The sequence below is a fragment of the Rattus norvegicus genome, chromosome 4 (assembly GCF_036323735.1).
Source record: "Rattus norvegicus strain BN/NHsdMcwi chromosome 4, GRCr8, whole genome shotgun sequence".
NCBI lineage: Eukaryota > Metazoa > Chordata > Mammalia > Rodentia > Muridae > Rattus > Rattus norvegicus.
In genome coordinates this window covers 87,994,639-88,066,727 of record NC_086022.1, presented here as the reverse complement: position 1 = coordinate 88,066,727, position 72,089 = coordinate 87,994,639, and the positions used below count along the sequence as shown (strand labels likewise).

Here is a 72,089-nt window from a genome sequence, read left to right as displayed (position 1 = left end):
TGGAAAAGTGAACTCTCCTAATTACATGTTAATGGAGAAGGAATAGCTGATTTCTCAAGTTGAACTTTCAAAGCCAGAAAAGTCTGCAAAAATGCATTTCAAGTCGTAAAGGACAGTCAATCTAAAATAATATACCTAGCAAAACTACTGCTTAGATTGAAGGACATGTACAAATGTCCACAACTTAGAGAGATAGACTGTCTGTGTGTGTGTGTGTGTGTGTGTGTGTGTGTGTGTGTGTGTGTGTGCAGTGTGTTTGTATTCAAGTTACTAAACATAAGGTAATATGGGAAGAATTACTTTGGGCTGAAGGTCAGAATGAGAGTAGCAGAGAGACTGTGGAAAAATAAGAAGGTATAAGTATGAAAACACAAAGTGCTACCAAGAACACAACACCAAAAATCAAGAGTAGAATGGCCAGAACTAAAACACACATTTTGATAATTTTCAAAAAGAAAAATTATTCACTGAATTGTCTATATCCTTCACTCAAAATAATAGACTGACTGAATGAATCAAGAAATAAAATTATATGCTTCCTCTAAGAAACACATCTTAGTTTTAAAATAGACACTACCTTAGAATAAAAGGATAGAAAAAAAGTACTCCAATGGAACCAGGAATACAAGTGCCATTTTCCTTGATAGACTTTGAACTAAAGCTAATCAGAAGAGGGATCTTTCATTCTAATCAAGGGAACAGATGACCAAGAAGTCATTAGCATCCTAAAAATATATGTGACAAATTCAGAGACACATGATTTCATATAAAGGAAAATGTACAACTGGATTAAAAGATGCAGATTAACATCAGTTCATTGACAGTAGGTGATTTCAATACCCAGCAGGAGGTGTGTCCTAGGCTTGTAATCTTTTTGATATGAGAATTAGGATCCTTGTCTATCTCCAGGAACTTGAACACTTGGGAAGTCTTGGAGAGTTCTCTCTCTCTCTCTCTCTCTCTCTCTCTCTCTCTCTCTCTCTCTAACACACACACAGAGAGACACACACACAAACACACACACCAAACCTCACTACATCTTTCACTTTTTCTGTCTTTCTTTTTCTTTCATTTTCTATCTCCTTGTCTGCAGCAGAGATAACATAATTAACGATAGAGAATGGAGGTATAGAATCCTATAGATAGGTATGAAATGAACGGTATCTGATCTTGTCTCTAACATTTACTTTCTAGAGTCTGGATAAATGAAGATCATGTTAGAGAGGTAGAGACACTGAGAGACTCTGAGTAGGGGACTTGTCATTTTCCTATAGTTACCATAAAACGAGGCAGCTATAGTTAGACATGTTGTAATTACCCCATGTTTTAAAACTTGCATGGAATTACTTGATATCTTTGGGACTGTGAAAAGTAGCCTGATTCCTGGTTGAGCAAAGGTTTCAAACACAAGAAACCCTGAAGGGATGGTAAGCACTTCGCCTGTTCCTGAGCACCAGGTCCCTGTTAGCAGTCGAAGCATCCCCCGTCCCCACCCCACCCCCTTCATGTCCCAATAGATTTGTTACCATCAGTTACATTTGGGCAATGCCCCAAGAACCTCTACATGTAAAGAATGTGACCTATGGTCAAGTAGACTCAAGACCTCCATTTTAATGAAGTACCTAAAGACCGGGAGGGCTTAGCCAATAAACTTTCCTTCCTACACACTCCTTCCTGCAGAAGGTATTTAACTTCAGGCTCACTCTGAGAAGTGGGTTATAGTTTTACACATTCACTTTCTGCCATGAGAATAAATGCCTCAAAACCATGGACTGCCTTTTTCATCGGGATCCCCCCTGGGGAGCCATAGAGAAGACCTTTGCCTGTAGAGCTACCCTCTAATCTCCTGTAGAAGGCCCCTTGTGCTCATAGGCACAACCTCTAAGCCCAAGCTAAGTCTACAGCTGTCAAGCCAAGAACTACCACAACTCCCCAACCCCAGGGACCAGCCAGAGCTCCCTTCTTTCCCACCTTGTTCTGAGAGGTTAGATTCAGCCTGCGGAACTCTCTCTGTTCTCAGCTCTACTGCACCATTCACTTGTACCTGGGTGTACAAGAGCCCAGGAAACAGATATCCCTGGCCTCATCACAGGTCCAGGCGCCGAAACCAGCTCCGGCTGTCCTACTCCTCAGACTGCACCTGAGCGGTGTCCTGGGGCTTCCCTACAGTTTAACACCCACCCATGTTCTGGTTCACAGAGATTTCATGCCCTGTGGCAGAGTGTTCGTTGACCCTAGAAACCTGGAGATATCTACTCAAAGAATAAAAGTAGATTCATGTTCTGGATAGTTTTATGTTAACATGACACAAGCTAAATTCATGTTATAGGAAGCAAAATCAATTAAGAAAATATCTCCACACAGTTCCCTGCTCCCAAATCCCATGGGAGAGAGACCTCACTGCCCGGAGAGGTGAGCACTCCTGAGACTGCAGAGCAGGATAGACCACCAGCTCTGACAACCCCTGCCCACATCTCTGTCCCAAGAGGAAACTGTATAAAGCGTCTGGGAACTGGAAGATAGGGGCACTCAAAAGGAAGGTCCCCTGTGGTCCAGAAACTGCCCAGATCTGAAGGAACCCAGCCAAACAACTCCCTGCACCCAAATCCAATGGGAGGGAGAGCTAAACCTTCAGAGAGGCAGACAAGCCTGAGAAGCTAGAAGAGACTACACTCTGACAACATTTCTGACTCCAGAGGAAAACACCTAATACCATCTGGGACCCCAGTGCTCAGGAGCCTGGGAAAAGGCAGGGCAAGCCCTTCTGGTTGCCATCCTCACAAAGAGCTCAAAGGCAGTCCCCCAGGAGCAACTTCAGCCCCGGGACCAGAGGTAAGACCAACTTTTCTGCTCAAAGTGACCTGCCTGGTGGACTCAGGACATACGCCCACAAGAACAGCTAAAGACCAGTAGACAGGAAACACTACACGCCTGAAAGCAGAACACTCCGTTCCCATAACTAGCTGAAAGAAAACAGGAAAACAGGTCTACAGCACTCCTGACACACAAGCTATAGTACGGTCTAGCCACTGTCAGAAATAGCAAAACAAGGTAACACCAGAGACAACCTGATGGGGAGAGGTAATCACAGGAACCCAAGCAACAGAAACAAAAACTACATGGCATCATCAGAGCCCAATTCTGCCACCAAAGCAAACACTGAATATCCAAACACACAAGAAAAGGAAGATCTTGGGGCTGGGGACTTAGCTCAGTGGTAGAGCGCTTACCTAGGAAGCGCAAGGCCCTGGGTTCAGTCCCCAGCTCCGAAAAAAAGAACCAAAAAAAAAAAAAAAGAAAAAAGAAAAGGAAGATATTGATTTCAAATCATATTTGATCATGATGATGGAAGACTTAAAGAAAGACATAAAGAATTCCCTTAGAGAAATGCAGGAAAACATAAATAAACAAGAAGAAGTCTACAGAGAGGAATCACAAAAATCCCTGGCAGAATTCGAGGAAAACATAATCAAACAGGTGACAGAATTAAAAATGGAAATTGAATCAATAAAGACAGTATAAAGGGAGACAACCATGGATATAGAAAACCAAAGAAGAGACAAGGAGCCGTAGATACAAGCATCACCAACATAATGCAAGAGACAGAAGAGAGAATCTCAGGAGCAGAAGATTCCATAGAAATCATCGACACAACTGTCAAAGATAATGTAAAGCGGAAAAAGCTACTGGTCCAAAACTTACAGGAAATCCAGGACTCAATGAGAAGATCAAACCTAAGGATAATAGGTATAGAAGAGAGTGAAGATTCCCAGCTCAAAGTACCAGTAAATATCTTCAACAAAATCATAGAAGAAAATTTCTCTAATCTAAAGAAAGAGATGCCCGTAAACATACAAGAAGCCTACAAAACTCCAAATAGATTGGACCAGAAAAAAAATTCCTCCCGTCACATAATAGTCAAAACACCAAGTACACAAAACAAAGAAAGAATATTAAAAGCACTAAGGGAAAAAGGTCAAGTAACATATAAAGGCACACCTATCAGAATCACACCAGACTTCTCATCAGAGACTATGAAAGCCAGAAGATCCTGGACAGATATCAGACAGACCCTAAGAAACACAAATGCCAGGCCAGGTAACTGTATCCAGAAAAACTCTCAATTAACATAGATTGAGAAACCAAGACATTCCATGTCAAAACCAAATTTACAAAATATCTTTCTACAAATCCAGCTCTACCAAAGATAATAAATGGTAAAGCCCAATGTAAGGAGACAAGCTACCCCTTAGAAAAAGCAAGAAACTAATCATCTTGGCAAAAAACAAAGAGCAGAAAAGCACACAAACCTAATCTCACATCCAAATATGAATATAACAGGAAGCAACAATCACTATTCCTTAATATCTCTCAACATGAATGGACTCAACTACCCAATAAGAAAGACATAGATTAACAAAGTGGATACACAATGAGAAAGAACCCTGCATTCTGCTGCCTACAGGAAACACACCTCAGAGACAAATACAGACACTACCTCAGAGTGAAAGGCTGGAAACAATTTCCAAGCAAATGGTCTGAAGAAGCAAGCTGGAGAAGCCATTCTAGTATCAAATAAAATCAACTTTCAACCAAAAGTCATCAAAAAAGATAAGGAAGGACACTTCATATTCATCAAAGGAAAAATCCACCAAGGTGAAGTCTCAATCCTAAATATCTATGCTCCAAATACAAGGGCACCTACATACATAAAAGAAAACTTACTAAACTCAAAACATACATTGTACCTCACAGTGTCATAGTAGGAGTTTTCAACACCCCACTCTCATCAATGGACAGATTGTGGAAACAGAAATTAAACAGAGGCATATACAGACTAAGGCAATTCATGAAACAAATGGAATTAGCAGATATTTATAGAATATTCTATCCTAAAACAAAAGGATATACCTTCTTGTCACCACCTCACAGTACTTTCTCCAAAAATGACCATATATTTGGTCATAAAACAGGCCTCAATAGATGCAGAAAAATAGAAATAATCCCAGGTGCCCTATCAGACCACACGGGCTAAAGCTGGTCTTCAAAAACAATAAGGGAAGAACGCCCACACATACATGGAAGTTGAACAATGCTCTACTCAATGAAAACCTGGTCAAGGAAGAAATAAAGGAAGAAATTAAAGACTTCTTAGAATTTAATGAAAATGAAGGTACAATATACCCAAACTAGTGGGACACAATGAAAACTGTGCTAAGAGGAAAATTCATACCTCTGAGTGCCTGCAGAAAGAAACAGGAGAGAGCATATATCAGCAGGTTGACAGCACACCTCAAAGCTCTAGAACAAAAAGAAGCAAATACACCCAAGAGGAGTAGAAGGCAGGAAATAAACAAACTCAGAGCTGAAAGCAACAAAGTAGAAACAAAATGTCTATACAAAGAATCAACAGAACAAAAAGCTGGTTCTTTGAGAAAAATCAACAAGATAAATAAACCCATAACCATAATAACCAGAGGACACAGAGTGTGTGTCCAAATTAACAAAATCAGAAATGAAAAGGGAGACATACCTTCAGAATCAGAGGAAATACAAAAAATCCCATGATCCTACTTCAAAAGCCCATATTCAACAAAACTTGAAAATCTGCAGAAATGGACAACTTCCTAGATAGATACAATGTAACAAAGTTAAATCAGGAACAGATAAACCATTTAATCAACCACATAACTCCTAAAGAAATAGAAGCAGTCATTAAAGGTCTTCCAACCAAAAAGAGCCCAGATCCAGAAGGGTGCAGTGCAGAATTCTATCAGACCTTCATAGAAGACCTCATACCAATACTATCCAAAGTATTCCACAAAATTGAAACAAATGGAGCACTACCGAATTCCTTCTATGAAGCCACAATTACTCTTATACCTAAACCGCACAAAGATCCAACATGAAAGAGAACTTCAGACCAATTTCCCTTATGAATATCAATGCAAAAATACTCAATAAAATTCTGGCAAACTGAATCCTAGAGCACATCAAAACATTCATCCATCATGATCAAATAGACTTCATCCCAGGCATGCAGGGATGGTTTAATATACGGAAAACCATCAATGTCATCCACTATATAAACAAACTGAAACATAAAAACCACATGATCATTTCATTATATGCTGAGAAAGCATTTGACAAAATTCAACACCCCTTCATGAAAATAGTCCTGGAAAGAATAGGAATTCAAGGCCCATACCTAAACATAGTAAAAGCCATAAACAGCAAACCAGTAGCTAATATTAAACTAAATGGACAGAAACTTGAACCGATCCCACTAAATTCAGGAAATAGACAAGGCTCCGACTCCCTACTTATTCAATATAGTTCTTGATGCTCTAGGCATAGAAATCAGACAACAAAATGAGATCAATGGGATACAGATTGGAAAAGAAGAAGTCAAAATATCACTATTTGCAGATGATATGATAGTATATTTAAGTGATCCCAAAAGTTCCACCAGAGAACTACTAAACCTGATAAACACCTTCAGCAAAGTGGCTCAGTACAAAATTAACTCAAATAAATCAGTAGCCTTCCTCTACACAAAAGAGAAACAAGCTGAGAAAGAAATTAGGGAAATGACACCCTTAATAATAATCCCAAATAATATAAAATACCTCGCTATGACTTTGACCAAGCAAGTAAAAGATCTGTATAATAAGAACTTCAATACTCTGAAGAAAGAAATTGAAGAAGACCTCAGAAGATGGAAAAATCTCCCATGCTCATGGATTGGCAGGATTAATATAGTACAAATGGCCATTTTACCAAAAACAATCTGCAGATTCAATGCAGTCTCAATCAAAATACCAATCCAATTCTTCTGAGAGTTAGATAGAACAATTTGCAAATTCATCTGGAATAACAAAAAACCCAGGAGAGCTAAAACTATTGTTAACAATAATAGGACTTCTGGGGGAATCACTATCACTGAACTCAAAAGAGTATTACAGAGCAATAGTGATAAAAACTGCATGGTATTGGTACAGAGACAGACAGATAGAAAAGTGGAATAGAATTGAAGACCCAGAAATGAAGCCACACATCTATGGTCACTTGATTTTTGACAAAGGAGCCAAAACCTTCCAATGGAAAAACAATACCAATTTCAACAAATGGTGCTGGTTCAACTGGAGGTCAGCATGTAGAAGAATGCAGGTTTATCCATGCTTATCACCCTGTACAAAGCTTAAGTCCAAGTGGATCAAGGACCTCCACATCAAACCAGATACACTCAAATAGAAGAAAAACTGGGGCAGCATCTCTAACACATTGGCACTGGAGAAAAGTTCCTGAACAAAACACCAATGGCTTATGCACAAAGATCAAGAATCGATAAATGGGATCTCATAAAACTTCAAAGCTTCTGTAAGTCAAAGGACACTGCTGTTAGGACAAATGACAACCAACAGATTGGGAAAAGATCTTTACCAATCCTACAACAGATAGAGGCCTTATATCCAAAATATATCCTTGATTCACAGAATACATGAAATTCAAGGAGGATGACTAAAATGCGAATGCTTCACTACTTCTTCAAAAGGGGAACAAGAATACCCTTCAGAAGGTATAGGGAGGCTAAGTTTAGAACAGAGGCAGAAGGAACACCCATTCAGAGCCTGCCACACATGTGGCCCATACATATACAGTCACCAAACTAGATAAGATGGATGAAGCAAAGAAGCGCAGGATGATAGGAACCGGATGTAGATCTCTCCTGAGAGACACAGCCAGAATACAGCAGATACATAGGCGAATGCCATCATTACATTACTGAACTGAGAATGGGACCCCGTCGAAGGAAATAGAGAAAGGACTGAAAGAGCTTGAAGGGGCTTGAGACCCCATATGAACAACGCCAACCAACCAGAGCTTCCAGGGACTAAGCCACTACACAAAGACTACACATGGACTGACCCTGGGCTCCAAATCATAGGTAGCAATGAATAACCTAGTAATTACACCAGTAGAAGGGGAAGCCCTTGGTCATACCAAGACTGAACCCCAGTGAATGTGATTGTTGTGGTGAGGGTGGTAATGGGGGGAGGATGGGGAGTGGAACACCCATAGAGAAGGGGAGGTGAAGTGGTTAGGGGGATGTTTGCCAGGAAACCGGGAAAGGGAATAACAATCAAAATGTAAATAAGAAATATCCAAGTTGGGGTTGGGGATTTAGCTCAGTGGTAGAGAGCTTGCCTAGCATGCACAAGGCCCTGGGTTAAGTACCCAGCTACAAAAAAAAAAAAAAAAAAAAAAAAAGAAAAGAAAAAAAAACAGTATAAAAGAAATGTCCAAGTTAATAAAGATTTTTAAAAAAAGTCTCCAAAGGAGCGGTGTTGCCATCAGGATGAAAAGTGTATAACATAAATCAATGAAAAAGATAAGAGAAAGAAACTGAAATGTTCTCAAGTATCTATCTGTGAGCAAGTCTGTAGGGTACTGTGAGTGACAGTATGGGGAGTTACTTGATGCCATCCCTGGGCTTGGCTCCTGGGTTCTAAAAGAAAGCAGGATGAGCAAACCACATCTAGCATGGCTTTCAGATTAGCTCCTGCCTCCAGGTTCCTGACCTCTTTGAATTTTTGTCCTAACTTCATATATATATATATATATATATATATATATATATATATATATATATATTCTTCGAGAATTTCATATAATTTTTTTATTAACATGAGTATTATTTACATTTCGAGTGTTATTCCCTTGCCCGGTTTCCAGGAAAACATCCCCCTAATCCCTCCCCCTCCCCTTCTTTATGGGTGTTCCCCTCCCCATCCTCCCCCCATTGCCGCCCTCCCACCAACAATCACTTTCACTGGGAGTTCAGTCTTAGCAGGACCCAGGGCTTCCCCTTCCACTGGTGCTCTTACTAGGATATTCATTGTTACCTATGAGGTCAGAGTCCAGGATCAGTCCATGTATAATCTTTGGGTAGAGGCTTAGTCCCTGGAAGCTCTAGTTGCTTGGCATTGTTGTTCATAAGGGGTCTCGAGTCCCTTCAAGCTCTTCCAGTTCTTTCTCTGATTCCTTCAACAGGGGTCCTATTCTTAGTTCAGTGGTGTGCTGCTGGCATTCACCTCTGTATTTGCTGTATTCTGGCTGTGTCTCTCAGGAGAGATCTATATCCAGCTCCTGTCAGCCTGCACTTCCTTGGTTCATCCATCTTGTCTAACTGGATGGCTGTATATGTATGAGCCACATGTGGGGCAGACTCTAAATGGGTGTTCCTTCTGTGTCTGTTTTAATCTTGGCCTCTCTATTTCCTGCCAAGGGTATTCTTGTTCCCCTTTTAAAGAAGGAGTGAAGCATTCACATTTTGATCATCCATCTTGAGTTTCATTTGTTCTAGGCATCTAGGGTAATTCAAACATTTGGGCTAATAGCCACTTATCAATGAGTGCATACCATGTATGTTTTTCTGTGATTGGGTTACCTCACTCAGGATGCTATTTTCCAGTTCCAACCATTTGCCTATGAATTTCATAAAGGCATTGTTTTTGATACCTGAGAATATTCCATTGTGTAGATGTACCACATTTTCTGTATCCATTCCTCTGTTGAAGAGCAGCTGGGTTCTTTCCAGCTTCTGGTTATTATAAATAAGACTGCAATGAACATAGTGGAGCACGTGTCTTTTTTATATGTTGAGGCATCTTTTGGGTATATGGCCAAGAGAGGTATAGCTGGATCCTCAGGCAGTTCAATGTCCAATTTTCTGAGGATCCTCCAGACTGATTTCCAGAATGGTTGTACCAGTCTGCAATCCCACCAACAATGGAGGAGTGTTCCTCTTTCTCCACATCCTCGCCAGCATCTGCTGTCACCTGAGTTTTTGATCTTAGCCATTCTCACTGGTGTGAGGTGAAATCTCAGGGTTGTTTTGATTTGCATTTCCCTTATGACTAAAGATGTTGAACATTTCTTTAGGTGTTTCTCAGCCATTCGGCATTCCTCAGCTGTGAATTATTTGTTTAGTTCTGAACCCCATTTTTAAATAGGGTTATTTGTCTCCCTGCAGTCTAACTTCTTGAGTTCTTTGTATATTTTGGATATAAGGCCTCTATCTGTTGTAGGATTGGTAAAGATCTTTTCTCAATCTGTTGGTTGCCGTTTTGTCCAAACCACAGTGTACTTTGCCATACAGAATCTTTGCAGTTTTATGAAATCCCATTTGTCGATTTTTGATCTTAGAGCATAAGCCATTGGTATTTTGTTCAGGAAATTTTTTCCAGTGCCCACGTGTTCGAGATGCTGCCCTAGTTTTTCTTCTACTAGTTTGAGTATATCTGGTTTGTTGTGGAGGTCCTTGATCCACTTGGACTTAAGCTTTGTCCATGATAAGCATGGATCGATCTGCATTCTTCTACATGTTGACCTCCAGTTGAACCAGCACCATTTGCTGAAAATGCTATCTTTTTTCCATTGGATGGATTTGACTCCTTTGTCAAAAATCAAGTGCCCATAGGTGTGTGGGTTCATTTCTGGGTCTTCAATTCTATTCCACTTTTCTATCTGTCTGTTTCTGTACCAATACCATGCAGTTTTTATCACGATGGCCCTGTAATACTGCTTGAGTTCAGAGATAATGATTCCCTGAGAAGTCCTTTTATTGTTGAGGATAGTTTTAGATCTCCTGGGTTTTTTGTTATTCCAGATGAATTTGCAAATTGTTCTGTCTAACTCTGAAGAATTGGATTGGTATTTTGATGGGGATTGCATTGACTCTGTAGATCGCTTTTGGTAGAATGACCATTTTTACTATATTAATCCTGCCAATCCAAGAGCATGGGAGATCTTTCCATCTTCTGAGGTCTTCTTCAATTTCTTTCTTCAGAGTCTTGAAGTTCTTATTGTACAGATCTTTTACTTGCTTGGTTAAAGTCACACCGAGGTACTTTATATTGTTTGGGTCTATTATGAAGGGTGTCATTTCCCTAATTTCTTTCTCGGCTTGTTTCTCTTTTGTGTAGAAGAAGGCTACTGATTTATTTGAGTTAATTTTATACCCAGCCACTTTAATGAAGTTGTTTATCAGCTTTAGTAGTTCTCTGGTGGAACTTTTGGGATCACTTAAATATACTATCATATCATCTGCATATAGTGATATTTTGACTTTTTCTTTTCCAATCTGTATTCCCTTGATTTCCTTTTGTTGTCTGATTGCTCTGGTTAGAACTTCAAGAACTATATTGAATAAGTAGGGAGAGAGTGGGCAGCCTTGTCTAGTCCCTAATTTTAGTGCGATTGCTTCAAGTTTCTCTCCAGTTGGTTTAATGTTAGTGACTGGTTTGGTGTATATGGCTTTTACTAAGTTTAGGTATGAGCCTTGAATTCCTATTCTTTCCAGGACTTTTATCATGAAGGGGTGTTGAATTTTGTCAAATGCTTTCTCAGCATCTAATGAAATGATCATGTGGTTTTCTTCTTTCAGTTTGTTTATATAATGGATCACGTTGATGGTTTTCTGTATAGTAAACCATCCATGCATGCCTGGGATGAAGCCTACTTGATCGTGGGGGATGATTGTTTTGATGTGCTCTTGGATTCTGTTTGCCAGAATTATATTGAGCCCTTTTGTGTCGATATTCATAAGGCAATTTGGTCTGAAGTTCTCTTTCTTTGTTGGGTCTTTGTGTGGTTTAGGTATAAGAGTAATTGTGGCTTCATAGAAGGAATTTGGTAGTACTCCATCTGTTTCAATTTTTTGGAATAGTTTGGATAGTATTGGTATGAGGTCTTCTATGAAGGTCTGATAGAATTCTGCACTAAACCCATTTGGACCTGGGCTCTTTTTGGTTGGGTGACCTTTAATGACAGCTTCTATTTCCTTAGGACTTATGGTGTTGTTTAAATGGTTTATCTGTTCCTGATTTAGCTCTGGTATGTGGTATCTGTCTAGGAAATTGTCCATATCCTACAGATTTTCAAGTTTTGTTGAACATAGGCTTTTCTAGTATAATCTGATGATTTTTTGAATTTCCTCTAATTCTGTAGTAATGTCTCCCTTTTCATTTTGGTTTCGTTAGTTTGTACACACTCTCTGTGTCCTCTTGTTAGTCTGGTTAAGGGTTTATCTATCCTCTTGATTTTCTCAAAGAACCAACTTTTGGTTCCGTTTATTCTTTCTATGGTCCTTTTTGTTTCTATTTGGTTGAATTCAGCTCTGAATTATTTCCTGCCTTATACTCCTCCTGGGTGTATTAGGTTCTTTTTGTTCTAGAGCTTTTAGGTGTGCTCTCAAGCTGTTGACATAGGAGCTCTCCTGTTTCTTTCTGCAGGCACTCAGAGCTATGAGTTTTCCTTTTAGCAAAGCTTTCATTGTGTCCCATAAGTTTGGGTATGTTGTACCTTCATTTTCATTAAATCCTAAGAAGTCTTTAATTTCTTTCTTTATTTCTTTCTTGACCAGGTTATCATTGAGTAGAGCTTTGTTCAACTTCCATGTATATATGGGGTTTCTTCCCTTATTATTATTGAGGACCAGCTTTAGCCTATGGCGGTCTTATAGGACGCATGGGATTATTTCTATCTTTCTGTATCTGTTGAGGCCTGTTTTATGACCAATTATATGGTCAATTTTGGAGAAAGTACCATGAGGTGGTGAGAAGAAGGTGTATCCTTTTGCTTTAGGATAGAATGTTCTATAAATATCTGTTAAGTCCATTTGGTTCATGACTTCCCTTAGTCTGTCTATGTCTCTGTTTAATTTCTGTTTCCATGACCTGTCCATTGATGAGAGTGGGGTGTTTAAATCTCCTACTGTTATTGTGTGAGTTACAATGTGTGTTTTGAGCTTTAGTAAGGTTTCTTTTATGTATGTATGTGCCCTTGTAGTTGGAGCATATATATATTTAGGATTGAAAGTTCATCTTGATGGATTTTTCCTTTGATGAATATGAATGTCCTTCCTTATCTTTTTTGATGACATTTAGTTGAAAATCGACTTATTCGATATTAGAGTGGCTACTCCAGCTTGCTTCTTCCGACCATTTTCTTGGAAAGTTCTTTTCCAGCCTTTCACTCTGAGGTAGTGTCTGTCTTTGTCTCTGGGGTGTTTTTCCTGTAGGCAGCATAATGCAGGCTCCTCATTGCATATCCAGTTTGTTAATCTATGTCTTTTTATTGGGGAGTTGAGACCATTGATGTTGAGAGTCATTAAGGAACAGTGATTATTACTTCCTGTTATATTCATATTAGATGTGAGGTTATGTCTGTGTACTTTTCTCCTCTTTGTTTTGTTGCCAAGAGGATTAGTTTCTTTTTCTAGTGTGCAGCTTGCCTTCTTATGTTTGGCTTTACCATGTATGGTCCTTTGTAGGGCTGGATTCGTAGAAAGATATTGTGTAAATTCGGTTTTCTCATGGAATATCTTGGTTTCTCAATCTATGTCAATTGAGAGTTTTGCAGGATACAGCAACCTGGGATGGTATTTGTGTTCTCTTGTGGTCTGTATGTCATCTGTCCAGGATCTTCTGGCTTTCATAGTCTCTGACAAGAAGTCTGGTGTAATTCTGATAGGTCTGCCTTCATATGTTACTTGACCATTTTCCCTTACTGCTTTTAATATTCTTTCTTTATTTTGTGTATTTGGTGTTTTAACTATTATGTGAAGGGAGAAGTTTCTTTTCTGGTCCAATCTATTTGGAGTTCTGTAGGTTTTTTGTATGTTTATGGGCATCTCTTTCTTTAGATTAGGGAAGTTTTCTTCTATGATTTTGTTGAAGATATTTACTGATCCTTTGAGCTGGGAGTCTTAACTCTCTTCTATACCTATTATCCTTAGGTTTGTTCTTCTCATTGAGTCTTAGATTTCCTGGATGTTTTGGACCAGTAGCTTTTTCCACTTTACATTATCTTTGACAGTTATTTCCATGATTTCTATGGAATCTTCTGCTCCTGAGATTCTCTCTTTTATTTATTGCATTCTGTTGGTGATGCTTGTATCTATGGCTCCTTGTTTCTTCCTTTTGTTTTCTATATCCAGGGTTGTTTCCCTGTGTTCTTTCTTCATTGCTTCTATTTCCATTTTTAATTCCTTCAACTGTTTGATTGTGTTTTCCTGGAATTATTTCAGGGACTTTTGTGATTCCTCTCTATAGGCTTCTACTTGTTTATTTATGTTTTCCTGTGTTTCTCTGAGGGAGTTTTTCCATGTCTTTCTTGAAGTTCTCCAACATCATGATCAAATATGGTTTTAAATCTAGATCTTGCTTTTGTGTTGTGTTTGGTTATTCAGTGTTTGCTTTGGTGGAAGGATTGGACTCTGATGACGCCATGTTGTCTTGTTTTCTGTTGCTTTTGTTCCTGTGCTTGCCTCTTGCCATCAGATAGTCTCTGGTTTTACTTTGTTCTGTTATTTCTGACAGTGGCTAGAACATCCTATAAGCCTGTGTGTCAGGAGTGCTGCAGACCTGTTTTCCTTCAGCCAGTTATGGGAACAGAGTGTTCTGCTTTTGAGCGTGTAGCCTTTCCTGTCTACTGGTCTTCAGCTGTTCCTGTGGGCCTTTGTCCTGAGTCCATCAGGCAGGTCGCTTGGAGCAGAAAAGTTGGTCTTACCTTTGTTCCCGTGGCTCAAGTTTGCTCTTGGGGGGCTTCTTTTGAGGCCTCCTTGAGGGCGACAACAAGTTAGGCCTGCACCGCCTTCTCCAGGAGACCCTGTGCACTGGGGTCCCAGATGGTGTTAGGTATTTTCCTCTGGAGTCAGAAATATGGGCCAATTGTAGTCTCTTCTGGCTTCTCCAGGAGTGTCTGCCCCTCTGAATGTTTAGCTCTCCCTCCCATGGGATTTTGGTAGAGAGAACTATTGATCAGGTCCCTTCAGGTCCGGGCGGTGTCTGGAGTGTGGGGGACCTGCAGCTCCAGTGCCCCTATCTTCCGGTTCCCAGAGGCCATATACAGTTTCCTCTTGGGCTAGGGATGTGGGCAGGGGTGGGCAGTATTGCTGGTCTCTCCCGCTCTGCATTCTCAGGAGTGCCCACCTGTCCAGGTGGTGAGCTCTCTCTCCCAAGTGGTTTGGGAGCAGTGAACTGTCAGCTGGGATCAGAGAGTTTGGGGCGCCATCTAAAAACCAGAAGTATCTGGTCCCAGAGGAATTTTGCCTCTGTGTGTCCTTAGACCACCAGGCAGATTGCTTGGAGCAGAAAACTTGGTTTTACCTGTGGTCCCGTGGCTCAAGTTTGCTTGTGGGTGGTTGCCTTTGAGCTCAATGAGGGCATCAACCAGGAGGGCCTGCTTCGCATTTTCCAGGAGCCCCAGTGCATGGGAGTCCCAGATGGCTTTAGGTGTTTTCCTCTAGAGTCAGAAATGTGGGCAGAGTGTAGTCTCTTCTGGTTTCCCAGGCATGTCTGCCCCTCTGAAAGTTTAGCTCTCCCTCCCATGAGATTTGGGTGCAGAGAACTGTTGATCTGGTTTCTTCAGTTCTGGGCGATATCTGGAGTGTGGGGGACCTGCAGCTTCAATGCCAATATTCTCTCTTTTAATGTGCAATCAGTTTTATAAACTTTTTATATTTTTGCAGAACAAAGAAACTATCACTCAAGACAAATTTAAAATGCATTGTTAACCATATTACAGCAGTGGGTAAAGTGAGATAGGGGAAGCTCTTTATAGACCAAGATATTATCTGATGAGATTCTTAGCTCTCAGATTGGTGATGGCTAGTGTTTTGCTAATTTAATAACTTCTAACAGTATTATTTATTATCACATGTGTTTAATTTCAATTATTGGCTTCAAAAATGTTCTCTATCTGGTATCATGAAATGTTTGTTTAGATACAGTGTGGGTCAAGTAATGTTTTCTCCCAGAGGCTAAAATTGTACTGAGATAATGTTATAAATTTTTGCTCCTACAAAATTTCTTCTCATTATTGAAATTCCAATCTGCCCACAAGCCTCTGTAAACACCGACTCCTTCCAAAAACCCTTTCTAGTTTTGAGTTCACAGCAAGACACAGCCTCTTTTCAAGGAATGTCATTTACAGCAGAATCCCCACATTCATATACTGTGAAGGTTTGTATATGCTTGGTCCAGGGAGTGGCATGATTAGAAGGTGTGGCCCTGATGGAATAGGTTTATAATTGTGGGTGTAGGCTAAAAGACCCTCACCCTAGCTTCCTGGAAGTCAGTCTTCCACTAACATATTTCAGATGAAAATGTAGAACTCTCAGCTCCTCCTGAACCGTGCCTGGATGCGGCTATGTTCCTGCCTTGATGATTATGGACTGGACCTCTGAATCTATAAACCAGTCACAATTAAATAGTGTCCTTATAAGAGTTGCCTTGGTCATAGTGTCTGTTAACAGCAGTAAAACCCTAAGACATATCCTCACCTGGTATGTGAATATTGTTATGGTTGGAAAGCACAAATAGAGGCCATTGGATTTGCTCTGATCACAGAAAATAGGGAACCCCAAAAATATCACATTCCGAGAGGGATTACAGAAGTCAATGCCACCCTCAAAGATTAAAAAATACAGAGGTAATCATTTGTATAACATCTCTCTCTATTCTTTGACCTGTAGAGAAAACAGATGGGAAATTTCATGTTGGAGCATTAATTCGTGGAAAATGATTGTTGGCTACGATGAACCTAGTGAGACTGTTGTGTAAATTATATTTTAAAATGTTTTGTATGAACACTTTTAGTTATTATTATGACCCAGGCAGTTCTGCAACAATAGAGACAGCATCCTATGAAATTAAGCTAAAGTCTAATTATTGGGCAAATTTCCCCCAATCCATTTTCTCTAAGGTAGATTATTAATTCCCTAGCTATGCTTTCCAAGTACTTTCTTTTTGACTGTCATTTCTGCTCGGTCTGGCTTCAATGGTCATTTCACTGTGCCATGTGCTCCTGGTCCATCATGTCTGATGGAGACCTTCTGTACTCTCTGTCTTCTTCTTCCTCCCATCTCTATTTTCCTTGTTCTGCCTTGCCTCTTTTCTCCTTCTGTTCCCTACCTGCCATCTCTAACAGGGTAATTAAAATTTGGCAAACTTCTCTATTCTCTACCATAATTGACAGTAGCCACTTTAAATCAGCTTTAAATAACTTTAAATCGGGATGTAAGGTTTACATAAAAAAGGCTACTGTACTCGAGAATCTGCTCCTCAAGGGAAAATAGATCTTGGGGTACAGAATTTACCACATGTACACGCAGCAGCACCAGAATAACCAGCAACAGTGTGACTCCAATTGCACTTGTTATACCTGATCTGAATTCTTTTTTTGGGCAGATTAACCTAGCTCTGATATGTGTAAGTAGATAGTGACCTTACAAATGCTTTTTAAAAATACTTTTTCATCAACAAAAGAACTTCAGGGGGAATCTCCATCCCTGACCTCAAGCTGTGTTACAGAACAATAGTGACAAAAATTGCATGATATTGACTCCCAGAAATAAAGCCACATACATTTGGAGGCTTGAACTTTTTTTATAAAGAAGCTAAAACCATAACATTGAAAAAAGAAAACAACTTCAACAAATGGTTCTGTTCTAACTAGATTTCTACAGGTAAAAGAATGCCAATAGAACCATATTTATTACTCTGCACAAGATTCAAGCCCAAGTGGTTCAAGGGCCTCAGGATAAAACCAGATACACTAAATCTAATAGATAAGAAATTGGGAAATAGCTTTGAACACATTGGTACAAGAGACAGTTTCCTGTACAGAACAACAATGGCTTAGGCTCTAAGATCAACCCCTGATAAATGGAACCTCATGAAACTTCAAAGCTTCTGTATGGCAAAGGACACTATAAATATGACAAAAAGGCAGTCTACATATTGGTAAAGATATACATCTGACAGAGGGCTCATTTCCAAAATTTACAAGAAACTCAAGAGTGGCTACCCTCAGTTCCACAACACACACTGCTGCATACTTCCATTCAATTTCCTGATCCTCTGTACTTCTCCCCTGTTTCCTCCCACACCTGATCCTGCCCCCCTTTTCTTCCCTCTTCCTTCCAGGTCTCTTCTGCCCTCTACCTCCCATGATGTTTTTTTCCCCTTTCTAAGTAGGACTGAAGCATACTTTAGTTTTCCTTTTTCTTGAGCTTCATATGGGCTGTGAGTTGTATTATGGGTATTCTGAAAACACTTTTATTTCAACCTCTTTTTTTAAAAAAGTAACTATCATTACATTCATTAATAAAATCATAAAGATAAGGTTAAAACAATAGTACAAACATTTAAGGGGTCATATGGGGAAAATTAATACAGTAGAAGTTTCCTAAAATATGTACAAATAAAAAGGCAATCTAAATGAAACAATCAAATAACAAGGAGACAGAGTGCAAAGTGAAATCTATCATCACCAATTTAAGCTAACAGTACTGGTAATTGTTTACATTTAATTGAGATATTTTCAAAAGGTTTACATAGGAAACTCCAAACAACACAGTGAATGTCATGGCTATTGTTTGCTCTCTACAAACTGATGGTAAAGCCATATTCCTGAGGATATCACTTACATAACTCATTGAACATGGAGAAATGGAGGTTCTAACTATCAAGATGCTTTACCGTAACTGTTCAGAGTTCATGATATCTGGAAGCACCATGCATACTACATGGACAGAAAGTTAAACAACAACCCAGCTAAAAACCCTCAAACTATAATAGTGACTAGCCAGCAAGATATGATTGTGCAATAATGACATAAAGTCTGTGAAACTGACCAACCTACATCTGGTTTAATTTAAAACATGTACTCCATGAAATGAAGTCATTGCCAATACTGCTTGGATAGTCAAGAACCTAAAACTAGATAAGCCATGGGGCCAAAGAAGAAAAATCAAGCACTGGTGTTCTTGTGAAAGAATGTAGCAAAAAAATGTTCTTAATGACACTCTACTGGACTCATAAATCTGAGTCTTATTAAATCATCATCACAGAAGCTTCTTCAATTAGCAGATGGGAAGAAATACAGAGACCCATATGAGGAAAATACATAGAGAGTGAGAGACCTTGAGACACTCAGTTCTATTTTGGATGACTCCACTAAATTATTTTGCTCAGGGCCCAGGGAACTCTGTGGAAGAGGTGGTAGAAACAGGAACCAAGAGACTGCAACACTGATGTCTGAGGGCAATGTCGAGAGAAATCATCACCCTACAGTTGGGCCAGTGTGGCAGTTAGATTGAGTTCGAATTCTGGAAACAATTGTGTGCTGAGCATGGCATCAGTCCGAGGCATTGTAGTGGAGTTTGTCACTGAGAGCACTGACGACAAGGACCTCTTTTTCTACCAGGCAGATGATAAGCATTAAATCTCCTGGGTTGTGCTACTGGACCTGGAGCCTAGGGTGATCCAATCCATTCTCAACTCCCCTATGCCAAGCTTTACAACCCAGAGAGCATCTACCTGCCTGAGCATGGAGAAGGAACTGGAAGCAACTGGACCAGCAGATTCTCCTCGGAAAAAAAAATCCATAAGGCATATTTGACGTCATAGATTGGGAGGCAGCTGGCAGTGGTAGGCTAGAGGGATTTGTACTGTGTCACTCCACTGTTGCGGGGACAGGCTCTGGCTTGGGCTCCTACCTCTTGAAACAGCTAAATGACAGGCAATCCCCAAAATAGTGCAGGCATACTTCGTGTTCCTCAACAAGATGAGTGACCTGGTGGTTCAGCCCTAAAACTCCCTCCTCAAGTTAAAAAGACTGACCCAGAATGTGTGGTGGTTCTGGACAACATGGCCTTGAACATGATCAACATAGACTACCTGGACATCCAGAAACCATCTTTCTCTCAGATCAACCAGCTGGTGTCCACTATCGTGTCAGCCAGCACCACCACCCTCCGCTACCCCAGACACATGAACAATTATTTCATCGGCCTCATTGTCTCTCCCAGTCCCACCCCTTGGCTGCACTTCCTCATGACTGGCTATTCCTCCCTCACCACAGAAGAGTAGTCAATGTCCAGCATGAGGAAGACAATGGTTCTGGATGTCATGAAGAGACTGCTACAGCCCAAGAACATGATATTGTATACAGGCCAGGATCACCAGACCAACTACTGCTACATCGCCATCCTCAACATCATCCAGAGAATGGCGAACCCCACCTAGGTCCTCAAGGACCTGCAGAGGATCTGGGAAAGGAAGTTGGCAATCTTCATCTCCTGGGGCCCAGCCATTCAGGAGGCCCTGTCAAGGAAATCTCCCTAACTGCCCTCAGCCCACTGGGTCAGCGGGCTCATGAGGCGAATCACTAGTAACTCCTTGCTTTTTGAAAGAATCTGTCACCAGTTTGACAAGCTGCAGAAATGGGAGGCCTTCATGGCACAGTTCTGCAAGGAGGGCATCTTCAAGGATAATTTTGATGAGATTGTCACCTCTAGGGACATTGTACAGCAGCTGATTGACCAGTACCCTGCAACCACATGGCCAGACTACATCACCCAGGAGCAATGAGTCACCCAGGACAAGGACCCTCATCTGCCTTACTGGTTATTCCAGGCCCTGCCTGGCTGACTACACCTCAGAGCACAGATCAGGGACCTCATAAAATCACTGACATACACACACACTGTCCATTGGCTTAGGGGTGGGTTTACTTCTTTGAGAGTATTTATCTTTAAAAAAAAAGCACTGGATGTAAAAAATTAGAACCAGAGTAGATAGAGGATGTCAAGGGAATGCAAAGGAAACTAGACCTTCTAAACAGCACAATGGATACATACAAAGTACGAGACTGTGGCAGCATGCACAGACTGCACAGATTACATCCGATAGTGTCCTGGAGTAGAAGTTGACACAAGCCCATCCCTAACTCTAAAACTATCTTTCTTTGATACCCAGTTGCAAATGAAAAAATAGTTTTTTTCAAAGTATGTCTCACTTGGGGAAATAATCACTCTGCCCTGCAGAAGATGACCAACACAAAATAATCTCAATGCAATCTTTACAGGTCCTTTACATGTATATGACTTCAGGTTTTATATTCTTAGAAGGAACTTGTGTTGAACATGTGTGCTTCTATGTCTGTATGTCATCTACTACTTAATATGTTTATTGTTCCTTTCTTTGACTCTTTTTCTCGTGTGTTTTTCTTTATGTTGGTTTGTTTATTTTAAATTATGATTATTTAGTTTATTATTATTAATCATATGCCCTCTTGTTTCCTAAGGAGAAACAGAAAGAACATGGATTTAGAAGGGAGAGAAGATGTGAGAGAACTTGGAGGACTAGAGGAAGGGGAATATATTGTGTGAAAAAACATTTTCCAATAAAGGAAGAACATAATTGTTAAATGGTGGGGTATGGTTGAACCATAATGATCCTAGAACACAAGAGACAGAAATAGAAGAATCCCTATCTGGGAAGTTCTTATTACGAAACAACCTATTTGGTAGGCTCCAGGTAGAGAAGAGACACACTTTATCAGAGCATGTGGTGAATGTTTCTGAAAAACAACAGCCAAGGTTGTCTCCTGGTCATGAAGTATACATGAATACATGTCCTTTGTCTTTGCAAATATTCACAAGCATAAACATATTCGTAAAACCCACATTGTATATGTCTATATCTATATCTATATCTATATCTATATCTATCTATATCTATATCTATACCTATATCTATAAATACTTTTTATTTACCAATAATATTTCAATAAGTGTGGGTGAAATGAAAATAAACACACATATAAATTTCATATAAGACTAATTGAGTAACTGTAGTTAAAAGTGGGAAAACATAAATTTGCATTAATTTCATTATCCAGAGAAAGTTGAATTAATAAACAGAATTAAAGCTATGTTTTGGACTAAACTTTATGAATGAGTAAGATCAAAGTGCTTTCAAGAAAAGGTTTATAAAGTAACTCTCAATGAGAAGCTTGTTTTAAATAACATCAGCATCAAGGACACTTGTAAGATAAAGGAAAAAGAATAAAGAAGAGAATTCATGTGGAAAGAGCAATGTATGCTATACAATGAACCTAAGAAGTAGTACTTGGCATCTGTAATGTCAAAAGAATATATGTATATAATACCACAAACTTTATTTGAACCATAAGAAGAATGTCACATTGCTACTTGAAGAACTGACGTTTAAAAAGGTATGATACTTGTACTTGTACATAAAATAAGTGAATCATTTTAAAGGAAGAAAAATAATCTTTTTTTAGAAAAATCTAGTGACACTTGGAGTGCAAGTTTTTCAGTACACTGATTATTCTTTTATCAGAACTAATTTGTACCAAAGGAGTTAATTGTGGGATAGGCATATATCACAAACTTCTGAACTCTCAGGACAACTGGGTCATACATCCATAACAGGATTGAAGTGAATGAGATGATGAAGTCCTCCCAGTAAATGACCACAAAGAAAATCACCAGCAGCAAGACAGTGTGGGTGGCCCTTTTCTCAGAAGATACTTTCAGGTGGCTGATGCAATGAAGATGCTTCCATTGTGCCTGATGTCTGCACAGATAATCACTACCTATACACTTGTGGTCAACAAAACTCCTATGAGAAATACATCTCTGGACATTGTTACTATTAAAGTTCATCCCCTATGATGTAGTTCATGGGGAAGAGTGAGCAGGATTTAGTGACCCTCATCTGGTTGTTCTCACTTACATTGCTAAAACCAGCCACATAGAAGATCCATGTACTACTGAATGACAAATTGAAAGACCAAAGATATAAGAAAGCATAGATGATGTGTGTTTTTACTTTATGCTTAAATTTCGCCAACAATGAGGTACTGGGACTGATTGTGAGTGTCTGGAACACACCCAGGAGGCAGGTGATGCAGACAGAGAGGCTTCTCATCACTCTGTTTATGTAAAATGTTGTCTTACATTTGAAATCATTTCCAAATTTTAGTGACTTTAATATGTTTGCAAGCAAATTATCTCCTCCAGTGAGGATCATCATTATGTGAATTAAGGTCAGTTGACAGGAGATCAGGTCCTTGGGCTTAGGTCTGTCACCTAGTATTATGGAAGTATAGAAAAAAGGAGAAACATATTGGCCAGGACTCCAAGTCCAGCTTGGATATAAAGGACATTATCTAATGATGGCATGTGGAGAATATATTCATCTTAAGAGCATAGTAGAAGCATATTTCATGTATTTGGAAAAAACAATGTATATGTGAAACTTGAGATTCATTGGACAATTTGTTTATATCATTCTTCTATTTTGTCTCCTAATTCTTCATTAATTTGCTTCTTTAACTTCTGATATTCCAGGCTGTATATCAGAGTTTACATTTCTATATTCCATCCATGTATCTCCTAGAAATAAAAATTATATATAATAAATGCCTACATGGCCACATGTGTACAGAATGAACACTTTGCTCATGCACTTTATTGGAGTGCCTTAGAAATCCAATCCTATTGATTTCAATTGTCCTATTGAATAGCTAACTTTTAGGACAAAAGTGATGAATCAGATAATTAATCATATCCATGTAATTGAACAAAATGCATGTTGGTCTGGGAAAATAAATAAGAAAAGAAATTCTAAAGTAATTCAAAACATCAGGCAATTCTGTCTCATATTCCATAATATTACTATTCTCTTTTGCAACTATCCATGTTTTCACTCATAATTCTGATTTAATCAAAGTTATAATTCATGATTTTCTAACTATTTTAATCACCATAATGTTTATTCCAATTAATTGTTTTGTAATCTTTTTCATGAAATTTTACATACTGAGAATTGAGAAATACTTTGGGAGACCATTAGTGTACTTTTCACTCTATTAATAATTTAACATTTACAGTTATGAAAAATCCTAGATGAATTCCAATTCACTTCCCATCATATTAAAACCCTTTGTGAACCTCAATTAAGGATTAAAGAACTACTATTTTTCCTTCCTTTATGTCAGGAAGAAAGTAAATCACTAACAACATGATTCCTTATGGCGTTTTCTTGTTACCTATTGTTCTTCTTTGACCTAACTACCCTCTTTTCTATATTTGTTTCCTCCCTTTACCTAAGAGCCCACCCATTTTCCCATTTTCCTCTTTGATAAGTTTTACCCTGATACTCTTTTTTAACCTTCTCTACTTCTTCTGGATGTGCCTGCCTGTTTCTTACTAAGTAGCACTGTCTTTCCCATTTCCTTGATCAGATTCTTGTATCCTGCTATTCTGCTTCCACACTAACACCTATCCTGGCAATGGTCTGGTTTTGCTTCCTTCATTTCCATAGTTTATAAAAGTTACATAATCGCAGCTGATGATATGGAGCTAGGAGCCTCCAAGAAGAGAGAACATGTGACATTAAGACAAACACTATTTTCCATACACTATGACAAACATGTAGTGCTGAAGATGACCACATTGATATTCTGTTTGGGAATTCCTGCTTGAGATTCCATAAAATTTTAAACAAGGTCTCAAGTGTTGTCATATATCACCAGGACCCAGAAAATTTCACAGTTTCACTCAACAGTCATAACTTTAGTGTTTATGTAAGTTGCTTGGTTTGGTTACCAGGATCATGTTATTATTGAATTGATTTAATTTGGATCTTTAAAATCAGCTTTGTGATAAAGTCACAGAAAATGACTATACTGACCCATAATCTTGTGAGAAAAAGAGTGCCTAATTATATTTCCAGTTCACTTTTATACTCCTCGTATAGATATGCATGCATACATGTGTAGAAATAATGTGAAGTTAGTGGAAGAGACCATCCTATAATGTTCTCATGAAGATGATGTGATAAATCACACATTTCACATTTATATGATTTTTGGTCCTAAAATATTTAACCTAATAAAGGAATATAATCATCTCAGTTGCCAGAGCTAATCATCTAATTCTCTCATCAACATATATTTACAGTAGAACACTGATATACTATATGCAGAAAAGCTTTGGAACTAAGGCTGCAGGGATGAACTGGTGATTAAGAGCACTTTGAACTTTTACAAAGGACTTTTGCTTGATTTTCAGCAGTGACATGATAGCTCATGATCAACTGCAACTCTAGTTTGTAGCAATCCATTGACTGTGACATGCAATGTTGTTGGTACACATAGATGCAGGCAAGCAAAAATTCATGTATGTAAAATAAAAGAAATAAATCTTGTATAATTATATAAAAACTCCAGAATAATACTTAACTCAAGCCCTGCTCTCCAAATTGAAAGAAAAGTAGTCATATGCCAATTTCTAAATTGCAAATGCACAAAAGATATATGTATAATAATTTTATTACTTTACATATATATTAATATAGCACATGTAATATGAGTAATATAAAAAATGGTAGTATAAGGTAACAGATAGTAAACTTACATGCTTTTTCTTTTCCCAAAGATGTTCTTTAAAAAATCTCTTCACATCCATTGCTTTGTAAATGTTTGTCACATACAGAAAATGATACATCGTTTAATTTTCTCAAGTAGCTTCTTTCTCTGGGCTTCACTGAAGCTGAGACTGAACCAGAAAAGACCATAACTACAGAGCTGTTAATGTATCCATACACTGAGAAAATTCACTTGATTTATTTGAAAATATTTGCAGTGCTGGGGAATTTCGGATTAGTTTACACTGCAATGTTTTGTTCTAAATACTAAAAGCCAAAGTCAATGAAATTTATAAGGATGCAGAAACATCACTATTAAATTGACCCAGAACGAAAAACAAAGCAGTGTGCAGGCAGCTGTCTCAAAATATGTGCAACGAGAGACCATTAGCTCTACATTTTTAAAGAAAGATCACTTTACCACCTCACTTTCACAGGTTTTGATTTGGGAATTGTTTGGTTTATGAATTTACGCTGATCTTTAATTTCTGTTTTATGGACATTTAAAATCTAAGTGATATGTAAATATAATAGGTGACAGGTATCAATTTTATTTTAAGCTTCACCACACTTAGTAAGGACCTAAGAGTAGTATGACTGCTCAGAGAGAATTAAATTGAGTATGTTACTTTCAAGTAACAAGATACATGGTGTTGACTGATGGTCCACTGTCAGCAACAAGAATAAATCTTCAGGAATCTCAGGAGATGAAGACCTTAGCCACACAAGCTAGTTCCATGGGATCTTTATGAAACAGATAGTGACAGAAGAAATAAACACTGATCAGTGATCACTAAGGTATTAATTCATAGCTATTACCTCATCCCCGTAAGTAACTTAAATAAATGGGTGAATTATTCTTCAGAAATTAAGTTTAGCCCAGGTGTAGTGGTAAGCACACAGATGCTGACCAGAAGATTACAAACTCACACCTACAAGACAGTTCCCCTGAATGAAGCAGCAGTAGCAGCAGCAGCAGCAGCAGCAGCAGCAACAGCAGCAGCACCAGAGGTGTTATTGCGGAGAATTCATGGAAGCAATCATACCCAGATCTTCATCACAAGTTGCATGGCAGTATTTTGGAAAAAATACAAATATGCTCACTGGGAACGTATATGACTCTGTGTGTGTTTGTGTTTGTGTGTGTGTGTGTGTGTGTGTGTGTGTGTGTGTGTAATTAATTGACCACTGAGACTAAGAATTTAGCAATGATATAGTGTGGGCCGGGGCTGCTGACATGAATACCTTCATATGAAAAACTGAGACATATAAAATATGTTTGGGAACTAAAATGAAATTTAAGATAAATGGAGAATGTGTCCTCTGTTTCTGATTGACTTGATCAAATGCATGGGCCCTGCACAGTGGACCAGTTCAGGCATTTAATATGAATTACCAAAAAGAAACTAAAAAAATTGTATGATTGCAAACATGAACTCAAGAATTATCATTTGGGTATTTTAGTATTGAAAATCTGGGGCCAGTGCCATAATGACATTCCCTGGCAGTATTTTGTTCCATTAAAAAAACATCAATTTCATAATTCTACACTACCTATTCTACAATTAAATATTTGTGTGTTTGTGTTTGTTTGTGTGTGTGTGTGCATGTGTGCATATGTGTGTGTGTGTGTGTGTGTGTGTGTTAAGGAAAAATAGGGAGATAGCAACTTGTAAAATTATAATAGCAATTGTATTTTTAAATTATTGGATGAAACCTTGAGGAATTTGACTTTAAATAGTTTTCTCATTGCAAACGAAAAGTTTACTAAAATATATATAGCAGTAGCAATGTTAAAAGGGTTAATTTAGAAAACAAAATATAGCACCTGAGCAGCACGTCCCCTGTGCTCCAGACACCGCCCAGAACTGAAGGGACCTGTTCAACAGTTCTCTACACCCAAAATCCATGGGAGGGAGAGCTAAACCTTCAGAGGGGCAGACACGCCTGGGAAGCCAGAAGAGCTACACTCTGTCCACATTTCTGACTCCAGAGGAAAACACCAAACACCATCTGGGACCCTGGTGCACTGGCGGCCCCGGGAAAAGGCAGGGCAGGCCCTCCTGGTGGCCGCCCTCATGAAGAGCTCAACAGCAGCCAGCTAGGAGCAACTTGAGCCACTGGACCACAAGTAAGGACAACTTTTCTGCTCCAAGCATCCTGCCTGGTGGACTCAGGTCACAGGCCCACAGGAACAGATGAAGACCAGTAGACAGGAAAGACTACAAGTCCGAAAGCAGAACACTCTGCTCCCATAACTGGCTGAAAGAAAACAGGAAAACAGGTATACAGCACTCCTGACACACAGGCCTACAGGATGGTCTGGCCACTGTCAGAAATAACACAACAAGGTAACACCCGAGACAACCTGATGGCAAGAGTCAAGTGCAGGAACCCAAGTAACAGAAATCAAGACTACATGGCAACATCAAAGCCAAATTCTCTCACCATACCAAACTCTAAATATCCAAACACACCAGAAAAGGAAGGTCTAGATTTAAAATCACATTGAACATGATGCTGGAGAACTTCAAGAAAGACATGAAGAACTCCCTTAGAGAAAGGCAGGAAAACATAAATAAACAAGTAGAAGCCTATAGAGAGGAACCACAAAAATCCCTGAAAGAATTCTGGGAAAACACAATCAAACAGGTGAAGGAATTAAAACTGGAAATATGACCAATAAAGAAAGCACAAAGGGAAACAACCCTGGATATAGAAAACCAAAGGAAGAGAGAAGGAGCTGTAGATATAAGCATCACCAACAGAATACAAGAGATAGAAGAGAGAATCTCAGGAGCAGAAGATTCCATAGAAATCATCGACTCAACTGTCAAAGATAATGGAAAATGGAAAAAGCTACTGGTCCAAAACATACAGGAAATCTAGGACTCAATGAGAACATCAAAACTAAGGATAATAGGTATAGAAGAGAGTAAAGATTCCCAGGTGAAAGGACCAGTAAATATCTTCAGCAAAATCATAGAAGAAAACTTCCCTAACATGAAGAAAGAGATGCCCATAAACATACAAGAAGCCTACAGAATTACAAATAGATTGAATCAGAAAAGAAACTCCTTCTGTCACACAATAGTCAAAACAGCAAGTGCACAAAACAAAGAAAAAATATTAAAAGCACTAAGGGAAAAAGGTCAAGTACCAAATAAAGGCAGACCTATCAGAATCACACCAGACTTCTCACCAGAGACTATGAAAGCCAGAAGGTCCTGGACAGATTTCAGACAGACCCTAAGAGAACACAAATGCCAGCACTGGTTACTGTATCCAGCAAAACTCTCAATTAACGTAGATGGAGAAACCAAGATATTGCATGACAAAACCAAATTTACACAATATCTTTCTACAAATCCAGCACTACAAAGGATAATAAATGGTAAAGCCCAACATAAGGAGGCAAGCTACACCCTAGAAAAAGCAAGAAATTAATCGTCTTGGCAACAAAACAAAGAAGGAAAGCACACAAACATAACCTCACATACAAATATGAATATAACAGGAAGCAAAAATCACTATTCCTTAATAGCTATCAACATGAATGGTCTCAACTCCCCAATAAGAAGACATCGATTAACAAACTGGATACCCAATGAGGGCCCTGCATTCTACTGCCTACAGGAAACACACCTCAGAGACAAAGAGAGACACTACCTCAGAGTGAACGGCTGGAAAAGAACTTTCCAAGCAAATGGTCGGAAGAAGCAAGCTGGAGTAGCCATTCTAATATCGAATAAAATCAATTTTCAACTAAAACTCATCAAAAAAGATAAGGAAGGACACTTCATATTCATCAAAGGAAAACCTCACCAAGATGAATTCTCAATCCTAAATATCTATGCTCCAAATACAAGGGCACCTACATACATAAAAGAAACCTTACTAAAGCTCAAAGAACACATTGCACCTCACACAATAATAGTAGGAGATTTCAACACCCCACTCTCATCAATGGACAGATCATAGAAACAGAAATTAAACAGAGATGAAGACAGACTAAAAGATGTCAAGAACCAAATGGACTTAACATATTTACATAACATTCTAACCTAAAACAAAAGGATATACCTTCTTTTCACCACCTCATGGTACTTTCTCCAAAATTGACCATATAATAGGTCAAAAAACAGGCCTCAACAGATACAGAAAGATAGAAATAATCCCATGCGTCCTATCAGACCACCATGGACTAAAGCTGGTCTTCAATAACAATAAGGGAAGAAGGCCCACTTATATATGGAAGTTGAACAATGCTCTACTCAATGATAACCTTGTAAAGGAAGAAATAAGGAAAGAAATTAAAGACTTCTTAGAATTTAATGAAAATGAAGGTACAACATACCCAAACTTATGGGACACAATGAAAGCCAGGCTAAGAGGAAACCTCATAGCTCTCAGTGAGTGAAGAAAGAAACAGGAGAGAACATATATTAGAAACTTGACAGCATACCTAAAATCTCTAGAACAAAAAGAAGCAAATACACCCAGGAGGAGTAGAAAGCAGGAAATAATCAAACTCAGAGCTGAAATCAACCAAGTAGAAACAAAAAGGACCATAGAAAGAATCAACAGAACCAAAAGTTGGTTCTTTGAGAAAATCAACAAGATAGATAAACCCTTAGCCAGACTAACGAGAGGACACAGAGAGTGTGTCCAAATTAACAAAATCAGAAATGAAAAGGGAGACATAACTACAGAATAGGAGGAAATTCAAATAATCATCAGATCTTACTACAAAAGACTGTATTCAACAAAACTTGAAATCTGAAGGAAATGGAAAACTTCCCAGGCAGATACAAGGTAATGAAGGAACAGATAAACCATTTAAACAACCCCATAACTCCTAAAGAAATAGAAGCAGTCATTAAATGTCTCCCAACTTAAAAGAGCCCAGTCCAGATGGGTTCAGTGCAGAATTCTATCAGACCTTCATAAAAGAACTCATACCCATTCTATCAAATTATTCCACAAAATTGAAACAGAGTGCTGCCGAATTCCTTCCATGAAGCCACAATTACTCTTATACCTAAACCACACAAAGACCCAACAAAGAAAGAGAACTTCTGACCAAATTTCCTCATGAATATCGACTCAAAAATACTCAATAAAATTAAGCGAACCTAATCCAAAAGCACATCAAAACAATCATCCACCATGATCAAGAAGGCTTCATCCCAGGCATGCAGGGATGGTTTAATATATGGAAAACCATCAATATAATCCATGATATAAACTAACTGAAAGAACAAAACCACATGATCATTTCACTTGATGCTGAGAAAGCATTTGACAAAATTCAACACCCCTTCATGATAAAAGTCCTGGGAAGAATAGGAATTCATGGCCCATACCTAAACATAGAAAAAGCCATATACAGCAAAACAGTAGCTAACATTAAACTAAATGGACAGAAATTTGAAGCAATCCCACTAAAATCAGGAACTAGACAAGGCTGCCCACTCTCTCCCTACCTATTCAGTATAGTTCTTCAGTTTCTAGCCAGAACAATCAGACAACAAAAGGAGATCAAAGGGATACAGATTGGAAAATAAGAAGTCAAAATATCACTATTTGCAGATGGTATTATAGTATATTTAAGTGATCACAAAAGTTCCACCTGAGAACTACTAAATCTGATAAACATCTTTAGCAAATTGGCTGGATATAAAATTAACTCACATAAATCAGTAGCCTTCCTCTACACAAAAGAGAAACAAGCCGAGCAAGAAATTAGGGAAATGACACCCTTCATAATAGTCCCAAATAATATAAAATATCTCGGTGTGACTCTAACTAAGCAAGTAAAAGATCTGTACAATAAGAACTTCAAGCTTCTGAAGAAAGAAATTGAAGAGGACCTCAGAAGATGGAAAGATATACCATGCTCAAGGATTGGCAGGATTAATATAGTAAAAATGGCCATTTTAACAAAAGCAATCTACAGATTCAATGCAATCCACATCAAAATACCAATCCAATTCTTCAGAGAGTTAGACAGAACAATTTGTAAATTCTTTTGGAATAACAAAAAACCCCGGATAGCTAAAACTATCCTCAACAATATAAGTACTTCTAGGGGGATCACTATCCCTGAACTCAAGCAGTATTACAGAGCAATAGTGATAAAAACTGCATGGTATTGGTACAGAGACAGACAGCTAGACCAGCGGAATAGAATTGAAGACCCAGAAATGAACCCACACACCTATGGGCACTTGATTTTTGACAACGGGTCCAAAACCATCCAATGCAAAAAAGATAGCATTTTCAGCAAATGGTGCTGGTTCAACTGGAGGTCAGCATGTAGAAGAATGATTATTGATCCATGCTTATCACCCTGTACAAAGCTTAGTCCAAGTGGATTAAGGACCTCCACATCAATCTAGATACTCTCAAACTAATAGAAGAAAAAGTGCAGAAGCATCTCCAACACATGGGCACTAGAGAAAATTTCCTGAACAAAACACCAATGGCTTATGCTATAAGATCAAGAATCAACAAATGGGATCTCATAAAACTGCAAAGTTTCTGTAAGGAAAAGGCAAAGGACACTGTTGTTAGGAAAAAATGGCAACCAACAGATTGGGAAAAGATCTTTACTAATTCTGTAACTGATAGAGGTCTTATATCCAAAATATATAAAGAACTCAAGAAGTTAAGCTGCAGGGAGACAAATAACCCCATTTAAAAATGGTGTTCAGAGCTAAACATAGAATTCACAGCTGAGGAATGCGAAATGGCTGAGAAAAACCTAAAGAAATGTTCAGCATCTTTATTCATATGGGAAATGCAAATCAAAACAACCCTGAGATTTCACCTTATACCAGTGAGAATTGCTAGGATCAAAAACTCAGGTGACAGCAAATGCTGGAGAGGATGTGGAGAAAGAGGAACACTCCTCCATTGTTGATGGGATTGCAAACTGGAACAATCATTCTTGAAATCAGTCTGGAGTTTCCTCAGAAAATTGGGCATTGAGCTACCTGAGGACCCAGCTATCCCTCTCTTGGGCATATGCCCAAAAGATGCCCCAACATATAACAAAGACACATGCTCCACTATGTTCATACAGTCTTATTAATAATAACCAGAAGCTGGAACGAACCCAGATGCCCTTCAACTGAGGAATGGATACAGAAAAAGTGGTACATCCACACAACAGAATATTACTCAGCTATCAAAAGCAATGACTTTATGAAATTCGTAGGCAAATGGTTGGAACTGGAAAAGATCATCCTGAGTGAGGTAACCCAATCACAGAAAAACAAACTTGGTATACAATCATTGATAAATGGATTTTGGTCCAAATGCTCTAATTACCCTAAATGCACAGAACACATGAAAATCAAGAAGGATGTCCAAAATGTGAATGCTTCAATACTTCTTTAAAAGGGGAACAAGAATACCCTTGGGAGGAAATACAGGGGCAAAGTTTAGTACAGAGGCAGATGGAATACCCATTCAGAGCCTGCCCCACATGTGACCCATACATATACAGCCACCAATCTACATAAGATGGATGAAGCAAAGAAGAGCAGCCCAACAGGACCCGGATGTAGATCTCTCCTGAGAGACACAGCCAGAATACAGCAAATACATAGGTGAATGCCATCATTAAATCACTGAACTGAGAACAGGACCCCGGATGAAGGAATCCTAGAAATGTATGAAAGAAAAAGGGGCTTGGGACCTCATATGAACAACAATGCCAAAAAACAATCAGAGCTTCCAGCGACTAAGCCACTACCCATAGACTGACCCTGGGCTCCAACCTCATAGGTAGCTATGAATAGCCTAGTAATAGCAACAGTGGAAGGGGAAGTCCTTGGTCCTGCCAAGACTGAACCTCCAGTGAATGTGATTGTTGGGGGAAGGCAGTAATGGGGGTAGAATGGAGAGGGGAACACCCATAGAGAATGGGATGGGAAGGGGTTAAGAGCATGTTGGCCCAGAAACCAGGAAAGGGAATAACAATCAAGATGTAAATAAGAAATACCCAAGTTAATAAAGATGAAAAGAAAAAGAAAAAAGAAAAAGAAGTTCATATTGTCCATAAAGTACAGATAGCATTAAATACTCCACAGACCCAGAGAAGCTAAAGAAGTAAGGCTGAAGCGAGGAAGCTTTAATCTCACTTAAAAGGGAAAGTAAAATAGTCATAAGAGGCATATGGAAAAAAGAGGATGAAAAGGGGAATTGTGGAATTCAGCATCAGGTGTGGGGAAGGACAAGAGACATGGCTAGATGGCCATAAAAATGAATGGAAATCTGAAACTGATGGGGGTGAGGAGGACAGTGCTATATCCAGAAAGAGACATGGCCTGGGACTAGAGAAGCACCCAAAAATCAATGGGAGTGACCTCATCTGTGACTCACTACATTGAGAATATGTGAGATGAAGAGGCCACCTTCTATATTCAGACAGGAAGCCAGGTGGAGTCATAAATACACCAACCAACCCACAAAACAGTCAACCCCAAATTTATTCTGTCTGCAAATAGTGCAGGCATCTGGGAGGGAGTAGAGATTGAAACAATAACTAGTCCCTCAAGAGACCTATCTCATGGCCAACATCAGTCCCTGCTTAATGTTATGCAATTATTCTTGAAGATAGCAATATTGCCCCCTGAGAGACTCCTCTTAGCAGCTGACTCAGATATGGAGAACCATAGCCAAACAATGGATGGAGGTTAGGGATTCTTATGGAAGAATAGGAGGAAGGATTATGTATTTTAAAAAGGGATAGAACCTCCACAATAAGACCTACAAAGTCAATTAATCAGGATTCCTGGGGTTCTCAGATTCTGAACCATGAACCGAAAAGACATAGACAGGCCTAGACCTCCCCTCTCATATGAAGCAAATGTGAAATTTGACCTTCATGTAGGTCCTGGACAATTGGAGCAGGTGCTATCCCAAATGCTACTGCTTCTCCGTGGTGAGATATAAGATATTTTGGGTTTAGAATTCATCTTAGAGAACCTGACCTTAGGCTTAATTCCAGTTAACTAAAAAACTAGCACCTAGCAACAGTTTCCAGCTTACTCTCGAATAAATGTGTGCCTCCAGGTTTCAAGTCTTTTCCTGGCACTTGAATTCTGAATAACCACCAATCAGTAGGAAAACAGAAGTTAAGTTTATGATTTGGCCCCCAGAACCAGCCATTTATGTTAAAGGCTATAATGACCCCCAGTCAAATGTGTGCCAGGCTAGAAAACCCTTACTTGTTTGGTTGTCTGTATAATGCTTGCTTAGAACTAGGCTTAGGGTTCTCTACCTTGCTCTCCTGCTGTGTCAGGGTTGACAGGGATCCCAAGCTCAAGCTTGAATAAAGAGACTCTAATGTGATTTCACTGAAATCTACTCCTTGGTGGTCTTTGGGGTTGAGGTATGCTTCCTGGCACAACACTATCTGATTCACAGTGGTGCCCAAAACTCCACTTATTTCTAGTGGTATATATTTCCAGAATCCCAGGATATGTATTTTAAAAAGTATGTAAAATATTTGTCTTAGAAGATTGTAGGTTCTATCAAAGAAACAATTCTTACCTCAAAACTGACTATGGCTCAGGAACATATTTAGATTATGTCACAATTTTGTATTCTAATATAAACATAGTTTTATAAAACACTTATACATGCATAGAACAAGGAAAAATATAAGTCAAGTCAAATTTAAAATGCATTGGTGAGTTTTCAAGAAAGATGGGTGCATTGAGACAAGGGAAGCCTGTTTAAGGTCTGAAGATGCTTTGTGATGATATTTTTAGGTCTTGGATCGATGAAAGCTTAATAAATAGTGTCTAATAGTATTTATCATCCTGAGATTTTATTGCAATTACTAATTTCTGAAATGTTTTTCTATCTAGTATTATGAGGTGGTAGTTCGAATATAGTATGGGACAAGGAGGCTAAAATTATGTCATGAGTATCTGTTCCTAAAAAAGTCCAGTCTCTTCACAGATCTGAAACTCCAGTATGTCTCCAATTCTCTGCAAACACTGACTCCTTCAAGAAGATTTTAGTTCACACCCAGACACAGTCTCCTTTCAGCAATTATTTTTCATAGGAGAAACCCTGCATTTCTTTCCTCATCTGTAGTATAAGTGCTATTATGGTTAGAGTGAACACGTGGAGGACATTGGAGTTGCTTCTACCATGGAAAATAGTGAACAAAAACAATATCACATTCACAGAGAGATTAAAGAAATCAATGCCAATTTCAAGGGTTAAAAAGATAGATAATGCTTACCCCACGTAACAGTATATATTATTTGGTCTGTACAGAATATATCTGAAAAATTCCATGGTAGAGCATTCATCCATGAAGAATGACTCTTGACTATCATTAACTCAGTGAGGAAGTGACTCCAACTGCAATTGATAAAGCAGATGGGATTTCTTTTCTTGGGCAGATTGCAGATTACTGATTATCTTCTGTTACCTATAAGCAGACAGTGACCTCACAAATGCTTTTAAAAAATACTTATTCACAAGGCTCACCCAAAGCAACTTGTATTTATTTATTTGGCAATGCTTGGAGAAAATCTTTACATCTCTACCTCAACTATATTAATTCTCCAGTCCAATATCATGAATTAGTTCAAAATGATCTTAATACCCTGCCTTCACCTCAAAATATCATGCTGGTCCACTAGACTGATGACAGTATACTGCTTGGTCCAGATAAGCAGAAAGTAGCAGCCTTTAGAGACTTGTTGATAAAATGCATGCACATTAGAAAATGGGAAAATAATTCCAACCAAAATTCAAGTACTTTCTTCCTTGAGAAATCTCTAGAGTCCAGTAGTTTGGAACATATAGAAATATCTTTTCCAAGGGGAAAGATACATTGTTCTACCAGGTCCCTACTACTACCAAGAAAAAAACAAAATGCTTAGTGGGACTATATAAATTCTGGAGATAGCACGTTCCTTAAGTGGGTGCTTCACTCCAGTTCATATACAAAGGCACTTGGAAAATTTCTAGCTTTGTATAATAGTAGAATAAGATAAGACTCCTCCACACTTCTATATTATGGTGCAAGCTTCTTTTCTATTTGGACCAACAACCTAACAGACAAAATTTAGCTGAGGTTTCTGTAGCAGATAGGGATCCTTTTATAGCTTTAGTTGGTCCCTATATGGAAAACCTTTGGGATTTGGGATCGTGACTCTATCATCATATGCAAGGAAATAGTCTCTCCTTGAAAGACATCTGTTTGGTTTTTATTGAACCTTAGAAGGAACCAAACCTCTAGACAATAAAATTCCTTCAAAGAATAGGAAATCATAGGACATACTTCAACATAATAAAGGAAATTTACAGCAAGACCATAATCAACATCACCTTAGATGGAGAGAAGCAGATATTCCACTTAAATCAGGGAAAAAAGATGTCCAATTTCACCTTGCCTATTCAATATAATAAGGCCATAATACAGATGAGGTAGAGCAAGCACATACAAAAATGAGAAGTGTCAAAGTGTCTGTATTTGTATATGATATTATAGTGTTATTTCAATTCTTGGTTGTTGACTTGACTGCATCTACAATTAACTAAAACACAAATGATTGGGCACACCTGTATGATAAATTTTCTTAATTATGTCATTTGAAATAGGAAGACCCATTTCTAAATTGGGTCTTTGAGGCAGAAAGGTACACCTTTTGTCAAGACCATACTTTCTATTGTCAACTTGATTAGAGAACATAGAAGGAAGAGGACAGCTTGCCTTCTCTTTTTTTCCTTGCTCTTGGTCTTACTAGCTACTCCATTCTTTCATTGGCATTAGAGCCTACTTCAAGAATCTTGCATATATGAAACAGCAGCTGAGGCATCCAGTTTCATGAGCTGAATGACTATTGAATTCTTGGACATTTGGTTAATAAATGGACAATATTGGTTTGCTTGCCCCACAGCCCATGAGTCATTATAATACATATCCTTTCTATGAAGATATAGATTCATTCTGTAAGCCCTGCTTCTCTAGACAACAGTGAATACAGATATTATACTATGTGACTCTAAAACAATTGTTCTCAACCTTCCTGTTGATGTGACCCTCCAATACAGTTCACTATGTTGTGGAGATTTTCAAAGTGAACCTATTTTTGTTGCCCCTTCATAACTGTAATTTGAAGGGTTAGATTTTTAAAAGTATAACTTAGGGTTCTTGAGTGCTTTAATGTTCCTTACAGTACAATGAAAAGATGTAGGGGTAAAAGAGTTATAGAAAAAGTAGATTTGGACCTGTTTAGGAATAGTCCTTTGCAGTGACTAAATACATTGTTGTCAAGATACCAACCATCCAGTCCAATAGCAATCATCAAACATAAACCTGTAGCCACAGTCCAATCCAATACCAAACACCAAACATGAATCAGTAGTAGTGGCCAGATAAAGCATAAATCACAAGGCTCAGCCAAATCTTCACCAGTTAGAGGAAGTGGACAGAGTACATTGGAATACCACAAGAAATTCTTTGCCCCTTTTTTCTCTAGTAAATGAGGTCCAGAGAAGACCAACAAAGTGTTGCAAGACTTAGCAGTGCAAAAGTATCCTTTCACTGTCTGTGGGATGCCACTAATACACTTTCCAGGCATCACTGTGCCCTCTGAAGCATCTGCTTCAGCAAAACATCTCAGAAGAAGCTTCCAGGAAAACATCATGTGAAACAACTGAGTTTCTCAAGAAACCAGAAATTTCCACTAAAATATCTGATGTGAAATGAACCCACACACCATTGCACCTTGGCTCACTACCTCTGGGAACCTCAAGGTGGACAGCTGAGATAAGCTGGGAAAGATTTAGATTTTGCATGTGAGCAAGGAATCTTAAAGGCGGAGTTTCGGCCAGTATGGCACTTAGTACGTAGCTGCCTAGAAGATCAGAAATGCTGTCAGAAGGCTATAGAAAAGGGACAGGCTGTGTTAGAAATGCTACAGGAGGAATGATCTGAAAAGGCTGAGAGTGAGGTGGGGGAGGACTCTAAGGAAAACAAGAACAAGAAAGGAATTTCTGCCTTTAGTGGCCGGACCTTCAACATTTGCTCACAGATGGAGAGCGTTCATTAAGGGAAGTTCTTTCAGGGAGTCTGCCTTATCTGTTGGCCTTATTCCAAGACAGGAGTCAGTCTCCAACATTAAGTTACTTTTCCCGTTAGTCATCATTAACATGGAGAGTGCCTTTGATCCTATCCCCTCAGCAGCCAGTTCCTGCCCCTATGGTCAAAATGCCCAAGGTTTGGGGACAGGAGAGCCCCTAAAGTAGTTTCAGAAAAAGTCTGCAACAGACTGTGAATAGCTTTGCTTCGCCAGACAGACAGGCTTTACTCTAAGACGATAAGAGGAGAAAGTCTTGGCATTGGCTCTTCAGCTTACTCCAATTAGAGGCTGTGGCCAAGGTCAAGATTAATGTTTTCTTTTCCATGGGCCTTTAGCCCACTAAGACAGTTTTGATAAAGGGCTGCTACTGAGGTCCTGAAAGTCCCAGGTGAACTGGTTACAATTCTTTTGTCAGCCACTTGACGAAAAAAATCATTTAAAAACATTAAATGACTTTCAAAATTTACTAGGAAACATAAATTAGATTCGACCCTATATTAAAATGTCCAATGTAGATTTACAACCACTCTATGAGACCCTAAAAGGGGGTTCTCAGCTTACTTCACCCCGTGCTTTAACCAAGGAAGCACGATTATCCTTAAGGAAAGTAGAAGAAAGACTAGAAAAGACAATACTAAGAAGGTACAAGTAAAAGGAAGATCTCTTTTTGTGTATACTGAGAACCTTTCGTCAGCCTACAGGAGTGCTATGGCAACAAGGACCACTTCTGTGGATTTATCCTCATATTTCTCCAAATAAGACCCTTGAATATTACCCTTCTGCTGTTGCACAGCTTGCTATGTTAGGTGTTAAATTTTGTATTCAGCATTTTGATATTTTAACCAAGAAAATTATTATACCATATACTGCAACTCAGGTGGAAACATTGTGTGCCTTAATAGATGATTGGGCCATATTACGCTGTAGTTTTGATGGAGAGTTTGACAATCATTATCCTAAGGATCCTTTGCTACAATTTTTTACTGAACATCCAGTGATTTTTCCTAAGGTCACTGCCTCAGAGCCTTTGTCTGGAGCCTTAGATATTTATACAGATGACTCCAAAACAGGTGTAGGTGCCTATATGGTTGATTCTCAAGAACCAGTATTAATTCAATACAGTCCAGGCACCCCCCAAATTACAGAATGTAAAATTGTATTGGAAGTTTTTAAAAGATTTCATGATTCTTTTAATTTAATTTCTGATTCTGCTTATGTAGATAACGCTGTGCGCTCACTTGAAATTACAGGGCCAATTAGGTCAACTAGTACTGTATGTCAAATTCTTTAGAATTACAAAAATTGATTTGGGCCAGAAAAAATAAATTTTTCATACAACGTATTCGAGCTCATACTAATTTGCCTGGTCCCATGGCCAGTAATAATGCCCTGGTGGATGCTAGTACTCGTAGAGAATTTATTTTTCATTCAGCTCCAGTTGATCTCGCTAGAGAATTTCATCAAAAGTTTCATGGTCCTGCTTTCACTCTTCAACAAAAATTTAAAATCTCTAGAGCTGCAGCTCGTGATGTGGTATTAAGTTGCCAGAATTGTGTTCAATTTCACCACTCTCCTCAGGTGGGATTTAACCCTCATGGTCTGATTCCACTAAAACTTTGACAGATGGATGTCACACACACATATGTCAATTTGGAAATTTAAAATATGCTCATGTTTCTGTTGATACCTGTTCCGGTATTATACATGCCACTCTGATGACTGGTGAAACTGCTTGTAATGCCATTAGTCATTGCTTAGAGGCGTGGGCAGCCTGGGGAAAGGCTGACAGACAATGGGCCTGCCTACACTGCAAAGTCTTTTCAGGCATTTTGCCACACAATGCAGGTCAAACATACTACAGGATTGCCATACAATCCCCAAGGTCAAGGAATTGTGGAATGAGCACATCGTACCTTAAAAGAGCTCTTACAAAAACAAAAAGGGGGAATTGCCTATGGCAGAACACCAAGAGAACAGTTGTCTTTAGCTTTTTATTAACTTGAATATTTCTTATATACATTTCGAGTGTTTTTCCCTTTCCCGGTTTCCAGACAAACATCCCCCTCCTCCCTCCCCTTTCTTATCAGTGTTCCCCTCTCCATCCTCCCCCCATTGCCGCCCTCCCCCCAACAATCTACTTCACTGGGGGTTCAGTCTTAGCAGGAGCCAGGGCTTCCCCTTCCACTGGTGCTCTTACTAGGATATTCATTGCTCCCTATGAGGTCAGAGTCCAGGGTCAGTCCATGTATAGTCTTTAGGTAGTGGCTTAGTCCCTGGAAGATCTGGTTGCTTGGCATTGTTGTTCATAAGGGGTCTTGAGCCCCTTCAAGCTCTTCCAGTTCTTTCTCTGATTCCTTCAACGGGGGTCCTGTTCTCAGTTCAGTGGTTTGCTGCTAGCATTCGCCTCTGTATTTGCTGTATTCTGGCTGTGTCTCTCAGGAGAGATCTACATCCGGCTCCTGTCGGCCTGCACTTCTTTGCTTCATCCATCTTGTCTAATTGGATGGCTGTATATGTATGGGCCACATGTGGGGCAGGCTCTGAATGGGTGTTCCTTCTGTGTCTGTTTTAATCTTTGCCTCTTATTCCCTGCCAAGGGTATTCTTGTTCCCCTTTTAAAGAAGGAGTGAAGCATTCACATTTTGATCATCCGTCTTGGGTTTCATTTGTTCTAGGCATCTAGGGTAATTCAAGCATTTGGGCTAATAGCCACTTATCAATGAGTACATACCATGTGTGTTTTTCTGTGATTGGGTTACCTCACTCAGGATGATATTTTCCAGTTCCAACCATTTGCCTACGAATTTCATAAAGTCATTGTTTTTGATAGCTGAGTAATGTTCCATTGTGTAGATGTACCACATTTTCTGTATCCATTCCTCTGTTGAAGGGCATCTGGGTTCTTTCCAGCTTCTGGCTATTATAAATAAGGCTGCTATGAACATAGTGGACCACGTGTCTTTTTTATATGTTGGGGCATCTTTTGGGTATATACCCAAGAGAGGTATAGCTGGATCCTCAGGCAGTTCAATGTCCAATTTTCTGAGGAACCTCCAGACTGATTTCCAGAATGGTTGTACCAGTCTGCAATCCCTCCAACAATGTAGGAGTGTTCCTCTTTCTCCACATCCTCACCAACATTTGCTGTCACCTGAGTTTTGATCTTAGCCATTCTCACTGATGTGAAGTGAAATCTCAGGGTTGTTTTGATTTGCATTTCCCTTATGAATAAAGATGTTGAACATTCCTTTAGGTGTTTCTCAGCCATTCAGCATTCCTCAGCTGTGAATTCTTTGTTTAGCTCTGAACCCCATTTTTAAATAGGGTTATTTGTCTCCCTGTGGTCTAACTTCTTGAGTTCTTTGTATATTTTGGATATAAGGCCTCTATCTGTTGTAGGATAAATTTCTTAATTTTGGATGAGCATGGCCACTCTGCTGCAGATCGCCATGCTGCTACTAAACCTATGACTAATGCAGAAGTAAAGTGGAAGGATGTCTTAACTGATGAATGGCATGGCCCAGATCCCGTAATTTTGAGATCTACGGGAACTATTTGTGTTTTTCCACAGAATCAAGAAAACCCAATCTGAGTGACTGAGCATTTGACTCATAAACTGCCTCCCGCTATTCCTGAAGATGAGACTACGAACCCTACTATTACTACTGGGAATGGCAATCCAGGTTGATTCACTCACTCTGTGGGCTATTGCCAGATCCTGGCCAGTACTTATGCCAGTTCATAGCAATTCTACTGTTTTGCCAACCTTTTTCTCCACATCCTGTTTGCGTGATGTTCCTTGTATAGTGCCAAATGGAGAACTGGCCCAACGGTATACTGCCAGTAATATTTCTTTGTTACATACATTATGTTTCACTCTTAAAAATTCCTCCCAGCTTTGTATATGGCTGCAAAGGACAACATTGGCTAATTGGTTAGATCCTGTGAGCAATAATGCTATGGGCACTGGAACCATCCTGGCTGCTCTGAGTCAAATTACCCAAGGAGTCTCTTCAGGCAGTGGAGACACTTCAGTCAATAATTCTGCTGAGTTGAACATTACAACTTTAATTATGATACATAATTGTAGTTTTCCGTGTATTACTCCTCTGGAAGCTAACTTTTCTCAGTATTCTCGGCAGAGCAAAGAAATCTCGAATTGTCTGAAAGGAAACTGGTCCATGAAAGCGGAACAATTATCGAGACAATTGCTGATACAGATTGCTGTCCTTAGCAACACTAGAATGGAACCCATCACGTTTGGAGATTTCACCTCATGGATTACTAATGCTTTCTCCTTTTTTAAAAAAATGGGCTGGCATGTTTGCCTGGGGGACCATTGTCCTCTTGGGATGTGGAGTATGTCTATGACTTTTTTGCCATTTACAACAAGAACATGCCAGACACAAAGCGATTGTTTACCAAGCTATGGTTGCCATTGAAAGTGGTACGTCTCCCAACATATGGCTGGCCTCTTTGAAAAATTAAGAGTTCGCCCTAGATCGTATTTTGTCACTGTCATGTGAAGCCATTGTATCCAGAGACGGGCAACTTTCCTCGGGCTTGGACCAACCTAAGACAGCGACCCGGTGTCGATAGGGTTATCCAAGGACGGGTAAGGCCGAGTCTTGGAGAGGAATGACCTAAGACAGGAGCAATGACATATATTGACGTGACACCCAGATCTAGACCAGTCATTTTTATTAAACAAAAAAGAGGGAGATGTAGGGAGCGGCTAAAGATGGTGCCGACATCCGGTGGTCGTTGGTGATAAACACCTGCAATGCGCATGTGTTGGCATTTCTCCGGCAGTTATCAGACTGGAATGATATTCATGCTAATAAGGTATTTCATACTCCACCAATCCCCAGAGGACAAGTTTACAGCCACAGCCTGTCTTGTATATAAGGCTGGTCCCTTTTTCCTTGGGGTCCCCAGTATCAACAATGAGGTGTTCCTGCAATAAAGGCTGTTGAGAAGAACCCAACGGTATTGCATCTTCCTTGCTGGATGAGGTGGGTGCTACAAATATATATTTTTTTTATATTTTTTGCATTTTTACTGGATATTTTAATTTATATTTCAAATGTTATTCCCATTCCTGGTTCCCTCCCTCCCATCCCCTCTCTTCTGCTTCCATGAGGATGTTTCCCCTCCCACCCACTTATTCCCACCTCACCACCCTGACCTTCACAAGACTAGGGGCTTCTCCTCCTAGTAATGCCAGAGAATGCCATCCTGTGCTACATATGTGGCTGGAGCCATTGGTCCCTCAATGTGTACACTTTGTTTAGTGGTTTAGCCCCTGGGAGCTCTGGGAAGTTTGGTTGATTGATATTATTGTTCTTCCTATGGGGTTGCAAACCCCTTCAGCTCCTTCAGTATTTTCTCTAACTCCTCCATAGGAGTGCCTGAGCTCACTCTAATGGTTAGCCTGCTTTCTTACTGAACTCAGGACCACCATGGACTGGGCCCTCTACCATTGATCACTAATAGTGAAAATGCCTTATTCACTATGATTAATCTCTTAGAGACATTTCCTCAAATAAGGGTTCTTCCTCTCTAGTGACTGTAGGTTATATCAAGTTGAAAGAAAACCAACCAGTACAGAGCTAATATCCAAAACATATAAAGAACACAAAAAACTTAATAACAAGAAAAAAAAACGAATTTAATAGTGGTTACAGACCTAAACAGAGAATTCTTAAAAGAAAAATATCAAATGGCTGAGATACATTTAAAGAACAGTCAACATTCCTAATCATTGTTTTGATGCATAATTAAACTATTTGAGACTTAACCTTATACTGGCAGAATGGTCAATGTAAATAATAGCAATGACACTTTACACTGGCCAGGATGTACAGTAAAAAGGACACTCCTCTAGTGCTGGTGGGAGGACAAACTTATACATTCATAGTAGAAATAAGAAAATTGAAATCAGTAAATCAGGAAATTGAGAATGGACCTAGTTAAACACACAGATTTACCACTAGTGAACATACACCCAGAGACTAATTCATCCTACTACTGAGACCCTGCTTATTCGTTATATTCAAAAATTGGAAATAAACCAGATATCCATCAATAGGTGAATAAGTAAGAAATGTGGTTCATTTGCATATTAGACTATTATTCAGACATTAAAAGAAATGAGTTTGCAGGAAAAAGGATAAAACTAGAAAACCTCATTCTGAGTTATGGATTCTGAGTTTGTAACACTGACCCAGAAATATAAACTGGATATGTGCTTATATGTGAATTTTGTTTATTAAGTCATTCATAAGCACATCAAAATCCACATAACCATAAGTTAGGTACAGAGTAAGGGAATGTGAGGAAGAGTGGATCTCCCTAGGAAGGGAATATAGAATATACAGATATGGATAGATGAGGGGACTGAAATTAGCATATCAACTGGGAGGAGGAAGTGGGGCAAGAAGTGTTAAAACTAAAGAATATTAAGGGTCAGACAGAAACTTAATACAGTATTAATTTTAGATCTAAATGAAACCATAAAATAATAGGGGAAACAGTACTTCAAATGAAATTTCTCATTACCAAATGAAGCTTCCAATACTGGGAATTGTCTATATCTCATGATGGTGTTGGCCAAAGGGAACTTTAAAACAATGCACGATATATTCAAGGCTATTTTGTCCTCTCTACAAAATAAGGTCTGATGTTAAGACCTTATTCCTGAAGATGGCACTCACACAACTCATTGAACATAGAAAAATCACTCTGGTGACTAAATTGTTCACACCTGTGGATGAGAGTTTGTTGTGTTGGAAGGTGCCATTCTCCCTTACCAAAAGGAGAGAGGTAAACACCAACGTAGCCACAGAACCTTCACTTTACAATGGTGACCAGCTTGTAAGATGTGCTGTTGCAAAGGTGACACAAAGCTTGTGGGAGTAACAAACCAATATCTGACTTGATTTAAAGTATTAAATCCATGAGATCAAGTCCATACCCAGTACTGCTCTGGTTTCAAGGAAATAAGACTATTGTATAGGCCTGGGACCGAGAAGAAAGCCAAATACTAGTGTTCCTGTAAAAGAATGTAGCAACAAAATGACACCAAATGACAGACTGCTAGATTCATAAATATGAGTCTCATTCAGCCATCATGAGAGAAGCTCCTCCAGCAGAAGATGGGAATAAATACAGAGACCCACAGCTAGAAAATATGAAGAAAGTGAGGGACATTAAAACAGTCAGCTGTACATGGGAAGTCTCCATCACGTTCTTTCTCTCAGAGCACAGGTAACTCTGTGGAAGAAGTGCTAGAAGACTTTAAGAGACAGAACCAATGGAGGGCACTGAGGAACAAAGGTCTAACCCAACACAATGGACACAGAAACTGTGCAGCATGCCTAGGGACTGCACAGGTCTGGATACAATGGGGTCCTAGAGCAGAAGTAGTAGATACTCATCTCCTACATAACTGAGATTTTATGTCCCTTTAATAAATACTTGCAAAAAAATTTTAGTTTTCTCCAAGAGAGTATTTTTGGAGAAACTATCCACTCTTAAGGGTAGGTTCCACGCCATGCAAGACATGGCCAACACAAAAGAACCTTAGTGGAGTCTTACTGATCCTTTGCATATACCTATACCTACATCTACATCTACATCTACATCTACATCTACATCTACATCTATATCTATATCTAAATCTATATCTATATCTATATCTATATCTATATCTATATCTATATCTATATCATCTATATCTATATCTATATCTATATCTATATCTATCTATCTATCTATCTATATATATATATATATATATCGGGTTTCTGGTGTATATGAGATAACTGTGAAAACTTGTATTTCTCCTTCTGTTGTGCTTTTGCTTTGGTACTTTTTCTTCTGTGTGTTTTGTCCTATTTTGATTCATTTATTTTTTCATTTACATTGTTGTTTATTTTGTTGTTATGACTTAGAGGCCTGCTTCTTTCCTAAAGAGAGAAAGAAATGGTGTCAATCTGTATAGGGTAGGAGGTGAGGAGGAAATGGAATGTATAGGGAGGAGGAATCCCTAATCAGACTGTATTGTATGAAGTTTTTTCTAATTAAAAGAAAACATTTCTAATCCCTGAACTGCAAAAGTAGAAGCAGGAGAAGCCCTTGGACTACCATCTTGATACGTCGCAGAGAAAGTAATGCTTTATTAAGACATCAGGTCAACGGGAACAGCATAACAAATAGAAACAGCAGGAGACAGTCAACATGGCCTCCTGGCTTCCATGTGCACAATACATACATAGTTCATCTGTGCACAGACATACATACATGCATACATACAGATGCAGAATGAACACATTTATGACATGTATGTGTATCTAAACAGTTTTTATTTACCAATGTTTTCATAAGTATCAAGGAATTGAAGTGCAAATAAACAGGCACATGATATTTTCATATAAGAGTCATTAAATAACTAGAAAAAAGCAGGGACTTTAAATTCACATTATGTTTATGCATCCAGAGAAGTTATAATTAGGGAATAGAAGTAAAGCTACAATAAAATATTTAAACTATTTTTGATAACAGTAGATTAAAATCTTTTTGAGAGAAAGCTTAAAAAGTCACTATCGGCAAGGATCTTCTTTTGTGTAAATGTAGCAGCAAGGGAATATTCATTTTACACAGTAAGCAGGAGAAATAATTCATGTAGAAATATCAACATATTTTGCACAGTTAAATTGAAAACTCTATAGTACTTAGCTTCAGAAATGTCAAAAGAATGTATATGTGTAATACCACATATTTTAATTAAATCATATGAAGAATCTTACTTTGCTACCTGAACCATCAAAGTTTAATTTTTACAGAAATTTATTTATTTATTTATTCATTTATTCTTTTTTTTTATTAACTTGAGTATTTCTTATATACATTTCGAGTGTTATTCCCTTTCCCGGTTTCCGGGCAAACATCCCCCTCCCCCCTCCCCTTCCTTATGGGTGTTCCCCTCCCAACCCTCCCCCCATTGCCGCCCTCCCCCCATAGACTAGTTCACTGGGGGTTCAGTCTTAGCAGGACCCAGGGCTTCCCCTTCCACTGGTGCTCTTACTAGGATATTCATTGCTACCTATGGGGTCAGAGTCCAGGGTCAGTCCATGTATAGTCTTTAGGTAGTGGCTTAGTCCCTGGAAGCTCTGGTTGCTTGGCATTGTTGTACTTTTGGGGTCTCGAGCCCCTTCAAGCTCTTCCAGTTCTTTCTCTGATTCCTTCAATAGGGGACCTATTCTCAGTTCAGTGGTTTGCTGCTGGCATTCGCCTCTATATTTGCTGTATTCTGGCTGTGTCTCTCAGGAGCGATCTACATCCGGCTCCTGTCGGTCTGCACTTCTTTGCTTCATCCATCTTGTCTAACTGGGTGGCTGTATTTTATGGGTCACATGTGGGGCAGGCTCTGAATGGGTGTTCCTTCAGTCTCTGTTTTAATCTTTGCCTCTCCCTTCCCTGCCAAGGGTATTCTTTTTCCTCATTTAAAGAAGGAGTGAAGCATTCACATTTTGATCATCCGTCTTGAGTTTCGTTTGTTCTAGGGATCTAGGGTAATTCAAGCATTTGGGCTAATAGCCACTTATCAATGAGTGCATACCATGTATGTCTTTCTGTGATTGGGTTAGCTCACTCAGGATGATATTTTCCAGTTCCAACCATTTGCCTACGAATTTCATAAACTCGTTGTTTTTGATAGCTGAGTAATATTCCATTGTGTAGATGTACCACAATTTCTGTATCCATTCCTCTGTTGAAGGGCATCTGGGTTCTTTCCATTTTCTGGCTATTATAAATAAGGCTGCGATGAACATAGTGGAGCACGTGTCTCTTTTATATGTTGAGGCATCTTTTGGGTATATGCCCAAGAGAGGTATAGCTGGATCCTCAGGCAGTTCAATGTCCAATTTTCTGAGGAACCTCCAGACTGATTTCCAGAATGGTTTTACCAGTCTGCAATCCCACCAACAATGGAGGAGTGTTCCTCTTTCTCCACATCCTCGCCAGCATCTGCTGTCACCTGAGTTTTTGATCTTAGCCAATCGCACTGGTGTGAGGTGAAATCTCAGGGTTGTTTTGATTTGCATTTCCCTTATGACTAAAGATGTTGAACATTTCTTTAGGTGTTTCTCAGCCATTCGGCATTCCTCAGCTGTGAATTCTTTGTTTAGCTCTGAACCCCATTTTTTAATAGGGTTATTTGTTTCCCTGTGGTCTAACTTCTTGAGTTCTTTGTATATTTTGGATATAAGGCCTCTATCTGTTGTAGGATTGGTAAAGATCTTTTCCCAATCTGTTGGTTGCCGTTTTGTCCTAACCACAGTGTCCTTTGCCTTACAGAAGCTTTGCAGTTTTATGAGATCCCATTTGTCGATTCTTGATCTTAGAGCATAAGCCATTGGTGTTTTGTTCAGGAAATTTTTTCCAGTGCCCATGTGTTCCAGATGCTTCCCTAGTTTTTCTTCGATTAGTTTGAGTGTGTCTGGTTTGATGTGGAGGTCCTTGATCCACTTGGACTTAAGCTTTGTACAGGGTGATAAGCATGGATCGATCTGCATTCTTCTACATGTTGCCCTCCAGTTGAACCAGCACCATTTGCTGAAAATGCTATCTTTTTTCCATTGGATGGTTTTGGCTCCTTTGTCAAAAATCAAGTGCCCATAGGTGTGTGGGTTCATTTCTGGGTCTTCAATTCTATTCCATTGGTCTATCTGTCTGTCTCTGTACCAATACCATGCAGTTTTTATCACTATTGCTCTGTAATACTGCTTGAGTTCAGGGATAGTGATTCCCCCTGAAGTCCTTTTATTGTTGAGGATAGCTTTAGCTATCCTGGGTTTTTTGTTATTCCAGATGAATTTGCAAATTGTTCTGTCTAACTCTTTGAAGAATTGGATTGGTATTTTGATGGGGATTGCATTGAATCTGTAGATCGCTTTTGGTAAAATGGCCATTTTTACTATATTAATCCTGCCAATCCATGAGCATGGGAGATCTTTCCATCTTCTGAGGTCTTCTTCAATTTCTTTCCTCAGTGTCTTGAAGTTCTTATTGTACAGATTTTTACTTGCTTGGTTAAAGTCACACCGAGGTACTTTATATTATTTGGGTCTATTATGAAGGGTGTCGTTTCCCTAATTTCTTTCTCGGCTTGTTTCTCTTTTGTATAGAGGAAGGCAACTGATTTATTTGAGTTAATTTTATACCCAGCCACTTTGCTGAAGTTGTTTATCAGCTTTAGTAGTTCTCTGGTGGAACTTTTGGGATCACTTAAATATACTATCATGTCATCTGCAAATAGTGATATTTTGACCTCTTCTTTTCCGATCTGTATCCCTTTGATCTCCTTTTGTTGTCTGATTGCTCTGGCTAGAACTTCAAGAACTATATTGAATAAGTAGGGAGAGAGTGGGCAGCCTTGTCTAGTCCCTGATTTTAGTGGGATTGCTTCAAGTTTCTCTCCATTTAGTTTAATGTTAGCAACTGGTTTGCTGTATATGGCTTTTACTATGTTTAGGTATGGGCCTTGAATTCCTATTCTTTCCAGGACTTTTATCATGAAGGAGTGTTGAATTTTGTCAAATGCTTTCTCAGCATCTAATGAAATGATCATGTGGTTCTGTTCTTTCAGTTTGTTTATATAATGGATCACGTTGATGGTTTTCCGTATATTAAACCATCCCTGCATGCCTGGGATGAAGCCTACTTGATCATGGTGGATGATTGTTTTGATGTGCTCTTGAATTCGGTTTGCCAGAATTTTATTGAGTATTTTTGCGTCGATATTCATAAGGGAATTTGGTCTGAATTGGGTCTCTCTCTCACCGGGTCTGGGAGCAGAGAGCTGCTGCGGGCCGGGATCCGCGGGTGTGGCTTATTCATTTATTCTTTATTGTTATTTATGTATTTATGCTTTATTCATTCATTCATTTAACTCTCAAATAGTATCCCACTCACAAAGTTCCACTCCCCATTTCTCATCACCTTCTCCTGTGAGATGGTGCTCCACCCCATTGTATCATCCCACCAAAGCATATAAAGTCTCTTCAGGATTAGGTGCATCCTCTCCAACTGAGGCCAGACAAAGCAGCTGTGTTGGGGAATAGATTCCATGACAGGTAGCAGCTTTAGGAAGAGGCACCACTTGTTGAGGGACTCCACATGGAGACTGAGCTATACATCTGCTACATATGGGCTAGGGCCATTACATTTTAAAAGAAAATGTATTTTAGAAAAAAAAATAATTGGTGCTGGACAGAATGATTCCTTATAGTCATCTGGAAGTTCAGTTCCAGGGGATGTCATGATATCTTCTCACCTCTGTGAGTCCCAGGATTGCACACATACATACATGCTGATACAACACTCACACGTACGAATAAATATTAATTAGTAAGTTTTTAAAGAAAAGGGAAAATTATTTTTTAACAAAATTCTGATGGTGCTTTGAGTGCATGAGTTTCAGCATATTGGTTATTCTGTTATCAGAACTGATTTGTACAAAAGGACTAATTGTTGGATAGGCATACACCACAAACTTCTGAACCCTGAGGACGACAGGGTCATAAATCCACAGCAGGACTGATGTGAAAGAAATGATGAAGTCCACCCAATACATGACCACAAAGAAAACCACCAGCAGCAAGATGGTCTGGGTGGCTCTTTTCTCAGGGGATGCTCTTAGATGTCTGATGCTATGAAGATGCTTGTATTGCCTCTGATGTCTGCACAAGATAATCACCATGTATGCACTTGTGGACAGCATGACTCCTACAAGAAACACATCTCTAGAGGTTGTCACTGTAAAGATAAATACTCTGATGATGGAGCTCATGCGGAGGAGTGTGCAGGATTTAGTAACCTGCATTTGGTTAGTCTCACTCACATTAGTAAAACCACGAACATAGAAGATCCGGCTACTACTGTAAGACAAACTGAAAGACCAAATACACAAGAAAACATGGATCATATATTTTTTCAGTTTTTGCTTAAACTTTGCCAAAGAAGAGGTACTCGGACTGATAGTGACAGCCTGGAACACACTCAGGAGGCAGGTGGTACAGATAGAGAGGCCTCTCATCACCCTGCTTATGTAAAAGGTTGCCTTACATTTGAAGTCATTATCAATGTTCAATGACTCAAATATATTTGTAAGCAAAAGGTCCCCTCCAATAAGGAACATCATTATGTGAATGAAGGTCAGTTGACAGGAGATCAAGTCTGTGGGCCTAGGTCTGTAACCTAGGATTATAAAAATGTAGAAGCAAAGAAGAGACATATTTGCTAGGATTCCAAGTCCAGCCTGGAAATAAAGGATATTCTTGAATGAGGACATAAGTGAAAATTGTATTCATCTTAAGAACATAGTGGAAGTTTTTTCAAATATCTGAAAAAAAATAGAGTATACATCAAGCTTGTGAAACACTGGATAATAAAATTATATCCTCATTTTATATTTCATACTATTTGATGATTGGCTTGTCTCTTTAACTTTCTGTGTTCCAGATTTTTCATTTCTATATGCCTTTCATGTATTGCCTATATACATACAATATTATGAACAATAAATGCATTCACACATATTTATGCAGAATTCCTAACTTGTGATCTTCTAGTGCCAAGTCTCAGGCCTAAGAAATCCAATTCTGTTTATTTAAATTGATTCATTTTATACTTAACACCTAAAAGAGTAGTGATGAACACAGATAATCACATTGGTAAAACTGAATAAAACTTATGCTGATATGGGAAATAGTCTCAAAATATATCAGAAAAAAACCTGACAGGAGTCCATTGTCTTACTGTGCTCTATTTTGTGCAAATATCTATGTTTTCCTTCACAATTCTAATGAAAGAACTGTGCTAATTCATGATAATTCCACTTTTTTAATTAGCAAAATATCTTCCTCAAGTCATCTATTTTTATGTTCCTTTTTCAAAGAAGTGCATAATCTGAATTTAAGACTAGATAGAGTTTGAGACAATTTGTGTACTTTCTACATCCTGTCACCATTAATTATCATTATAAGTATTCATAGAGGGAGACCAGTTTAGTTTCCATCTCATCATAATTTATGGGACTGACTTTCAGGTTTAAAAAACTAACTCCCACCTATGGTGGCAAATACTGTTTTTATTTTCCTTTTGGATGGAATTATAAATTGTTAATAGAATCAGAAGTTATTTTTTTCAGCCATTCCTGTTGAACTTTTACCTAACTACTTCTTTCTTCTTTATTTATCTCCCTCCACTCTCTAAGAAGCCCCTGTTCCATTTTCCTGTAATGATACTTGTGCCTTGAAATTCTGCTCTCCATTGCTCCCATCCCCAGCCCTATTCTGGCAATGGTGTCATTTTCCTTACCTGGTTTCTGTAGTTACTACCCAATCACACCTGAAGATGTAGCATTTGGAGCCTCCAACAAAAGGGAATGTGACATTAAGAGAACCACTATTTTCCAAACATTATGACAAACATGAACTCGCTGAAGATGACCAGATTGTGAGGCTGTTTGTGAATTTATAGTTTAAAACAGATTTCTTCCCATTCAATTAATTTGATTTAGTACTTTAAAGTTAGCTTGTGATAGAGAAAGAGAAAACAACTACACTGGCCCAGATTTTTGTAAGAAAAGGTTTGCCTAATTACATCTTGCACTTCTCTAGTATAGTCCATATATGTATATACATGCATACATAGATGTATAAAAATATTGCAGAAGATAGTGCCCAAGACCATCCTATAACATATCTCTGAATAAGACAGTGTAATTCACACATTTTATATATACATAAATTTGTTCCTAAAAAATCTTAATCTTGTAAAGGAATGGATTCATCTGAATCACCAGAGTCAAACATCTGATTCTCTTACCAGCATACATTTACAGTAGCTACATCATGATGTTCTGTTTTTAGAAACTCAAGTGTACAGGATAAAGAAGTAGCTCAGTGGTCAAGAGGACTGTTTGCTTTTGCAAAGACATGAGTTTAATTGTCAGTAATGACATGATCATTCATGTACCATCTAGGACTATAGTTCAAGCAGATACATTGCCCTGTCTGACAAGGCACACAAGTGATACACAGGTAATATATGTAGGCAAAATATAAATATACATACACATACATATATAAATTATTTAAATAAAAAGCTCCAGGATCATACTTAGTTCAAACCTTGGCCTCCAAAATTTAAGAACTGTTCCCTAATTCTAATTTTAAAACTACAAATGGACAAACCATATATATATATGTATATATATATGTATATGTATATGTATATATACATATATATGTATATATACATATATAATTTATAACTAATTATATGGCAATATTTCATTAACATAAGACAAGTGTTGTAAGTAATATAATAGATGATAGTAAGATAAAAGATATTAATGTAAAATATAAAATTAGCCCCTTCTACCTCATAAATTGTCATCTTTATTTGGGACTCAGTGGAGTTGAGATTTGGTGGTAAAAAAGAACAAAGCTGACATAGGTAAAAACACAGATATATACATTGAGAAAAATCATGTTTTATTTGAAAAGAAATTGACAGCATTCATGGCTTCTGTGCTAGTTTAACCTGCAATATTTAGTTCTAAGTAGTAAAAACCCAGAATATATCAATAAACATTGGCAACAGTGGAGAAACCATCAGTTATTTAAGTGACCCAGACCAAAAGACTAAGCAGTTTGCAGCCAGTTGTCTGAAGAGGAATGCCACACAAAACGTAGGGCAAACACACACACACACACACACACACACACACACACACACACACACACACACACAAAGGGAGACAGAGAGAATGAGATAGAGAGACAGAGACAGAGACAAAGGCAGAGGCAGAGAGAGCTCTACATTCTCTGTGAACAGTCACTTAACCTCTTTCTTATTCCAATATTTTAGAACAATCTTGTTTTATGCACATGTAGCGATCTTTGTATTGTTTTTGGAGATGTAGTAATATAGGGAACAAACAATGATAGTAATCCAAAAATATTATTTTCTTTTTTTTTTCTTTTTTCTTTTTTTCGGAGCTGAACGGAACCCAGGGCCTTGCGCTCGCTAGGCAAGCGCTCTACCGCTGAGGTTAATCCCTAACCCCAAAAAATATTATTTTCATTTTAAGCTTTACCACATTTAGCATAATGAGCTATATGACTGCTCAGAAAGAAATTGAAATAAATATGTGACTTTCAGGTGACAAATGAATTTGTTGGCTGATGTAGTTCATTGTCAACAACACGATATTTTTAGGAATCTCAGATAGATTAAAAACTTGGCCATTCAAATTAGTTTATGAAATAACTAAATAATAAATAATAAAAGAGCCAGCAATACTTGTTACTTTTTAATAAAATAGTAATTATTACCTGATACTCTTAAATTGTTTGTTGGAAATTGAACTTGGCACAAGTTTAAATGGAAGCACAGAGCTACTGAGTAGGATGTTATAATCTCACAGTTATGAGCCAGTTCCCCTGAGATGAAGCAGCAGAGGTATCTCTGCAGAGACCATGGGGAAGCAATCCTGTCAGAGCATTGTCACAGTGCATGGTGCCAGTTTGTTATTTTATTAGAATGCATTGCAATAGATTAAACAAATCTACATACACATTTGAAACTTATATGTTGTTAAAATGCTTTATGCCTTACTTAGCCATGATTTGAAACTTTCCTAAGAATTCCTACATATATGCAAACTTTATAGTCTAGAAAATTACTGATTTACATTAAATTAATATTTGTTTGATATATCTAGCTATGCTTCATATAACTAAATGAATTTTACTATTTATAACTAATATTAGCAGTAATACTTGTTGGGTAAGTTTGAGGAAGATATGAGAATGTTCACTGGAAATTTGTGTGTGTGTGTGTGTGTGTGTGTGTGTGTGTGTGTGTGTGTGTGTGTGTGCAAAAGAGAGAAAGAAAGAGTAAAAGAAATTGTTGGACTATCAGATGTAAGAATAGACCAAAATAGTGAGTTCTGGAGTTGTTATCATGAATATGTTCATATCACTTGAGTTGAGTGAGAGACAGAGGTACATTAAACAATGTTCATGAAGTAAGATGAACTTAAGGAAAATGAAGAATGTGTCCTTTGTTTACTGGGTGACAGGATCAGATCCACAATGGTCCTGCCTAGTGTACCAGTGTAGACTTTTAAAGTAAATTATTCAAAACAAACTGAAAAATCTGTAATGTTTAAAAATTGAAAATTCTGTAATGGCTAAAAAACATAAACATATGTTTCTGACAAATGGTTTTTTATGTTTTTTATACTCTGTAGCCAGAGAATTAATGGCAGTTGCTGGCATTATTTCATTCCATGTTACTGAAAATAATTTCATAATTCTACATTGTCAGTTCTTCACTTTAATCTAGTATTTGTGTCTGTGTCTGTGAGGGGGAGAGACAGTCAGACAGAGGATGGGATGAGGGAGAGGGAGAGGGACAGAGTGTTCTCAACATAAACTTCAGACATACCTTGGTGAAACCCATGATTCTTCTGCCTTAGCTTTCAAAGTGCTTTGGTAATAGGCATGTGCTACCACAACTGCCTTTATTTTCAATTTATATATATATAACTTGCATTCCAGAAAAATAAAAAATGGACTTGTATTATTTATCACAAAAACAAATTTTGTTGGCATTTTGCATGTGTGTGTGTGTGTGTGTGTGTGTGTGTGTGTGTGTATACAAATGATATTTTAGAAAGCAATTCAAATTTGATACTATTAAAGGCAGTATTAGGGGTTTTGACATTAAATGATTTTATACTGTTCAAGAATTGCAAATACTTTTCTCATGGCTATTGAATGAATAGCTTACTTGATATCATTCAGTATTAATGTTACAAAATTCAATTTATAAAACTTGAAATAAGAAAAATTACTTCATTTAAGTAAAATAACTAAAAATCCTACTGAAAATTATCGAGTTTACAGTTATGTAAGGATAACTTTACATGAATTTAAAAGTGAGGTGAGCTTTCCAAATATTTTTGAAGTACCTACAAATGATCTGCTTTATTAAAAATCATTGCAGTAGATTAAACAATATGTGTAAAACACACAAAACTTTTATGATGTTAAAAGGTCTTTATATTTTACCATGTCATTAATGGAAACATTCCTAAGAATTCCTAAGTATACTTAATCTTACCATACTAGAAAATTACTGATAAATGTTAAATTAGTTTATATATGTTCTATATTCTTGTTTTATGTAAATAAATACATACTAGTCAGGTAACTTGAACAAAGTAGTAAATGAGAAAATACAAAGTACAACTTAACATACCATAATATGTACTCCTCCTCACCAAGAAATATCAGTGATTTGTTTTTTACCCTCTAAGATATCCCAGGTATTTTGATACAGGAATGGAAAAATAACACAGTTGGCCATACCTAGGTGAAACCATGATCTTAGAATAATTAGAGCACACTCTCAAGAAAATCCTCTGTCTTGTGAAAGGTTGAGACTGGAGCTACATTTAAAATATTTATCAGTGTACAATCACTATAAAAAGTGATAGGTTTGATAACGTTTTCATTTAACATAAAATACCTATTGATTATCTTTACCCTATGAACATTTCCCGTCTCTATTCACAATTCTACTAGGCCTTTTCCTCTTCCCAATAACCATTTATACTCTCACCTATAAAATAAAAAAATCAAATTTAGTGAAATCCATGTTCTTATTAATCATTACATTGATATTTTATGTCTGCAAGCATCTCTTTTGTTTGCTTATGGTGTAATATAATGCAAAATTAAAATTCTAAGCAGAGACTTCTCGATTTATTATAGAACCCTGCTTAATTCTAACACCTACTTACTGTGCTCACTATAATGTAGAGAAAAAGAAACACTCACCCATCTGGGTCTTTGTAAACATCTATGGAGAATGAGACCTGAAGAAGTAGTTATATGGAAGAAATGCCATTAGCTCATCTCCCTCTACACCCATAATTCGTCATCTGGAGAAGGCAGTTTTGACTTCAAGGTTATTAGAAATGGGCACCATCAAATGGAAAAAGTAAACTTCTCTAATTTCAGGAGAACAATGGTGTATAAAGAGTTGAGCTCTAGGTTTCCCATGTGTGACCTATTCTCTCCAGGCCTTAACTCTGTGTGTGGATGAATAGATAAAGTCCTTGTGAATAACAAAAGTAACAGCAATAATAACCCATTGAAAGGAAGTAGAAAAACATTCCCAAGGTATCCAAACTGCTTTGTAAGTATCCGAGGTATCCTCCATATGTACTTGACAGTGGCTTCATAGACTCACATAAAAATCAACATCTATTTTGCTAAAATTATGAAAATGTTACCTCCAAAAAACATACTTGGGGAAAGCCATTTTTCTTACAGAGTAAACAGATGGGAGGTAATATAGCTCTATTATCAGCAGAAATCAGGCTATTGGTCTAGAAATATGGTTCATTTGTTAGAGTGTTTAGAAGTATTGTGTATGTAGGACACCATGAAATAAGTCAAATCTTGAAATTATAGGCACAGGCCACAGAGAAAAATCCCGAGTGAGTGGCAAACAAAAGACCTTCCACAAGGTCATTGAAGAATACTGCCACAAACCCACATCCATACAAATATAAGAAGCACACAGAATAAAAAATGACAAGAACATTAACCAAAATTTTTATGCATCTTATAGCTGAAACACTAAGAATACAAAACAAACTTGAATTGAAAGCTTTAAGAGAAAAACTGCAAGTGACAAAGAAAACCCATCAAATGGAAAGGTGAACTTTCCTAATTACAGATTAATGGAGAAAGAACAGCTGAATTCTCAAGTTAAACTTTCAAAACCAGAAAAGTCTGCAAAAATGCATCTCAGGTCGTAAATGACAGTCAATCTAAAATAATATACCTAGTAAAACTACTGTTGTGATTGAAGACTAAGTACAAATGTCCACAACATAGAGAAATAGACAGCCTGTGTGTGTGTGTGTGTGTGTGTGTGTGTGTGTGTGTGTGTGTGTGTTGTGAATTTGTATTCAGGTTACCAAATATAAGGCAATATGGGAAGTAATGTTTTGGGCTGAAGGTAGAAATGAGAATAGCAGAAAGACGAAAATATAAAGTTACAGCTAGAAAAACACAAAATACCATTGACACAACACCAAAAATCAACAGTAGAATGGCCAGATCTAAAACGGAGATGTAAATAATTATTCAAACATGAATGGCTTTAATCCCCCATTCAAAATCAGAGACTAACTGAATGAATAAAAAAATAAATTTTTCTGAAACACATCTTAGTGTTAAAATGGGCACCACCTTAGAGTAAAAGGATAGAAAAAAGCTCTCCAATGGAACCAGGAGATAACTGCAAGTGCCATTATCTTAACATCTGCCAAAATAGACTTTGAACTGAAACTAATGAGAAGAGGGACCTTTCATTCTAATAAGGAAACACTTGACCAAAAAGTCATTAACATCCTAAAATATATGTATCAAATCAAGGACACATGATTTCATATAGAAGATAAAGTGCAATTGGATTAAAAAACACATAGTAACATGAATCCATTAACAATAGGTAATTTCAGTACCCAACAGGAGGCATGTCTTAGACTTGTAAACTTTTCAAAGTGAGAATTAGGATACTTGCCATTCTCCAGGAGCTTGAGCACTTGGGAAGTCTTAGAAAGTTGTACCTGTTCCTTCTTTCTCTTTCCCATCACTACCTTTTTCACTTTCTTCTGACTTTCTCTTTCTCTTTCTTCCTGTGTAGAGAAGGGATAACATAATTAACTAAAATAATGAAGGAGAAAATGCTATGGATGAGTGTGAAATTATCAACATATGTTCTTGGATGTAACATTTACCTATTGGAGTCAGTAGGAGACTTGTAATTTTCCTATATAGTAACCATGAAAAGGAGTAAGCAATAGGTAGGCATGATGCATAACTAGCCCCTATGTTCAAAACTAGAATGGAATTACTTGATATCTAACCAAAGAATAAAAGTAGATCCATGTTTTGAATAGTATTATGCATTGACACAAGCAACATTCCGGTGACAGGAGGAAACCTCAATTAAGAAAATGTCTCCAAGGGACATGGGCTGTGATCAGGATGTAAAGCTGATAAAATAAATCAATGAAAAAAATAAGAGAAAGAAATTGAAAATGTCTCCAAATGATCTAACTATAAACATGTCTGTAGAGTACTATGAGTGATTGCTGGGGAAGTTACATGATGCCATCCTGGTCTTATGGTTCTGGCTTCTAAAAGAAAGCACGATGAGCATGCCACATATTGCAAACCCTAACTGCACCCTTCCATAGCCTCTGGAGTAGCTCCTGCCTCCAGCTTCCTGCCCTCCTTGTATTTTTGTCCTGACCTCTTCTGACAAAAGATTAACATGTGGAAGTATAAGGCAAATAAATATTTTCCAACTCAACTTGCTTCTGATCATGATGTTTATCACATCAATAGTGAGTCGAATTCAAGTTGATATTGACTTATTCCTTTGAGAGATTGTGGACATGCATTGGAACTTTGGATTAGCAAGTCCATTGAATGTTAAAAACTTGGTAGACTGTACTCTAGGAGTTTGGACTCTAAGAGAACCGTATGAATGATGGAGGCCTGGCTTGTGTATTTTCAGAGCACAGTTTAAAGACTCTATCAGGGCCATTTTTTATTGAATGAAGATTCAACAGTTATGGTTATCTGGTTATGCTATAGATGAAATGATCAGCATATGGTCTTGGATGTAACATTTGCCTTTTGGCATCTGTGGAGATCTTGTTACAGAATTTCAGAGATCCATAGAGACTCTCAGTAGATGCTGAGAGTTATTAACTGTTATTAACAAGAAGCAAGAACTTCTAAAGTTTTTTCTTTGCTGGAATACTCTATTCTCATCCACAAGGACTGAGAAATTAGTGGTGCTTGGAAAGACACCAGGTCATTGAATTAAAATCTTAAAAGTATTCTTGAGAGTTATTACACAAAATCCATGTTCTAGACACAGGTAATCAATTTGGTAGTGTACAAGTCACCCAGATGGTGTAGGTATTGTAGGAATGAAGAGATAATGGGAACAGCTACATTTCTGGCACTTTTGAAATTCAGATGGATATACTGATATCTGTGGACCAGTTGCCCGTGTGGGCATTGAGGAAGAAGACTGTAGATAAAAAATTACACAACAGGGTGCCTAAGACAAGGGTAGTTGTGGATGAATAGGGGAAGTTGCAAGATTTATATACAAAACATAGCATCCAAAGTAAGTGTGTGTTATCAAGTTTGCTGATGGATTTCTCAAAAGATTGTTTACAGCAAAGGATAAGGGTATGCCTGAGACCTCAGTTTAATGGTGATGAAAAACTATTTAATTTCAGGGTATTTGTTTTATTCAAGTGGGTTCAGTATTTACATCTAAATTTCCTGGTAGAAGAGAAATGGCTTAGTTGTAAAAAGCCACTGCACACTTTCAGAGGACCCACTTTTAGTACTGAGCACACACATATTGAAGCCTGAATCAAGAGTTTTACTGAGCCTTCCATTCTCCATCTGCACCCAGAGCTGCAGTTGTTCCAGAGCCCTTTGACACAAAATCTGCCTTTAGAGAGCAGGTCTCTGAGGAGCACTCTCCCACCTACACCCACACCCCAAAGGTAGGACCCCATTTTCTCTCCAATGACTGTCCAAGAAGAGACCGACTGGGAGTGCATAAGGCTTCTGAGCCACAGAGCATACTGAGGAGATGCCCTTCTGGTCTCCATCTGTGCCCAGAGCTAGGGATGTCCTACAACCCTTGGACACAAAACCTTCCCACAGACAGATGGTCTGCCAAGAGTATTCTCCCCACTAAACCCATAGCCCACAGGTGGGACCCCACTTTCTCTCCATTGACTGTTTAAGGAGAGATAGGCCAGGAGTTCACGGGGTGAGGAAACCACAGGGTGGCCAAGGACAGCACCTTTGTTGTCTCCACCTATGCCCAGAGTTGGGGTTGTCCCACAGTTCTCTGACTCAAAAACTACACTGAGAGAGCTGGTTTCCCAGAAGTGCTCTCACTCCCAAGATTAGAGGCTCACAGGTCCACTGCAGGGACAAACTCCAGAGACAGCAAGACCAACTAATATCAGAGATAACCAGATAGCAAGAGGCAAGTGCAAGAACCTTAGCAACAGAAACCAAGACTATGTGATATCATCAGAACCAAGTTCTCCAACCACAGCAAATACTGGATATCCCAACACAACAGAAACAAGACTTTGCTTTAAACTCACATCTCGTGATGATGATAGAAGACTTTAAGAAGGACATAAATAACTACTTTAAAGAAATACAGGACAATTCAAGTAACAAGTAGAAGCCCTTGAAGAGGAAATTAAAAAAAACTTTAAGAACTACAGGAAATCACAACTAAACAGGTGAAGGAATTGAACAAAACCATCCAGGATTTAAAAAGGAAATAGAAACAATAAAGGATTCACAAATTGAGTCAGCCCTGGAGAAAGAAAACCTAGGAAAAAGATCAGGAGTCATAAACACAAGTATCACCAACACAACACAACAGATTAAAGAAAGAATTTCAGGAGCAGAAGATACCATAGAAAACATTGACACAATAGTCAAAGAAAATGCAAAAAGCAAAATGTTCCTAACCAAAAAGAAATCCAGGACACAATGAAAAGACCAAACCTAAAAAAAAAAATAATAGGTGTAGAAGAGAGTGAAGATTCCCAACATAAAGGGCTAGTAAATACCTTCAACAAAATTAAAGAAGAAAACTTCCCTAACCTAGAGAAATAGATGCCCATAAACATTCATGAAGCCTAGAGAACTCTGAATAAATTGGACCAGAAAAGAAATTCCTCCTGTCACATAATAGTCTAAACACCAAATACACACAGAAAAAGAAAGAATATTAAAACCACTAAAGGAAAAAGGTCAAGTAACATATAAAGGCAGACCTATAAGAATTCCAGCAGATTTGTCAACAGAAATTATAAAAGCTAGAAGATCCAGGGCAGATGTCACACAGAACCTAAGACAGCACAAAGGCCAGCCCAGGCTACTGTGTCCAGCACAACTTTCAATTAGCATATAAAGTCAAGATATTCCATAAAAAAAAAATCCAACCCTACAAAGGATAATAGATGGAAAACTCCAGCACAACTATAGGAGGAAAACTATAACCTAGACAAAGCAAGAAAGTAATCTTCTTGTAACAAACCCCCCAAAAATAGAGCCACAGAAACACAATTACACCTCTAAAAACAAATATAACAGGGAACAACAATCACTGTTCTTTAATATCTCTTAATATCAATGAGCTCAATTCCCAATAAGAAGACAGACTAACAGAATGGATATATAAACAGGACCCAGCCTTTTGCTCCATTCAGGAAATGCACTTCTGTGAGTTGCTCTGGTGCTGTTTGTATTTTGATGTTAATTAAGATTCCCCAAGAGGAGCTTCCTAGCAATAGGAGTGAAACTAGTACTCATTTGCCTTCATCTAGACCTTCTCCCCATTTTAACTTGTAAAATGAAGGCTAGAGACAGTGTCTGGGCAGGGGAAAGGAAGGTACACCTGAAGAATTCCAGGGGGAGAGAGAGAGGGATAAGGGGAATACTGAGGAGGGAGAGGTGAAAGGGAGATGGATATGAAGCACATGGCCTGAAGAATTTGCAGGTAATAAGGTATCCCATAGCTGGGGAATAGAGTAGTGTAGTGGTAGATCTGCCCAATCTAGGCATCCAGTGGGGAAAAAAAACCCCAAAAACCAGAATTTTCACCAAGCAGTGCAGTTTCAACTGGAGGTCAGCATGTAGAAGAATGCAAATTGATCCATTCTTTTTTTTAATCTTTATTAACTTTTTTATCTTTATTAACTTGAGCATTTCTGGTTTCCAGGCCAACATCCCCCTAACCCCTCCTCCTCCCCTCCTATATGGGTGTTCCCCTCCCTAAAACCATTGCTCTGTACAAAGCTCTAGCCCAAGTGGATCAAAGACCTTCACATAAACCCAGGTACACTGAAACTAATATAAGAGAAAGTGGGAAGAGCATCGAACACATAGGCACAGGGGAAAATTTCCTGAACAGAACACCAATGGCTTATGTTTTAAGATCCAGAATCAACAAACAGGACCTCATAAGATTGCAAAGTTTCTGTAAGGCAAAGGACACTGTCAATAGGACAAAACATCACCGAACAGATTGGGAAAAGGACTTTAACAATCCTATATCCAGTAGAGGGCTAATATCTAATATATACAAAGAACTCAAGAAGATAGACTGCAGAGAATCAAATAATCCAATTAAATGGGGTATAGAGCTAAACAAAGAATTCTCAGCTGAGGAATATCAAATGGCTGAGAAGCACCTAAAGAAATGTTCAACATTGTTAGTCATCAGGGAAATGCAAATCAAAACAACCCTGAGATACCACTTCACAGCAGTCAGAATGGCTATGATCAAATCACAGGTGACAGCAGATCCTGGGCAGGATGCTGAGAAACTGGAACCCTCCTCTTTGCTGGTGGGATTGTAAGCTGGTACAACCACTCTGAAAATCAGTCTGGTGGTTTCTCAGAAAATTGAACCTATTTCTACCTGAGGACTCAGTCCTACCACTCCTGGGCATACACCCAAAGGATGCTCCAAAATAAAAGAAGGTCACATGATGCTCCACTATGTTCATAACAGCTTTATTTTTAATAGCCAGAAGCTGGCAAGAACCCCGATATCCTCCAACAGAATACAGAAAATGTGGTACATTACACGAAGGAGTACTACTCAACTATTAAAACCAATCACTACATGAAATTCTTAGGCAAATGAATGAACCTAGAAAATGTTACCCAGAGTGAGATAATTCAGTGACAAAAGAACACACATGGCATGCACTCACTGAGAAGTGGATATTATCCCAAGAAAAATTTCACAGATCATGGGAAGCTCAAGAAGAAGGATGACCAAAGTGCAGATGCTTCAGTTCTTCTTAGAAGGGAGAACAAAATTCTTACAGAGGAAATATAGGGACAAAGAGTGGAGCAGAGACTGAAGAACAGCCATCTAGAGACTGCCCCACCTGGGGCTCAATCCCATATGCAGTCACCAAATCCAGTCACTATTGCTGATGCCAAAAACTGCTTGCTGGCAGGAGCCAGATGTGGGTGTCTCAGCTCTGCTAGAGCCCTACTGACACAGATAAGGATGCATGCAGCTAAACTGTTGGACAGAAAAAGGGACCCCAATGGAGGAGTTAGAGAAAAGCCTGAAGGAGCTGGAAGGGATTGCAACATCATTGGAAGAACAATATTCTATTCCTATGTGGAATTTTTGATAAATCACATGCACATTAGAAGATGAGAAAATAATTTCAAACAAAATTCAAGGGCATGCTTCCTTAGTGAAATTTCTAAGGGTCCCTTTTAGGAGGTTATAGAAATATTCCTTTTAAGGTAAAGTGTAATTTTCTATACCTGCTGCTTCCTATGACCAAGAAAGAAACAGAACGCTTAGTGGGCTTACATAGATTCTGGGGATAGCACATTTCTTACTTGCACACTTTAGTCCATCCCATACACAAAGGCACTTGGAAAACTAGCTTTGACTAATACTTAAATAACATAATATACTTCCACAGGTCTGTACTATGGTGCAGGCTGCTTTGCACCTTGAGCCAAAGATCTAGCAGACCCAGTATACCTGCGATTTCAGTAGCAGATAAGAATCCTCTTTGGAGCTTTAGTAGACCCCTGTATGTGAATCACAGTGGAAGCACTTGGGGTTTGGGTGGCAGGAATCTTCTACCATCTGCAGAAAAATAATCTCCCTTTGGGAGACAAGTTCATTGCCTGTTAATAAATCTTAGATGAACAAGAAGGCTATAAAAGGTAGTAATCAATCATGTTGAATCATCCAAATGCTTTGCGATGAAAAACTGATCTACTGTCAGTCCAAATATAACCTCCATCAACACCTGTCCTGTGTTTAAGTGAGTGCTAGGTGTAGAAGAGAGTGAAGACTCACACCTCAAAGGACCAGTAAATGTGGAGTAGTTCTTATTAGAACAAAATAGTAAATGATACATTTATAGTCAAATTATTTAAGGACTTAGTTGTATATTACTGAAATGGAATAAATTAATAAAAAATAATATATGTATAATGTAGACATAGCATAAAAACTGATACCATAAAATTGTTATAAATAGTAAACATTTTAGAAATACTTCTGTTCATAATATTGAATCCTTACAGGGTGCCCACACTCTTTGTACTTATTCAATATAGTACTCAAAGTCCTAGCCAGGGAAATAACACAATAAAATGAGGTCAAGGGATACAAATTGGAAATGAATAATTCAAAAATCACTATGTGCAGATCATATGATAGTATACTTAAGTGACCCCAAAAATTCCACCAGAGAAGTCCTAAACCCAGTAAAAAACTTCAACAAAGTGGCTGCATATAAAATTAACTTAAACAAATAAGTAGCCTTTCTCTATTCAAAGGTAAACATGCTGAGAAAGAAATTAGGGAAATGATATCCTTCACAATAGTCACAAATAATATAAAATACCTTGGTGTGACTCTAACTAAGCAAGTGAAAAAAACTATATGACAAGAAGTTAAAGACTCTGAAGAAAGAAATTTAAGATCTCAGAAGATGGAAAGCCCTTCTATGCTCATAGACTACCAGGATTACCATAGTAAAAATGACCATCCTGACATAAGCAATCTACAGATTCAATGCAATCCCCATCAAAATCCCAACTCAGTTCTTCATAGAGTTAGAAAGAGAAATTTGCAAATACATTTTCAATAAAAAAAAACAATTATAGTGAAAACTATCTTCAACAATTAAAGAACTTCTGGTGGAATCACCATCCCTGACCTCAAGCTGTATTACAGAGCAATAGTGGTAAAAATTGTTGTATTGGTACATAGACAGACAGATAGTTCAGTGGAATTCAACTGAAGACCCAGAATGAACCCACACACCTATGGTCACTTCATCTTTGACCAAGAAGCTAAAACCATCCAGTTGAAAACAGACAGCATTTTCAGCAAATGGGGCTGTTTCAACTGGAGGTCATCATATAGAGTGCAAACTGATCCATTCTTATCTCCTTGAATGAAGTAGACTAAGAGCCTCCACATAAAACTGAAGCTAAGAGAAGAATAGTGGGGAAGAGTCTCAAACACATGGGCATAGGCGAAAATTTCCTGACTTATGCTCTAAGATCAAGAATCGACAAACGGGAGTTGATAAAATTGTAAACTTTTATAAGGCAAAGAACACTGTCATATAACAAAATGGCAAATAATAGACTAGGAAAAGATCTTTGCCAGTCCTACATCTGATAGAGTGCTAATATCTAACATATTCAAAGAGCTCAATAAGTTAAATTCCAGAGAATGAAATAACACTATTAAAATACAGAGCTCAACCAATAATTATCAACTGAGGAATGCCAAATGGCTGAGAAGTACCTAAAAAAAGTTCAACATTTTATAGTGATCAGGGATATGTAAATCTAAGCAACCCTAAAATTCTACCTTACACCAGTCAGAATGGCTAAGATCAAAAATTCAGGTGACAACCGATGCTGGACAGGATGTGGAGAAAGAAGGACCCTCCTCCATTGTTGATGGGATCGCAAGCTGGTAAAACCACTCTGGAAATCAGTCTAGTAGTTACTGGGAACACTGGACATAGTACTACCTGAAGACCCAGCTATACCACTCTTGGGCATATACCCAAAAGATGCTACAACGTATAACAAGGACACAAGCTCCACTATGTTCATAGCTAGCTTATTTATAATAGCTAGAAGCTGAAAAGAACCTAGATGTCCTTCAATGGAGGAATGGATTCAGAAACTGTGGTACATTTATTCAATGGATTACTACTCAGCTATTTAAAATAATGATCTCATGAAATTCTTAGGCAAATGGATGGAACTAGAAAATATCCTGAGTGAGGCAACCTAGTCACAAAAGAACACACATGGTATGCACTCACTGATAAGTGCATATTATCCCAAAAACTCAGAACATCCAAGGTACGATTGCAGACTACATGAAGCTCAAGAAGAAGGAAGACCAAAGTGTGGATGCTTATGTCATTCTTAGAAGGGGGGACAAAACAAACACAGGAGGAACTACAAAGACAAAATGTGGAGCAGAGACTGAAGGAAAGGCAACCAAGTGACTGCCCAACCTGGGGATCTATCACATATACAGTAACCAAACCCAGACTCTATTGAGGATGCCAAGAATTGCATGCTGACAGCAACCTTATAGAGTTGTCTTCTAAGAGGCTGTGCCAGAGCCTGACAAATACAGAAGTGGATATTTGCACCCAACCATTGGACTGAAAATGGGGTTCCCAATGAAGGAGTTAGAGAAAGGACTGAAGAAACTGAGCGGGTTTAAAACCCCATAGGAAGAACAACAATATTAACCAATCAGATACCCCATAGCTCCCAGGGACTGAATCACCAAAAAATAGTACACATGGAGTGACCAATGTCTTCAGTTGCATATGTAGCAAGAATGGCCTTGTAGTGCATCAATGAGAGGAGAGGCCCTTAGTCCTGTGAAGGCTTGATGCCCCAGTGTAGAAGGCCAGGGCTGGGACAAGGGAGGGAGTGGTTGGGTGGGGAGCACCCTCATAGAAGCAGGGGGAATGTGGATGAGATAGATGGTTTCTGGAGGGGAAACCAGGAAAGGAAATAACATTTATAATGTAAATAAAGAAAATCTCCAATATATAAAAAGAATCATTACATGTTGGAATAGCCTTTATCCTAGAGATTTTCTCATTGGCATTACCAACATGTGGCTTATTCACAATGTACTTAGTTTGATTTTAATTTTGTTGAAAGACTATTGAGACTTATAGTACAAAGGAGAAAGTATTTATTTATTTATTTTGTACCATTGAGTGTTATTGGATTTATCACAGTCTTTCATTTAAAAAAATTACAAAACCATAGTAAGAAAAACATGACAGTGTGTGCACCAGACTTGAAATATGGAACAATGTAATGGAATTGAGGATAGAGATATAAGTTTATTAAGTTTCAGGTATCCATCTGTGTCAAAGATGCCAATGCACCATGAAAAATAGTTGGCTTCTTCATCAAGTAGTGCAGGAAAATTGTGTGTCCATATGAAAGATAATTAATATATAGCTTTAACTCTCACCCTGCACAAAAGTTAACTCCAAGGGTCTTAAAGACATTAAGCTAAAACCTGACTGTCTGAAAATAATGAAAGAAAGTGGGGGGTTGTACTTCAACATATAGATATAGGTAAACACTTTCTAAATCAGAATGCAGTTGCTTAGGTAATAAGCTCAGCAGTTGACAACTGGGACCTGATGAGTTAAACAGCTTCTATACAGCAGAGAAACATTTAATAAAGTAAAAAGACAATCCACTGGATGGGAGAAAAATCTTGTCCATATCCCCACTACTGAGCATTTCAGAGAAGGTCACGTGCATTGACTCCTGGGAGCCTCCTTCAACCTGAGTCTCTAGAACGTCTTAGGGAATCTCCCCAACACACCCTCCAGCAGTTGCACATTTCCATTCATTCTTCTGGCCCTCTGGGATGCCCTCCTGTCTCTCCCCATGCCTGATCCTGCTCTCCTATTCCTTTTACCCTCCCATCTCTGACTCAGATCCCTTCCTCCTTTTGCCTCACATGACTATTTTCTTCCCACTTCTAAGTGGGATCCAAGTGCCACTTGGCACTTTCTTCTTGTTTAACTTCTTAGAGTCTGTGGAGTGCAGCTTGGTTATCTGTATTTTATGGTTAATATTTTCTTATAACTAAATACATACCATTCCTGTTCTTTTGGTTCTGGATTACCTCACTCAGGATGTTTTCTTGTTATCCTCATTTGCTTGCAAAATTCATGATGTCCTTGTTTTTAATGCCTGAATAGTACTCACCTGTGTAAATGAAACATTTTATTTGTCCGTTCTTAAGTTGAAGATTATCTGGGTTGCTTCCAGTTTCTGGCTATTATGAATTTTTTGAACATAGTTTATACACATGTCCTTGGGACATGGGAGAACATCTTCTGGGTATTTGCCCAGGACCAGTATAGCTGGGTCTCCAGGTAGAACTATGTCCAAGTTTTTCATTCTGTCGAAAGAAATGAAGAGGGAAAGATGGAGAAGAGACTAAAGGAACGGGTGAGCAGTGACCAGCCCATTTTGAGACCCATTCCATGGGCAGGCACCAGTCCCTCACACTATTACTGATGTTAAGTTGTGCTTGCAGCGAAGACTATAACATATCAACCCTCTGAAAGTGTCTTCCCAGCAGTTTACTGAGTCAGAGGTAAATATCCACAGAAAATTATTCCTCTGTTGTTGTGGAAACCTATGGAAGAGTTAAGGGAAAGATTGAAGACCCTTAAAGAGATGGGAACTCCACATAAAGACCAACAGTGTCGTCTAATAACCGTGGCCTCTAGGAGCTACCAGAGAATGATCCACCCACCAATCATAGACCATACACAGGCTAGTTTCAGGCCCCCAGCACATATGAAGCAAAGGACTACCATGCCTTCTCTTAGTGGGAGAGGATGTGCCTAATCTTGCAGGCTTGATGTGCCAGGGTAGGAACATACAGAGGGGATGCCCTCTGAGAGGGGAAGTGTGGGGGAACTGGGAGGCAGCATTTGGGATAAAAAAATAAACAAATAAATAAAACTTAAAAGAAAAAGAAATATAATCTAAACAAGAAGTCAACCAATCCAGTTAATAAATGGTCTAATGAAATACACAAAGAACTCATATAAATACACAAATAACTCAATTTGAAATTAGGATCTGAAGGTTTCTTTCCAGCAACACAAATTGCCAACAAATGTGTGAAAACAAGCAGACTGTTACTAAATATTATGGAAAGGCAAACCAAGAAAATATGTCATATCACCTCACATATATTGAAATGACTTTTATCAAAATCTCATAAGATAGCAAAGGTCAGAATGTGTAGCAAAATGAATAGCTGTTCAGTTTTGGTGAAAGGGTAGATTGGTGCAGGGACTGTGTGAAATACTCTTGTGGATACACACCAAGATTCCAAGTAGAATCATAAAATGCAAACCATGCTTTGTGAATTTAATACAGGACATTAAACTGATGTCCCAAAGATTTATTGCATTCTGTATTTATTTTGGCACTATCTATAAGAGACAAGATACAAAAAAATTGTCAATTATTATATTTTGCATGGCAAAATAGAATATATAAGAATATGTATGTATGTGTGTGTGTTTACCATATAAATTGTTACATATAACTATCATTGTCTTTGGTAGAAATATAGGCAAATCTTGATATTATCTGAAATAAATACTCTAGATACAGAAAGACAAATATAGTTGACTTTTAAGGTTAAACATGTATGCCGAGGAACAGAATGATAGAATGGCAATTACCAGATATCAAGGTAGGAGAGAAAAAGGACAGAAAAAATATTGATAAATGTTTAAACTGTTACCTACAATGCAATTAAGTATGGGAGTTCAGCACATGTATTATTGTTGAGATAAATATTAAAACTTTGAATATTGTTAAGAATACTAGTCATGTGATTTTACCACACAAAGAACTAACTGTAGGAGAAGACAAGGCTATTGTCAATATACATCATTTCATGTACAAATTATGCAAAACAGAACATAAATGCTGGAGCTAACTGGCATCATGAACCAAATGGCTATAACAGATATTTACACATGATTTTATCTAGCTACCAAAGAATATGTCTTCTCAGTCACTGCATACATATACAAAGTAAGTCTCAACAGAAACACAAAAATTGAAATTCCAATCGGAATCCTATCTGAACATCACAGGCTAAAGCTAAACACGAATATCAGAGCTTTAAAACTGCTTGAAATGAAACAACTCATTACAGAATGAAAAATGAGTTAAGGCAGAAATTATTACAGAAATTAAAGACTTTCTAGAATTGAATAAAAGCACACCATACCTAAATCAAGGAGACACAATGTTAAGAGTTCAGAGCAGCTTTATTTATAATAGTTAAAAATTGAAAACAATGTAGATATCTCTCAACTGAGGAATGGATAAAGAAAATGTGACCCACAACTCCCTGTACCCAAATCCCTTAGTGGAGATGAACTCCCAGAAGCGTGGTCAATCCTGAGACATCAGGAGAGACTGCCACTTCTGCCCACTTCTACTCACATTCCAGGCCCAAGAAGAAACTGCACGGTGCCTCTGGCTACAGGAATATAGTAGCAGTCAGCTGCAGGAACCTGCTGGTTTCTGCGAGCACCCAGAACTGAACTGAACTGGTCCCTCAGCAGCCTGCACCCAAATACCATGAGGGAGAGAGTTGGACCCTCAGAAGTACAGGCAATACAGAGAACTCAGAGGACATAAATACTTTTCCCCACATTCTTACCCAAGAGGAAATTGCCTAGTGCCATCTGTGCCCTCTGGGCACAAAGACCTGGGAACAGTCAGGGGCAGGATCCTTCTGGTTTCTGCCTGTGCCGAGAGCTGAAAGCCAGTTGCCAGGAGCACCTTCACAACTGAGAGCAGAGGTAAGA

At 38.3% G+C, this 72,089-nt stretch overlaps 1 protein-coding gene and 2 pseudogenes across 1 annotated transcript; 1 reads left to right on the top strand and 2 right to left on the bottom strand.

Moving 5' to 3' along the window:
• Nucleotides 1–19,115: 19,115 nt before the first annotated feature.
• Tubg1-ps2 (tubulin, gamma 1, pseudogene 2) lies at nt 19,116–20,441 on the top strand (annotated as a pseudogene).
• Nucleotides 22,165–23,062, bottom strand: Vom1r-ps71 (vomeronasal 1 receptor pseudogene 71; annotated as a pseudogene).
• Nucleotides 50,871–51,788, bottom strand: Vom1r73 (vomeronasal 1 receptor 73). The gene has a single exon (NM_001008922.1). The coding sequence runs from the start codon at nt 51,786–51,788 to the stop codon at nt 50,871–50,873; it is 918 nt and encodes a 305-aa protein (NP_001008922.1).
• Between the last annotated feature and the right edge of the window lie 20,301 nt (nt 51,789–72,089).

Coding starts and splice junctions, on each gene's coding strand:
- Vom1r73 (NM_001008922.1), bottom strand. CDS start 51,788: ATGTCCTCATTCAAGAATATCCTTTATTTCCAGGCTGGACTTGGAATC.